The sequence below is a fragment of the Pinus tabuliformis genome, chromosome 8 (genome assembly GCF_031772625.1).
Source record: "Pinus tabuliformis cultivar Carrire ecotype Pingquan chromosome 8, CPIR1, whole genome shotgun sequence".
NCBI lineage: Eukaryota > Viridiplantae > Streptophyta > Pinopsida > Pinales > Pinaceae > Pinus > Pinus tabuliformis.
The window spans coordinates 728,344,111-728,416,199 of record NC_142294.1 but is presented as its reverse complement, the minus strand read 5'-3'; the positions used below and the strand labels follow the sequence as shown (position 1 = coordinate 728,416,199).

Below are 72,089 nucleotides of genomic sequence, written 5' to 3'. Positions count from 1 at the left end.
ATAGCAGCGCCAACAATATGTGCAAAATTCACAAGTATTATGGACAATAGTACTCACTGTGGACCTACAATTCAAAGATATGGTTATAGATGAACCTCCTATTCAACTATTAGATACAATAAATGATATGTATTCCAAATTTCATACCCAATCATCCAATTTTCATATTGAGATTGATTGAAGTAGTGATGTGATTAAAAAATGAGAGCATTAATGGAAAGTATATAGAAAATCGTACAACTAGGGAAATCATTTGCGAAACTTTATATTTTCATTTAGCAAAGTAATAAACATAATTTATAAATAACATATTGAATGTGTATCAAGAAAAAGAGAGAGGCACTTAATGATGTCGTGTAAGAGAAATTGAACCTCCTACAAACAAAGGCTAAAACAATTTAAACCTTGACAAATAGAGAAAATCAAATAACTTGAAAATCAAATGGATCAAATATTTGTAGCTACCAACCAAGTACAACAATAATTACACTTATTTTGGATTGAATTTATGGAATGATCATATTTATAAAGATGCCAATTTTTAGGACATGGAATGGAAAATGGTTCAAAATAAAACCAATGTTTATGGCTCAAGGAAAGTCAAAGTAATTCATTACTAGGTGTTGTCTTAGAGGGTCTTGACCCCGGTTTAGAGTTAGTTTTTCCAAACAAATCCATATACTAATGGCCCTTTCAGTATCAACCCACAGAGCACAGATTGAAGTCTCACCCAAAGCAGTATGGGGGGATGCTAGAACCAAGTTTCCGCACCCAAAGATGAATGTGATGTCATTTTATGCCCTAAACTTGCCTTCGCACAAATTGATAAGCCCTTAGGGCTTATCGATATAACTTCCCTTAATCATATTGTACACCTCCGTGAACGTTCATGACTGTCTTTCGCAGACTCTAAACAGGTAAATATTCCACTTACACGCCTTTGTAATTACCCTTAATTCTAGATCAGCTTAAGTGTTTGATAAATTTAACATGCAACAAGATATTCCCCTCGTAAATAGTTATTATTACTTGCGTTCATATGACAAGATAAATCATGTAAAATCGCACATCAATACAGTATTAATTCATAAACCCATCATTCATCATAACATAATAGCGCATTCATTCATAACAGAATGAAATAGGAAAACACAAGAATTTCTAGAATAATTTCTTTATTAGTACTTCAATTCTTCTTATAGACTCAAGACTTCCCTGCGCACTTAGCTACAGGGGTCCATGCACTCAGCTGCAGACTCTACTCTAGTCCTTTGTGCACATAGTTGCAGAGCCTCTCTTCTACTCTAAGACTTCTTCTCTCTTACTCTTAATGACCCATTACATTCATCTTTATTGATCTCTACTCCTTCTTAGACTCTCTAAGACTTTCCTTTTTATACAATCCCTTAGTCCACGAACCATGGGTAGGTCTATACAAGCCAACACAACTTACATAAAAGAAGGGTAAAACCCTTTATGACACTTTACCATCTATGCACTCTGTGGCCACATCTTGTGGAGGCTTTACACTTTTTACAATAAAACTTGGGATTTTGCCCCAAAATTGACCTTAGGGGACCCTGTCTCAACAGGCCCCCAACACAAATATCGTGACTCGGGACTTGCCCCCAAGTCACTCTACTGGTGCAGAGATATTAATACAGATACCTCCCAGTTCTACTTGTGCCACTGCTACCTCAGCCGCGCTCTACGTGGCTTCCTGTTTAATCTGCTCCACCAACTACTCGGTTGCTAGTCCTGCACTGTCTTCCTTTATCTTCTACTACGTTCTTTGCAGGCTTGCCAAATCTTCCTCAATGGTGGAAGAGATGACATAGGCCTCATCCATCTAAGGCCCCAATCTAGTCCTTAGGACCACCTCTTTCCTTTGCGCTACCTCCACCTGTTCGAGCAACTATTTTTCCTTATGCAGCTTAGCCAATCGTTGTGATATAGTGATGGTGCGTGTCGTCGCTCTTGCTTCATCATACCGCTACTGCAATTCATGGGCTTCGGTTTTTAACCTATACAAGTTAGGATCTTCCTGTAGTGTCGTGACTACCTCCATGGACTACTCAAAAAGTGTGGCGCAATCCCCCACCACAACGTCTACTGCTGCGACTCCATCCTTCACAACGACTTCACGTTATTCTCTGACCTCTGGTGTAGTTAAAGGTTGTGACTTCAACTCAAGCTCTGTTATCTTTAGGTTCAGTTCAAACTGAACCTTAGCCACTTCTGTTTTTGTGCCGCGTACACCTGCAGCCAACTTCCTAATCTTTGCATCCATCGGCGCTTCCTCCGAGATATGTAGTTCAGGGGATATTCTACATGCCTCGACCACCATGGCTGCAGTTTATTCATTTTGTGCCTGAATTTTCTTCCATGCTTCCAATATTATTGTTTTCTCCATGAACATCTGTTCGTTTTTGACATTATACTCGTTGATCATGCTTAGTTCACACTGCTCCTAGGCTTTAATCTCTGCTATCACACCTACTTGCAATGTGTGAAGGAACTCACTGGAGAGCATGGCCAAGTTGAGGCCCACATTCTTCAAAGTGCTGACAATAGCCTTGTCAGCAGCCACCTTCATGCTCAAAACTCCATCAGGCATCACAACTGCTCAGAGATCCATTGACCAAACCATCTTTGCTACTTGAGTAGTCCCCGTGCCAAACTGGTTGATGCAACATTGCTCTGTCCTGCACCTGCCTAGAGTCTAGTTGTTTGGATCTGCAGCTTGCACAGACTCGTCTGTATGGCGACCAATGATTTCTTTTTTTGTTGCTCAAACTATTGCAATAGTTCTATTGTTGTATCTCATACCTTATCTCCAATATCATCCAATTCACCCTCTATCAAGGTAATTGGATCTAGCGACGACTTGGTGGCTTTTGTCTTTTTGCGTGGTCCTTCCTTTTCCTACTCCCTATACCGCTTCACCTGGAAGGGAGTGCTCTCTTGTTGATCTCCGTCACCCTACTCTGACCACTCTTCCTCCTTCATTTGGGGCAAAGGATACTTTTGACTCCTTTCAGAGCCGCGCTCTTCCTACTCTACCTGTTCCTTTGTGGCGCGCTCCGCTTCTACTCGGTCCTTCTCCTTGACCTCTTTCTTCCTCTTCTCAACCAACAGCTGAACCTTCTGAAATAGTATGATTCATGGCTAGGTAGGGTCAGTCGAACCATTTCTAGTTAGGGTCCTTGAGCGCCCAGATGTAAATATGGTGGAAGTCTACTTTGAACTCCACGTACCCCGAGAGTTTGTCAAACAAGGTTGGTGACGACCGCGACTTCTGGTTGATGGCCATGCAAATGCTCGCCTCCATCAACACCCAAAATACTTTTCTTTCTATTACCCACATAGCATCACTGATGGCCCAAAGAGATGCGAACTTTGTTGATTCTGGTAAATCCTTCTCCATAGGAGGAAATTGGCTATCCTCCGGCAAATCCCACGCGACTAGCACAATTGAGAGGAACAACCACGAATATTGAAGGGTATTACTATCATTCTATGCCTCTCTACAGTTCATGAGGAAATCGCTACATAGGTAGTGTGCCCAGTTGAATTGTACGCCCTCTGCGCACTGGGCTGCCAAGGAAACCACTCGTGCTGGCACTTCGTCCGCGTGGCACTTTCGCATAACTTTTCCAGCCAAAATCTAAGTGGAAATATTGACCGCGGGGTCAATAATGCTGGTAATTGAATACTCGTGTGTCTTTTTGACAAGTTTAAACTTGTCCTTCATCTCCTCAGTGAGGTTACGCTCGCTCGTCTTTCCACCAAACGCCTTGGCCAGATTCAGTCCTGAATGGGGTAACAATCTGATCCGATGGATCAGCATATTTGTGATAGGGATTGGTTCATTTAACCACAAGCAACCATCATGCACCAAGCACAACAACTTCTTAATGACAACGAAACTATTTGTGGGCTTAGAGGGTCCTAACCCAGGTTCATATTTGGTTTTTCCAAACAAATCCCTACACTAGTGGCCCTTTCAGCATCAACCCGCGGAGTGTGGACTGAAGTATCACCCAAAGAAATATGGGGTGATGCTGGAACCAAGTTTCTGCACCCAAGGATGAGCGTGATGTTGTTTTATGCCCTAAACTTGCCTTTGTGCAGATTTATAAGCCCTTAGGGCTTATCGATATAACTTCCCTTAATCAGATACTACACCTCCATGAATGTTCCCAACTGTCTTTTGTGGACCCTAAACAGATAAATCCTCCACTTATGTGCCTTTGTAATTACCCTTAATTCCAAATCGGCTTAAGTTTTTGATAACTTTAACATGCAACAAGATATTCCCCGCGTAAATAGTTATTATTACTTGTTTTCATATGACAAGATAAGCCATGTAAAATTTTGCATCAATATAGTATTAATTCATAAACCCATCATTCATCATAACATAATAGCGCATTCATTCATAACATAAGGAAATAGGTAAACACGGGAATTTCTGGAATAATCTCTTTATTAGTACCTCAGTTCTTCTTACAGACTCAAGATTTCCCTGCGCACTCAGCTGTAGGGATCCGTGCACTCAACTGCAGACTCTACTCTAGGCCTCTATGCACACAGCTACAAAGCCTCTCTTCTACTCTAAGACTTCTTCACTCTTACTCTTACTGACCCATTACATTCATCTTCATTTATCTCTACTCCTTCTTAGACTCTCTAAGACTCTCCTTTTTATACAATCCCATGGTCCGCGAACCATGGGTAGGTCTATACAAGCCGACACAACTTACATAAAAGAAGGGTAAAACCCTTTATGACACTTTACCATCTACGCACTCCACGACCACATCTTTCAGAGACTTTACACTTTTTAGTATATAACTTGGGCCTTTTGCCCAAAAATTGACCCTAGGGGACCCTGTCCCAACACTAGACCTAAACTCCCCAAAAATGGTTGAAAGGCCTTCAAACATTCTCTAGCTTTCAAGAATATGTAGTGAAGTTGGTACAGAATTGGCCCCTTTGTTTGGGGTGGTAATATAGAAGCATTGTGATGTACCTAAATTCCTTCCTTGACCATTGGTATTAGAAAAACCAAGCACATAAAGAAACCAAGAAAACTAAAAGGAGTTCTTTGTATTGAATGGATAGTGAAAAATTGAAATATTTCTTATATAGGTTACAATGTATTCAAATCAATGCACTTTATGAATTTGAGATAGACCAAAATACACACTAATACATGAAAATCATAAAGTAAACTAACATACAACTGACCTTATTAATTCTAAATTCAAGTATCTAATTGACCATTTTAAAACTAATATTTACTTTAATACCCTCCCTTAATGGTCAATCTACTAAATACAACAATATTATCTTAAGGTTTTATATATTTTTTTAGGACCCAAAGACTTGGTGAAAATGTCTACAAGTTGATCCTATGTAGGATAGTACTGCAACTCGACATATCCATTTTCAACATATTTGGTACACTACTGGAAGATTGGATTCTTGGAAAGTTTCATCACCCCTTGGTTGTCACATAACATGGGTTTTGGCTCTCATTGTTGCATCTGCATATCTAAAAGCATCCTTGTAAGCCAAATTTCTCTACACACTCCTATCACGTCTCCTCTATATTTTGTTTCTTTTGAAGAAGCACTATTGCATGTTACTTCTTGCTATTCCATGTGACTGCACTCATGCCAAGGATGAAAACATATACAAATGTGGTTTTTTCATTAATAGAACCTATGCAATCTTAATTTGTATACCCACACAACCTTAGGGTCTTTATTTTTGTTGTGCAAAATGCTAAATTCAAGTGTGTTTTTTCACATATATCAGCACTTGCTTCATGGTTTTCTATTTCTTAAACTTTGGAGTTGTCATGAATATAGAAATGAAGCTCACAATGAAACTCAAATCAAGTCTAATGGGTGTAATATATATCAAGCTACCCACTAGTTTCCTATATACTCACTCATTAATAACCATAGAGTCAATTTTGACTAAATTTTTTTACCTTTTCTCCATAAGTGTAGATGAGATTTTGCAATCTTCATTTTGAACTTGTCTAGCAAACTCCTAGTGGGTTTTTATTGTGAGAAAAAAATGTTATTGCATGCTTTCCAAACTTCTACACCTAGACAATAGTGTAATAAGTTGAAATCAATCATGTCAAAATCTTTGCTCATACCAAATTTGATTGATTCTATTTCCTTTTCCTCACTATTTGTAATAATGATATCATCTACATATTTGACCAAAAGGATGATATTATTACCAAATATTTTAACATACATGTTGGACTTTGAAGGACTCTGATAGAACCCCTATTCATCATGTAACATTGATTAAACCCGTATTCTTTCGACATGCATGTTGGAATTTGAATGACTTTGATGGAACCCTTGTTCATCCAACTACCTACAAATCTTGATGTATTATGCCCTAGGTGCTTATTCCATACCATATAGAATCATATTTAGTTTGAAAACCAAATTCTTCTTCCCTAAAACCTGAAATTGTTTGATTGATACATGTAGAATTCTTCTTACAAATCTCCATTGAGGAAGGCACTTTTCACATCCATATGATGGACCTTCCATCCAAACTATACTTTCATGGCTAGAAAAAGTTGGGTCATGGTCATATTTGTTGTAGGATCAAAGCTCTCCTTGTAGTCCATGAAATCTCACTAAGAGAATCTTTTTTCCAAAAGACATCCTTTGTAATTGTCAAGTGTACCATCTACCTTGAGGCTTGTACTCGACCTTGTACACCCATTTTCGAATAATGAGTTTATTACCTAGTAGAAGATATGTGAGATCTTGATTTATTTTTTCATCAAAATCTCATATTTAGATGCCATGGCATCTTCTCTTTCAAGTCCTCCTTTCACTTCCTCAAAGCATTGAGTCTCATAGATTTCTTTTCCATTAGACATCAAAGAAAAGTTAACCATGTTTGGTTTCTATATGCTCTTCCATCTCAATGATCATCCCTATATTGTTTCTCCTATAGCCTTGGGTCTCTTCTGGATATATTCCTCTCCCAAGTTAGTATTTCCACCATGACTTGTGTTGCCTATATCTAGATTAGAAATTACTAGTCTAGGAGATTGCTCATGCTTGGAATCTTTCCCACCTTCAAGTGGAGCTACTTGAAGCCTAACACCTAAATCCTTCACCACATCTAGAAACTTGGTAACTTTTAGCTTGAAAGAATATTGAAAATATCATCTTTGTTTCACAAACCAAATGCTTCTTCCTTCAAACCTGAAAACCATGTGCTTGATACATTTAGAAATTTTCTTGCAAATATCCATTGAGGAAGGAAATTTTCACATATATTTGATGGACCTTCTAGCCAAATTATACTTCCATGGCTAGAACAAGTTAATTCATGCTCATATTTGATGTAGAAGCAAATGCCTACATGTAGCCAATACCCTCTCACTAAGAGAATCATTTTGCCAAAAAATGTTCTTTGTACTTGTCAATTGTACCATATACCTTGTAATTTTATTAAACCCATATTCTTTTGAAATACATGTTGGAATTTGATGGACTTCGATGGGACCCTTGTTCATCCAACTACCTATCAATATTGATGTATTGTGCCCTAGGTGCTTATTTCATACCACATATAATCATCGTCAGTCTTAAAACCAAATTATTCTTACCTAAAACCTAAAAAATGTTTGATTGATACATGTAGAATTCTTCTTACAACTCTCCATTGAGGAAGGAACTTTTCACATCCATATGATGGACCTTCTATCCAAACTATACTTTCATGGCTATAACAAGTTGGGTCATGCTCATATTTGTTGTAGGAGCAAATCTCTCCTTGTAGTCCATGCCCTCTCACTAAGAAAATAAATTTTCTAAAATCCATCCTTTGCAATTGTCAAGTGTACCATCTACCTTGAGGCTTGCACTTGACCTTGTACACCCATTTGCAAATAATTAGTTTATTCCCTAGTAGAAGAAATGTGAGATCTTGACTATTTTTTTCATCAAAATCTCATATTTAGATGCCATGGCATCTTCTCTTTCAAGTCCTCCATTCACCTCCTCAAAGCGTTGAGTCTCATATATTTCTTTTCCATTAGCCATCAAAGCAAATTTGACCATGTTTGGTTTATGTATGCTCTTTCATCTCGATGATCATCCCTTGATTGTTTCTCCTATCCACTCGAGTCTCTTCTTGGGATCTTGCTCACCCAAGTTAGTATTTCCACCATGCCCTGTGCCTCCTACACCTAGATTAGAAATTACTAGTCTAGGAGACTTCTCATGCTTGGAATTTTTCCCACCTTCAAGTGGAGCTACTTGAAGCTTAACACTTGAATCCTTCACCACATCTAGCAAATTGGTAACATTTAACTTGAAATAATATTTAAAATTTAATTTTTGTTTTGCAAACCAAATGTTTCTTCCCTGAAACCTGAAAACCATGTGCTTGATACATGTAGAATTTTTCTTACAAATCTCCATTAAGGAAGGAACTTTTCACATATATTTGATGGACCTTATTTTAGCACTCTGTAATTTTCTTTAGGCTAAGAAAGGATTAAAAAGGTAACATCATACCACTTTTAGGCTAGGATCTAGCCCTACTACCCTTGGAGAGGGCTCTCTCACTAGGGTTTTTCTTAGTCAACCTGATGACTGAATGCTTTTTTGTCTTAGGCTAGTTATGAGGATCAAAACAACAGATTTGATTTACTATTTTGAAGGCAGGTAAGAAGAAAGACCCACTCAACATAGAACCAATTTCAACTAATGATTTCAAGTGAATATGGATAGTGAAGTGGATTTAGGTAGGGGGTGGGATAGGTAGTTTTTTGCTAATATAAATTGATTTCGTTGTAGGAGGGTGAGTGCAGAATCATGAGGATGAAAATCAGAGAATCAAGTCACAAATGAATTTTAATTTCCATTAAGAGGAAAAATACACATAAAAGCTTCAGCGTATATAAAACAGAGCACAACAGTGAATTCTGCAATATTTACTCTTTAGGTTAAAACATGAAGACATATTATTAAACCATGGAACCATAAGATAAAACTGATAACATAAAGGACAACATACCAACAAAGTTCTAACACAAGAATCCCTGTCAAACTCCTTCTTCCTTCTTCTATTCACTTGAGAAATTGATACAAAATACAAAATAGGAGACTTGCTTCTTCAAACTGACCAACAACCCTTTACTATGCCTTTTACATATTATATACATCAAATATATTCCACTGCCACTTAGTAGGGTCAAATTCTTCAAAGGAAAACCATTCATCATCTAGATACATCAAACTATCACCTACTTTGCTGAAAAATAGGAACTAATTACCTACTGCATTTTTTAGCTTGATACATCATCAAAGTTGGAATATTCATAAAAAAACATTAACCATACCATCCTAAGGATCTATGACACCTAACAGCATGATAAAAACAACTTTTGGAACCCAAAAACTCAAATTTACAAGTCAAAATGAGGACTGTGTCAAAAACGCAACATCTGCTACAAATCTTCTAGTTTCACAGCAACTTTCACAACATTTCAAGTTTTTCATACTTCCGGTCTATCTCTGAAAAAATGAAACTGATGGGTCATCTTGGAATGTCCATGTGAATTTTATGAACCTATGAAACAGCCCCAAAACTGAAAACTTGGCTTCAAGCCACCATCTCCCTTTTGCTATCAGATTCGCAGTAGACTTATGCAGCACCTCCCTTGCCTCTTTTTCACAACGATTGTATTTTGTTAATATCTCCCAAACGCTGAGTCCGATGGAGCTGAAATTTTTACAGCAAGTAACTATCATCATACCTCATCTCCACAAACATTTTGAGCCAAATCTAACTCACGGATCTAGATAAAATCCAAAAATTATTTTAGGTTATAGTAGCTTGTTTCTCGAAAACCGTTAAGCATTTTGGGCTGAAATTAACTGAGTTTATTCATCTCACCCCCATGCATCTACTATAACAATTTCAGGGAAAATGAGTACATGGTTTAAGATATATGGTGAGAATATGTTTGTGCAACACACACACGCAGTGAGTTGTCTTTGCATGGATTTAATCACACGCTTAAATTTTGGCTGAGAAAAAATGGATGATTGATGTTGTTTTCACCCTTTTAAACCTCTTTTTAAGTTCACACACACAAAAATAATGCAAAATTTTTTATTTTTAATTAAACCCTAATGCTTCTGACACTTTCGCAACAACTTGTGCAACAACTCATTGGTTATCATCCTTTCGACCATCTCTTGGACTTCTGAACATGTTGGGAAACCAGAATACAACCCATACAACATTGGAAACATGTTTAAAAATATTTGCTTAAACTGCAAACCTCCATATTTGAAAATTACCCCTCACAGCAAAAACACAACAAACTCCAACTTTCACAACAGCTTCAATGGAAAATAGCAGTGTTCATCTTCTCTTCCTCCAAAGTGTTTCAGAGTAGAGAACTGGCTTCGAATGAGTGGAATGCAAAGCCCCCTGCACTTTTTAAAACTTCAAACACCTCTAGAGTCTTACTTGATGGTAATGTTGATCCATTTCAAAATGAAGTGGCACTTGTTGAAATGATAGAGGCATGACATGACCTATCATATCAGACCCCTATAACTGACATAACTCAACATAACTAACTCAAATAACTAAAAATATTCATGACATTACCTCTTTAGACTCTTTCATGATGACTAATGAACTCCATAATGACCTCTTAATGATGACACCACATGACCTTTCATCTCATCTTGCCAAATAATCCCTTTTGACTTTAGAGACTTTAGATGGCATTTGATACCTAAAACTTAGACCTATTATTACAAAAGACCCTTATAATATAGGACCCTAAAATTGTCTCCAATGGGGATGGCATCCTCCTTGTGAGGTGCCAAGAACACCATCGATTGGTAGCCTTACCATTGGGATGATCCCAAACTCGATTTGCTAATTGTAGTCTGTAACCTACTATCTTCCAAATCTTCAACACAAAAATGCAAACTGAAAATGAATGTTGAAAAGAAATACTAATCTACCAAAACAAACTGCTGGAAACTCTCACACTACTGAAATGGAAATTTGAAAAGTACTAAAGAAGATGCTCAAACCATTGAGCTTATTCACACTGCAAATCCATGCTGAAGCTACAAGTTGAAAGTTGAAGACTAACTCAGACAAACTGCTTGAAAGACTAAAAACCAAATGCTAAAACTGACTGCACATTGTTTATTCACACCTACTTACTAAACCAAAACATGGGATGCTCATTCATGTAAAGTCAAAGAGCCAATGTAACCATGAAAGCATATGACCACTTTCTTGAATTATGCTCATACTTTCCTTGAGCAAGCAGAAAAAATAAGAGAATGGCAACTCAAACTGTAACTAAGACTGATATTCTTGGAGCAAGAATACTGCAAAATATACCTTCATTGATGATTATGACAAACTGGCAAGAGGATCTTGAAAATCATGAATAATTACCTGTTCTTGATGATTAACAAAAAAATGGAGCAGCCTTCAAGTATAATGGTTAATTGTTCTTCTTCATTAGACTTCTCATCTTCATGAGAATTAAATAACATAATCTGATTTTCAAAAAAAATCCCAAATTCTAATTCATAACTGACATGTGTAAGCATTGACTCTTCATTATAAATGAGATGATTGTTTTCTTGAAACTGAGAATCATCATTTCATAATGGAGAAAACGCAACAGGTAGCTGTTATTTTTGTTCATGCTCAGTATCATGTTTGTCAGCATTCAATTCCTCATCCTCAATATGATCTAAAAGTTTTCTACAGGCTCAAAGGTTGTCTTCTATTTCTTGAGCTTCAAGGTCATTATTTATATAAATGACCACAGTTTGTTTAACATTCTCATCATCATCTATAACAAAAAAAGGTTTTGTATATATCTGAACACTTGCATTTGTATCATATGAATGATGAATTTCTAGAGATCACTGTTCATGGAATTCACTAGAGACCTCATTTTGGTCTTTACAAACTTGGGGTTGAAATAAAACCCAGAAAATGAACAATCTAAAGAAACTAAGGGATGCTTATCTTCATACTCTTGATCACAAAAATACTAGCAAGACTACTGCAAATATTCACCAAATTCAAGGGATGGAACATTGTTTTCATCATTGAGATGCAAATTTGTTACATTTTCAGCGAGAGGAGAAATAATTACTTGCTGGGAATGATCCTGAGTATCATAGCAGCTTGTATGTACTAATTTTTCCTGACGAGAAGACATTTCAAAAAGGGCTTCTTCGATTTCATGATCCATAAGGTCTTCATCATCAACATCCATTCCCATATATTGAAAAATATTGTCAAAATTTGCACAGAAATTTTTAACCAGTGCTATAGAAGGATATCTTTCTTTATAGTTCATACAGAATGCTAAATAAAAATCTTCAAGGGAATATAGACTAGAAAATGGAAATCCTTCATACCAAGATTATGCATTTCCCTCCAAGGATACCATGAACATCTTCATGAGACAATCTTCATGAAATCAACCTTCAACTTATGCACATTCAAGTGAAATTTAACCAAGTGAAGTGCAGCATCACCATTTACCTAGCCTTTGAATCTTGGCAAAATAAGCCTGTCAATCTACACAAGGCATGTGATTTGGAAATCTTGGAATGTGATCTCAATTTAAAGGAGCATACCTTGCAAATATAGAACTCATCTTGAGCCAGAAGTGTTTCCAGTAAAACCATGATTTTTGGATCTTGCTACTAGTGGAGTCTTTGGAGCAGGTTGAAACTTGATTGGAGTCGCCAAGTGAATGGTTCAATCATCATGTGTCTGACTTCTTTCCATCATCAGCAGTCAAATTTGAAACTTTGATGATCTTTCCCGGGGAATATGGAACCTTCCGTACCCCCGAAACGATGCCAAAATGTTATCACTCTGTAATTTCCTTTAAGATGAGAAAGGATTACAAAGGTTACCTCATACCACTTTTAGGCTAGGATCTAGCCCTACTAGCCTTGGAGAGGGCTCTCTCACTAGGATTTTTCTCAGTCAACCTGATGATTGAATGATTTTTTATCTTAGGCTGGTTATGAGGATCAGAAGAGAAGATTTGATTTACTATTTTGAAGGCAGGGAAGATAAGAAAGACCTCAACATAAAACCAGTTTTAGCTAATGATTTCAAGTGAATAGGGATAAAGAAGGTGATTTAGGCAGGGGAAGGATAGGTAGCTTTGTTGAAAATATAACTTGATTTCATTGTTGGTAGGGTGAGTGCATAATCATGAGGATGAAAATCAAAAAATCAAGTCATAGATGAATTTTAATTTCCATTAAGAGGAAAAGACACATAAAATGTTCTGCTTATATAAAACAAAGCATAACATTGAATTCTACAATATTTACTCTTAATTTAAAACATGAAGACATATGTTTAAACCATGGAACCATAAGATAAAACTGATAACGTAGAGGACAACATACCAACAAAGGTATGACACAAGAATCCATGTCAAACTCCTTCTGCCTTCTTCTATTCACTTGAGAAATTGATACAAAATACAAAATAACAACCTTGCTTCTTCACACTGACTAACAACCCTTTACTATGTCGTTTACATATTATATACATCAAATATATTCCACTTCCACTTAGTAGGGTTGAATTCTTCAAAGGAAAACCATTCATCATCTAGATACATTGAACTATCACCTACTTTGCTGAAAAATAGGAACTAATTACCTACTGCAGTTTTTAGCTTGATACATCATCAAAGTTGGAATATTCATAACAAAACATTAACCATACCATCCTAAGGATATATGACACCTAAAATCATGATCAAAACAACTTTTGGAACCCAAAAAATCGAATTTACAAGTCAAAATGAGGATTGTGTCAAAAACGCAGCATCTATTGTGAATCTTCCAGTTTCACAGCAACTTTCACAGCATTTCAAGTTCTGCATACTTCCGGTCTATCTCTGAAAAAATGAAACTAATGGGTCATCTTGGAATGTCCCTGTGAAGGTTATGAACCTATGAAATAGCCCCAAAACTGAAAACCTAGCTTCAAACCACCATCTCCCTTTTGCTATCAGATTCACAATAGACTTGTCCAACACCTCCCCTACCTCCTTTTCGCAGTGACTGTATTTTGAAAATATCTCCCAAACAGTGAGTTCGATGGAGCTGAAATCTTCACAACATGATACTATCAGCGTACCTCATCTCCAAAAAAAGTTTGAGCCAAATCCTACTCATGGATCTCGATAAAATCCAAAAATGGTTGTAGGTGACAGTAGCTTGTTTCTTGAAAACCGTGAAACATTTTGGGCTGAAATTAACTTAGTTTATTCATCTCACCCCCATGCATCTACTGTAAAAATTTTAGGGAAAATGGGTACAAGGTTTAAGAGATATGGTGAAAATACATTTGCACAACACACTTGCGCAGCGAGTTATCTTTGCATGGCTTTAATCACATGCTTGAACTTTGGCTGAGAAAAAATGGATGATTGATGATGTTTCCACCCTTGTAAACCTCTTTTAAGTTCCCACACACAAAAATAATGCCAAAACATTGATTTTTAATTAAACCCTAATGCTTTAGACGTTTTCGCAGCAACTTGCGCATCAACTCATTAGTTATCATGCTGTCGACCATCTTTTGGACTTCTGAACATGTTGGGCAAGTGGAATACAACCCATACAACATTAGAAACCTGTTTAAAAATATTTTCTTAAACTGCAAACCTCCATCTTTGAAAATTACCCCTCACAGTAGAAACACAGCAAACTCCAACTTCGAAGCAGCTTCAATAGAAAATAGAAGCATTCCTTGTCTCATCCTTAAAAGAGTTTTAGAGCAGAGAATTGGTTTCAAATAGGTTAAATGAAAATCCCTACGCACTTTTTAAAACTTCATCCACCTCTAGAGTCTTGATGGTAATGATGATCTATTTCTAAATGAAGCAGAACTTGTTGAAATGATAAAGGCATGGCATGACCTATCATAACAGACCCTAATAACTGACATAAATCAACATAGCTAGCTCAAATAACTAAAATTCTTCATGACATGACCTCTTTAGATTCTTTCATGATGACTAATGAACTCCATAATGACCTCTTAATGATGACACCACATGACCTTTCATCTCATCTTGATAAATAAGCCCTTTTGATTTTAGAGACTTTACATAACATTCGATACCTAAAACTTAGACCTATACAAAACACCCCTATAATATAGGACCCTAACACCTTATAGCTAAATTATACTTCCATGGCTAGAACAAGTCTCATGCTCATATTTTTTGAAGCAAATTCCTACATGTAGTCAATGCCCTCTCACAAAGAGAATAATTTTGCCAAAAAAGTGCTTTGCACTTGTCAATTGTACCATATACCTTGTACTTGACCTTGTACACCCATTTACAGTCGATTGCCTCGATTCTAGTAGGTCTTGTGAGGGGAACTCACAAGGCAAGAACTAGACCAAGGGACAACAATGATGTGTGGCCCATTGTCACCACAGGCACTGCGTCTCAACATTTTGTGGAATTTCACCACTAGGGAGGTGTTGGGTCCTTCATTTTTTTGGAAGGTAATTTAGAAAATATGGTTGAAAAGTAGTTGCAGAGAGAAATGGCTAGACTTACCAGAAGTGGCCAACAAAAATCAGGAAATGGCAGAGAAGTTAAAATTCAATTATATTGGGCTTTGAGAAGTCCCGAAAGAAGCAAGCATATGTCAAGTTCTGAAAGTATCAAAGTTGATAAGGACAAAAGCACCAAAACCCATCAAAGTGGACCTGATTGAGATTGGGATCAAGGAAGTTGCATGTTGATTAGATTGGACCAGATCAAGCGAGCATGATCTATAAAAAGGGCCAAAGATGAACAAATTGGGTTGTTGTTAGTTGTAGAATTGGGTTGTAGTTAGTTGAACAGATGAAGTTTTGTTGGTTCCTCTTAGTGTATTAGATAATTATAATTTGAGTATATTCTGTCTCTAAAGTTATGTTATGTTCATGTAATGTAATTCAGTCCATAGTATTAAGATCTCACAGCATGCGCAAGTTTCTTGTGTAATGAATATGGCTAATGAATGAAGGAGTTTTTGTGGGACTGGTCTTTGTTTTGATGTTGATGATTGTGTGTCCCCTTTAAAAAAAAAAAAAAATCATTCCATGATTATTTTATTATCTTTAGTTATGAATGTTTAATCTACATGTCATCTTTTTTGCACTGATTGATGGAATGTTTATAATGAATTTATAATATAATGTTTAAAACTTCTTCATTGTCGTTCTATATCCCTTATCTCCCATTGTTCTGGCACGCCTCAGGTGAGACACTCCTTTTTCCCCGGAGAGGAGTGAAAATGTAGGTGATAAGCTATATTATGACAGTGCTTTTTGTTGGCAACGTAAGGTTTAACCCTGGGTATCTGATGTTTAAATTGTATGCCAACAAATGGTTCCATTGCCTAGACCCTTGAAAATTTCAGAAGGGGTCTAGATCATGGTGTCAAGGATTCTTAGTGGAGACATTCAAGATTAGTGGCATGAGAATATTGATCAATTTATTCTGCAACAAGCTCAAATAATTTAGAATAATCTAGATTGGGCTAAGGAAGAGGTGTTGTGTTCAGAACCTGCTTACGATCAATACGAAATTTTCTAGTGCAAGTTTCCTGAAGAATTGAAGAATTGGTTGATGATGCTACAATTTAAATTCAGAGAAGGGAATCACTTTAAGCTTCACAGAGATTCAACTATGTCCAATTTGGTTGAACTACACCGTTTAGATACTAAACTAACAAGAGTTGTTGATTTTTTGGTTCATGCAACCCTAGAAGAGTACATTTTTGAGTTTGTGGTTGAATAACATCAATATTTTTCTAAGGTTGAAATAGTATTTAAATACAGGTTGTGGGGAATATTGTTAAGTGGGATTCCACTGTGGATCAAAATTTTATTGGTTTAAGAAAACTTTTTTCCATTCCAAGAAAATAGAATGGTTGCTTAAAACCTTGATGTTGGGGATCGGATCTAGGGGGAAGAATGTTGTGTAGAAATTCTGCAAATTATCTACAAATCTCGCTCTAAGGCCATGTAGAAAATCTGTCTGTAGATTAACCTGATAATGCGATATAACCAAAGAAAAATACTATAACCTACTTCTACTATAAATTTGTGGAAGCTTAAAGATCGAGCTGAAAAATATAACCAGAAGAAGAGGAATCAATCACACAATACACATGAAAATACTTTGGGGAAAGCCTCAGCTAAAAACCCCACTATCTGTATTATCATACAAGGTGGAAATACATAGGAATTATACAAAGCCTTAGCTCTCACAGCTAGCCAGATCTTAGTACAATCCTCACAGATGCTCACAGGAAATCTTGGCTTCTCACAAGCCTTCCTCTCTACCCTCCAAGCTCCTATTTCCTTGTGTTGTTCCTAGTGGATGATTCTCACCTCACTAAGTGGAACACTACTCTCACACACTGTCAGAACTGCGCAATCCTCAAGGAATGATTCCTTCTGCATGCATGAGTTTTCTTTATAAGAAAACACATGCAATTGATAGTACATTGTCCTTGTCTTTAATCTCAACTGGGTCTTTCTCATAATAGACATGCATGAGTTTCTGATGAGGTAATATTCAGTTAACTAGAGTACACTAGTTGAGTGCATGCATGCATCAACCGATTGTTAACTCTCTATTAGTTCCTCAAAACAGTTTGGAACTAATTTAACTGGACTTAACTCAGTAAACTGAGTTAACTGATTACAACTCAAATATAACTCAATCTTATCTCCTTAATTTAAGGGATAACTCTTGCGTGACTTCAGAAAGACTTCTAACTTGAATTTCTCCAACTAATTAAGTCAAAATAACTTAATTAATTATTTCCAAGTAGTTTTTAAGACTAAATTCGATTTTAATTCACAATTTAATTCAAGGACAAATTAAATTGGAATATTCTTGTTGCCACATTTCAACACTCCCTCTCAACAAGAAAGGGATTATACTACAACAACATGATCCTCCCATCATCAACAGCTTGCTCTACCTTGTAAAGCCAATGGGAAATCACAATTGACTTGTTCTCCAGTCTCGGAACCATGTCCCAAACACTGTTACGAACTATGGAGTCATACTCCTCCACCATAGCATCAACCCAAATCAGCTGCTACACTGCTTCCTCAAAGGAAGATGGCTCAGTCTTAACACATTCCCCAGCAAGGGCCATGTATCCAGTGTACCTCTTAGGTGACCTCCTCTGTCTGTGCTGAGAAAATGGTGCTCCCACATTCTCTCTCGCATCCTTCAACAATCTCTCAGCTTCTCTTGTGCGCTTTTTTCCATCTCTGGAAGACTCTGCTTGAGTGGATGTATCCACTCCTGGAACCTCTGCATGTGACTGCTCCACATCAGTCTGAGTCTCCTCCTCCTTAGGAACCAATAGTTCCTTCACAGCCTGTAGTTGGATCTCCCTCTCAAGGGAAACTCGCATAGCCTTCTACTCATCAAACTTGAGATCTCTGTGAACCACTGTCCTCTGACTAGTAGGCAAGTACACCCGATAGTTGTGAGGTGTATCAGTGTACCCCAGAAGTATCCCCAACTCTACTACGGCTCAAGCTTCTTCCGTGCATCCTTTGTCACGTGGAAATATGCCAATGAGCTAAAGATCCTGAAGTGACCCACATCTGGTCTCTTACCGGAGAAAGCTTCCTTCGGTGTCTTCATCTCAAGTATGTGATGCGGGCTTCAATTATAAAAATAGACCATTGTGTTGCATGCCTCAACCCACAAGTGAATTGGTAGGCCTTGTTCATGTAACATCGCCCGTGTTGCCCCTACAATAGTTATGTTCTTCCTCTCGGCCACCCCATTCTGTTGTGGGTTATGAGGTGCCGTCAACTCTCGTTTAATTCCTTCCACTGCACAGAAGTCCTTAAACTCTTGAGAGACATATTCTCCATTGTTGTCACTTCTTAAGGCCTTGATCTTCTTCCCTGACTCTTTCTCGACCAAATCTTTGAACTCACAAAACTTTTTGAAGGTTTGGTCCTTCTTCTGCATGAAATAAATCCATCATTTACAAGAAAAATCATCAATGAAAATCACATAATACTTTTGCTTCGTTGTGAATGTCATCAAGAATGGTCCACACACATCAGTATGAACTCTCTCTAAGATAGTCTTTTCTCAACTGTCTCAATCATGAAATAAGACTTGGTGTACTTTCCCAAGGTACAACCTTTGCATGTGTCAACTTGCTCAAGTTTACCTTTAGGAAGTCCTGTAGATATCTGTTGCATTATCTTCAAAGCCCCATGATGCAAATGGCCCAACCGCTTCTGCCACAACTCGCCAATGTCTTAGCTTTGCACCAATTCTACTTTCGTACTTAATGTTGTACAATCATCTACCTCTAGTTTATAGAGATTCTTCACCTGAATAACTATCCTCTTGGTTTGACCCGTGGCTATGTGTCTTAGGAACACCTTTCCTTTACTGAAGACAACATCGTAGCCTTTGTCCTCCAACATCGTGATCAATACCAAGTTCTTCTTCAGTCCAGGCACATACTTCACATCTGTCAAGGTGATAGGAGCTCCATGCTCCCTCTGAAAAGCAACCGTGCCCACTCCTGAAACACTATACCTTCCGTCATCACCCATCTCTATGCGCATCTTGAGGTCTTTCTCCTCCAAGGTACTGAATAAACTTTTATCACCGGTCATATGGAATGAGGCTCCACTGTCAAGATGCGAAACAAAACCCACCATCGATGACACCATGCATGCGATGAGGGTAAAGTCCATTTCGATCTGAGCAGTTAATGCCTCACCTTCTGATCCTTCCGAGGATCCCTTCTTGGACTTCTTCAATGGGCAATTAGTCACATAATGTCCCATCTCGTGACAATTAAAGCATCTCACTTTAGACTTGTCACCCTTCTTCCCTCCATGAGAAGAATTTGATTTGGAATGGGAATCCTTCCCCTTCCATTTCCTTGCCTTACTTGCTAAGGCCAGATTTTCTTCATCATCATCCTTGGATGAAGAACCATCTCATGTGCTCCTCCTGATCTCCTTCTGCATCAGATCCGACCACAATCGTTCCCAATCTGGCAATTTCTCTTTTCCATTCACAGAGTCCTGGTAGCTATTCCAACTCTTTAGAAGGCCAAGGAGAGTGAGGCTCACCATATCATCATCAGTAGTAGTTATTCCCACACTGCTAAGTTCATCTCTGCAGGTGGTGAGCGTGTTCAGATATGTGGAAATGGTATCGCCCTTCTCCATCTTGATTCTTCGAAGCTTATCCTTGAGCACCAATTTCCTTTGGTCGCTACTGTTCTGGTAGAGGTCCTTCAATGTCTTCCACATTGAAAATGGAGTATCCTTCCCATGGAGACTCGAGACAATATGGTCTCGAACTCCCTCAAGGATGATCCGTCTCACCTTCGCCACACACTTCTTCCACTTGACCAACTCTTGTGCATTAGTTGAAGTTGGCTTTGGGATTTCTTGATCAATGAATTCCTTCAAGCCATTTTCTTCTAATACAGCCTCCATTCTATCTTTCCATGCTATGTAATTCGAGCTACCTTCCAAGGCATACTCGAGTCTCAAGCCATAGAACGCCATTGGCCAACCTTGAAGTATGATATGAATTTGATTTTCACCTGCAACCCCTAAAATTCAAACTTTGAATTCTCTTCTCAGTATACTGTTCACATCTCCAATAAACTTGGCTCTGATACCATGTAGAAATTTTGAAAATTATCTACAAATATCGCTCTAAGACCATGTAGAAAATGTGATTGTAGATTAACCCGATAATGCAATATAACCAAAGCAAAATACTATAACCTACTTCTACTATCAATTTTCGAAAACGTAAAGATCGAGCTGAACAATATAACTAGAAGAAGAAGAATCAATCGCACAATAGACATGAAAATACTTTTGGGAAAGCCTCAGGTAAAAACCCCACTATCTATATTATCATACAAGGTGGAAATACATAGGAATTATACAAAGCCTTAGCTCTCATAGCTAGCTAGCTCTCAGTACAATCCTCACAGATGCTAACAGGAAATATTGGCTTCTCACAAGCCTTCCTCTCTACCCTCCAAGCTCCTATTTCTTTGTGTTGTTCCTAGTGGATGATTCTCACCTCACCAAGTGGAACACTACTCTCACACACTGTAAAAATTGCACAATCCTCAAGGAATGATTCCTTCTACATGAATGAGTTTTCTTTATAAGAAAACACATGCAACTGATAGTACATTGTCCTTGTCTTTAATCTCAACTGGGTCTTTCTCAGAATAGACATGCATCAATTTCTGATGAGGAAATCTTCAGTTAACTAGAGTACACTAGTTGAGTGCATGCATGCATCAACTGATTGTTAACTCTCTATTATTTCCTCAAACAGTTTGGAACTAATTTAACTGGACTTAACTGAGTAAACTGAGTTAACTAATTACAACTCAAATATAACTCAAGCTTATCTCCTTAATTTAGGGGATAACTCTTGCATGACTTCAGAAAGACTTCTAACTTGAATTTCTCCAACTAATTAAGTCAAAATAACTTAATTCATTATTTCCAAGTAGTTGTTAAGACGAAATTCAATTTTTATTCACAATTTAATTCAAGGACATATTAAATTGGAATATTCTTGTTTCCACATTTCAACATGTTGTGCGGTTGCCAAAGATGAGGGGTTGTTGCAATGGATCAAGAAGAGTTTCATAAATATCAATACTTTAGAGAGATACAGAGGGCATGAATGGATGATGAGTGGAAGGAGATAAAGTTGCAATAAATTAGGGTTAGAAGAAGATAATTGCGTAGGATAGGGGAAGTGGTGATGAGTGCAGCATTGCAGAGAGAAGGAATGGGCAGTCCAAAGTTGCAACAGAACGGAGAAAGTGAAGGATATCCTTCTGGGGGAATAAGAGGGGCTAGTGGAAGTGTTATACGAAGTTCAAATGGGAAATATGGACCTCACTTGGAATTAAGAGTATTTCATGTGCCCGAACCAGTCAAACTGATGATTACAATGAATGTTGAGCATACTACAGATGATGATGACATGCATTTTGTAGTGAGGAGACTATTTTTTGAAGATGACTTGATCCCTATCAATAGAAGTCCACAAATTGGTGACACAACTACTCCTCTCCCTTACCTCCACCTGGTGTTGTATCAAGATTTGTTGAAAATAGCAACAAGAAATGATAAAAATAGAATCAAGAATATTCCAATTTTAATTTATCCTTGAATTAAAATTCGAATTTAGTCTCACCAGCTGCTTGGAATTAACTAATTAATTAATTATGGATTAATTAGTTGGATAAATTCAAGTTAGAAGTCTTTCTAAAGTCGTGCAACAGTTATCCCTTAAGTTAAGGATATTATCCCATAATTAAGGAGATAAGATTGAGTTATGTTTGAGATGTAATAAGTTAGCTCAGTTTACTAAGTTAAGTCTAGTTAAATTAGTTCCAAACTGTTTGAGGAACTAATTGTGAGTTATTAGTCAGTTGATGCATGCATGCACTCAACAAGTGTACTCCAGATAACTGAAGATTCCCTCATCAGAAACTCGTGCATGTCTATTCTGAGAAAGACCTAGTTGAGCTAAATGTCAAGGACAGTGTACTATCAGTTGCATGTGTTTTCCTATAAAGGAAACTCATGCATGCAGTCAAGGGAAGGTTCCTTGAGGATTGTGCAGTTCTGACAGGGTGTAGGATCAGTGTGAGAGATCAGTGTTCCACTTGGTAATAGGAGGATCACCCAAGAGAAACTGCACAAGGAAATAGGAGCTTGGAGGGCAGAGGAGAAGGCTTGTGAGAATCTTTGATTTCCTGTGAGCATCTAGGAGGATTGTACTGAGAGCTGGCTAGATGTGAGAGCTAAGGCTTTGTATAATTCTTATGTATTTCCACCTTGTATGATAATATAGATAGTGGGGTTTTTAACTGAGGCTTTCCCTTAAGTATTTTCTATGTTTCATGTGCATTGATTCTTCTTCTTCTGGTTATATGTGTTCAGCTTGATCTTTCTCAATCGTTAAGCTTCCACAAATTGATAGTAGAAGTAGATTATAGTATTTTTCTTTGGTATATTGCATTATCAGGTTAATCTATAGTTAGATTTTCTACATGATCTTAGAGGTAGATTTGTAGAGAATTTGTAGAATTTCTACAAGATCATGATAATTTCTTTTCTAAAATGTTTAAGACTTTAAAATTTCACCAAGTTCACTTTAGATACACAACAGGTAATTCTCGTGGAAAAAATAGTGATGGTAGTAGTTTTCATTCAAGTTCAACTAGTTGTTCTCAACCAGGTTCCAAAGGATTTGTAATAGTTCCACCAAGACAAACAACTATGGCCGGAAATACTACAAGATCACTTACCCATTATCCGGAGTTTTCAAGAAAGGGTGGTGAAGATGTTGAGCAGCATTGGTACTTATGTGAATTCATTTAGAGGGAAAAACTGACTCCTAACACCACTAATCTCATTAAGTTTCAAATGAATTTGTGAGACTGGCCTCTATGATGGTTCATTAAATGGTACCATTTAAATCCAAATCATACCATGGACCAAGTTAAATAATATTTTCTTTAAGAGTTTAAACTCCCTCAGTCAAAACAGCAAGGTTTAGCAGAGTTGTTGGATATTAGACAAAGATAGGAAGAATTTGTTTGGAAATGCATGCAACGATTTAAATATGTTATCTGTTAATTGTCTTATCTAATTGACCCCAATTAACCCCCATCATCAGAGGGATTTCTTTATTAAAGTTATGTTTCCAATGACCAACAAATGCAGATTGAAGCAATGGCAGGATATCCACAAGAATATAAACCAGGAAATACTTCGATTGACCCTGCTATTATGGGACTCCAAAATCAAATTGCTAATTTGACAAAAAGATTGAAGGATCTTATGCATGTGTGACCGATGAGGTCTCACGCCTGGTGTACCAATTGTCAAGTTGAGGGACATCATGCCACAGAATGTCCACGGTTGAGCAGTATGAGACTGATTACTATGCCTATGGGACCCCCTCTGCCACCGCATAGTGTTGGGGTTGAAAATATCTCTTTACTCATACAATTCCAAGGGCACACTCAATACCAGGTGTTTCCTAATCACCAAGGTATGTCCATGAATGAGTATTGTGAAATTTGTAGATCTTATGGTCATTCACCACATTTGTGTCCTATTTTGCAGAAGTATTCAAATGTGCCAAACAATTTATTTTGTGAATTTTTTGGATCTCCTACACACCACACGGATCAGTGTAGATCTTTAGATGCTCTAGATGATCATCTTGATCGTATAGGATTTGGAGTTAATGAAAATCCTCGTGGTCGACGAGGAGGTGCTCCCAGGGGAGGGATGACTGGAGGAATAGGTTGATTAGATGTTACAACTGTGAATCCATAGACGCAAGTTTAGAGTGCATAAAAATAGATGGCTTTTAACAATTATAACATTCATGTACCACTAAGAAACACAAATTTGCAAGAAATAAGTGTCAAATCAACCTAAAAATACTTGGATATATGTACTAATAGCTTAAGCTTATCAAATCTAGATAGAATACCCAAAATGGTGAATTTCTCCTTTGATTTGCTAAAAAATAATAAAATCGATGTCAATCAAATTTACTTTGCAAATTTGGGCACAAACACAAGAAAAAAAAAAAAAAAAAAAAACATCAATATGCTTCCAATTCATCTATATTATCAAGGAAACTAAGAAATAAGATATTATGGGCCATAAATCACAATGTTATGCACTTATTTGAGCAATTCCTTACAATTTCATATGGATTCCATATAACTGCATTGTTGTATTGTATGATTGTTCTATATGACCTCTAGAAATTATTGCTAAAAACAACAGCTGAAAAACGTTGTATGGTTGCTAAAATTTTCTTAAAATGACCTTGATTTGAAAATAAGAAACAATACATAGTTTTAGTGAAACTCTTTTGAAGAGCATAAGTAATGGATTAAAATAGGCTCTGATACCATATCAAAGAAATCAAGCACATAAAGAAACCAAAAAGAATCAAAAGAGTTCTTTGTATTGAGTGAATAGTGAGAAATCAAAGTTTTCTTAGATAGGTTACAATGGATTCAAGTCAATCCACCTTATGAATCTGGGATCGAATGAAATATGCACTACGATGTGAATTCCTAGGTCTAGCACCTAATTGACCATTATTAATGCCTGGGTCTAGTACCTAATTGACCATTATTAAACTAATATTCACTTTAATAATTGGAGCACTCAAGTCAATTCAAACTTATATTATCCAACTATTAATTGAAATTCAAACACCAACATCAATTTCAATCAGAGTTATTTTGCAATATAAACTAGCAATAGAAATAATAATGCAAATTTCAAAGTCATTCATTATCCTCTAAACTCATGGACTCTCGTAACAAATTACAAATAGAGACCAATTCAAACCAAAACAAACAAGAAAAATTATCTTTAATTAGTCTGAGTCCACCAAACCAATGGTTGAGGAGTAATATGAGAGTGAGTACATATTCACCGTAGATTAAAAGAGGAAGCAGACAGAGGTGGAACGACTGCGACAATAGGGCGCGAAGACAAACAAGGGTTTCAGCGAGTTGCAGGGTGTGTTTCGTATGGAGAGTCGCAAAGGAGGGAGTGCCACTCCCTCCTACAAGGAGGCCGTTTCTAGGAGAGGGAAGAAACCTCTAGAAAATGCTAAAGAAACTTTGGAGGAAGAGAAGCGAAATAGGGAAGATGAGACAGAAGGAGACAAAATACAGGAAAACAATGGCACAGAGAACAAGGAGAAAGAAGAAAAAAAACAGGGGACTAAAGACAAAAAGCAAAAGGGACCCTGCAAACCCAAAGCTGAGATCACACCCAGAGTTGTTTTAAATGATCCTGCCCTGCAAGCACACAGGGATCACATGCAGACATATGCTATTATCTATAAGTTCATGGGACTATGGCCCACTGAAAAAGCATTACAGACTTGGATCAATTATCACTGGAAACCTAAAGGGAACATTGACCTACATCTTGGGTCAAAGGGATCTTTCACGGTGGTGTTCACAAACACTGAAGACAAGGAGAGAGTATTTGAAGGAGGACCCTACTTCTATGCAGCAACTGGACTCTACATGAGACCATGGATGATGAATTTTGTCCCAGAATAGGAGACTTTCACTTCGGTACCGGTTTGGGTAAGACTCTATTCTTTACCTCTGGACTACTGGCAAAATGAATCATTAACAGCCATAGGCAATAAATTAGGTCATTTTGTCAAAGCTTCTGAAGCCACCAAAAGAGGAAAATACACTTCCTTTGCTAAGATATGTGTGGAAATGGATATATCAGGAGCTCTCCCAGATGAAGTGATCTTAGAGGTTTTTGATGAAGAATGGGTGCAAATAGTAGACTATGAGCATATTCCATTTAGATGTCGCAGATGTCATGAACATGGACATCTATTTAGAGACTGTCCACTCAGTAAAGTGGTAAATAACAGCAAAATAAACACAAGGAAGAAAACGGATAGCTTCCAGAAAGTGGGAAAGTGAGGAAAAGGCGGAAAAATAGGACCAAAGCATTATCAAGATGAAGGGACACAAGTCAATCAAAATAAATTCCAAGTTCTTGAGGAAAACGAAGAGACTCCTAAAGAAGATCAAACAATGGAATAAAATTCTGAGGAAAAGAGAAAAGAAAAAGACAGTGAACAAACACAAAAAACTGATTACCAAAAAGAAACTGTAATGAGTGACACAGAACTTGAGATGGATCAGGAAATGACCCAAAGTGAAATGGACATGGAGGAAAATGAGCTGCAGGAGATTCTAGACAAAGAAAATCTGGATCTAGAAGGGTTCTTGATTCAGGGAAATACAGAAGGAGTAGATTCTGTGCCTCAAGAAGAGCTCAATAGAATACAACAGTTGTTCTTATGGAAAATGCAGGCAAATAAGTTAAAGAAGGAAAAAAACATAAATAAGTAGGACATCAAAGGGGTGAAGACGATGAAAACAACTCCGGCACTAGCTACAAGAAACCCAAGCAAGAAAAGAGGTAGGAAAAAGCAGAATGAAATCTTGATGGAGTGTGGAAAGCTAATGATAGATTCAGGTAAGATGAAAGATCTAGCCAGCTATTGCTTCACAATTATTTAATTATGAAGTTTACATCTTGGAATATCAGAGGTCTAGGGAGTAGGAGAAAGCAGATAATGCTTAGTAATAGGATGAAACAAGAAATGTCAGATATAATATTTATTCAAGAAACGAAATGTTCCATTCATAAATTAAGACAAATTCATAATAAATGGCTCAGTAGATTTGAATTTCTAGAAGTCAAAGCAGAGAATACAGCAGGGGGAATTCTTACTCTTTGGAACCCTCAAATAATTAGCATAATAGATGCTGAGGCAACCAGGAACTATTTATCAGTAGTGGTCCAACCTATAGGAGACAGGTTCACCTATCTGGTCACAAATGTATATGGCCCTCAAAGAATAGACGACAAACATAGGTTTCTAGATTCCCTGGTGGAGCTTAGAAACAGACAGGCAGGAATACCTTGGATCTTGGGTGGGGACTTCAACATGATTAAATCCCTTTCAGAGAAAAAAGGAGGAATCAGAACTCTTAGTAAAGACTCTTTAGATTTTCAATCTTTCATAGATGATATGAACCTTATAGATACTGAAACGAATTCTGGTCTCTTTACTTGGAATAACAAAAGAGGAGGTGAGTTTCAGGTAGCCTCAAAGCTAGATAGATTCATTATCTCAGAGGATCTCATGCTGACAAATAAGGAAGTAACAGCGAGAGTTCTCCCCTTTGGTGGCTCCGATCACTGGCCAGTTCAACTAGAGATCAAAGGAATAGGTACTTTCAGAAACAGACCTTTCAGATTTGAAAATATCTGGCTTTCCCACCCAGATTTTGTCAACAATATTAAGAAATGGTGGTCAGAAGATCTTCAGATTCAGGGAACAAGAATGTTTCTTCTCCACAAAAGATTAAAGAATATCAAACTCAGACTAAAAGATTGGAACAAAAATGAGTTTGGCAATATTTTTGTGGAAAAAAAATCTGTTGAAAACAAAATGAAGGTTCTTAATCAAGCTCTGATCATTGATGGATTTGATAGAGATAAAAGTAACCAAGTGGATAAATATCATCAAGAATGGGATAATTTGTGCAAGCAAGAGGAAATTTTTTGGAGATAAAAGTCTCGAGTTCAATGGCTAAAGGAGGGAGAGAGAAACACGAAATTTTTTCAGAGATCCACTATGGCAAACAAAACTCATAACAGAATATCTTCAATCAAAAATAAAGATCGGATTCTTCTCATTGCCCATGAGAATATTGAAGCTGAGTTTGTACAGTATTTCTAAAGTATCACTCAAGAAAATATTACAGATAGGGAGCAGTCTATTAGTGAGGTAACTAGAAACATACCAAAGTTGGTAACCAAGGAGGACAATTTCAATCTAAACAGGCTAGTTTCTAAAGAGGAGGTAGGGGATGTCCTCAAAGAAATGCAGAATGGAAAAGCACAAGGCCTGGATGGTTTCAATGTGGATTTTTTTAAAGCATGCTAGAATATTGTCAAACAGGATGTTTTGAATGTAGTGGAGGATTCCAAGATGAACAGAACTATTTTGAAAGCACTCAATACCTCCTTCATCTCCCTTATTCCTAAGCAGGATATTGCGCAAACTCTAGATAAATTTAGACCCATAGCCCTCTACAATGTGGTATACAAGATAATATCCAAAGTAGTGGCTAATAGACGTAAACCTCTGCTTCCTATCCTAGTCTCAGGGGAACAATCAGGTTATGTGGAAGAAAGACAAATTTTAAACAACATCATTCAAGCCCAATAGGTGGTGCACTCATTAAGTGGCAAAAGGTAGGCTGGTATGATCATGCAACTAGATATAGCCAAAGCTTATGATAAGGTCAACTGGACCTATATAAAGAGGGTCCTTATTTCTTTTGGATTTGATCATAATTAGGTCAGGTGGGTTATGGCCTTAGTGACCTCCCCCCGCTTTTCAATCTTGGTGAATGGCTCTCCTTCAGAAATCCTTTGTCCTTCCAGAGGTCTCAGACAAGGAGACCCACTTTCTCCTTTCCTTTTCATTCTCATGATGGAAGGACTTGGTAGATCTATCAAGCATGCTAAAGTTACAGGTAAGATTAAAGGTCTTCAACTAACTGAGAATGGGCAGGCTCTGACTCATCAACAATTTGTTGATGATACCATGCTACAGGGAATCCCCACAGTCAAAGAAGCTACAGCCTATAAACAGTTACTAAACGTCTTTGCCAAGGCCACAGGTATGGAAGTCAATCTATCCAAATCTAAAATCTTTTTCTTTAATACCAATATTGTGATTCAGAGAAATATTTCCAATATCCTAGGCTTTCAAAGGGACTCCCTCCCCTCAAAATATTTAGGAATCCCTCTTACTGCTAAACCATTGCTCAAAAGCATCTGGGAACCATTAATCAATAAGCTACAACATAAAGTGAAAAATTGGAGCATCAGATCTTTGAACCTAGCTGGTAGGCTGGTTCTCACTAAGGCAGTTCTACAAACTATTCTGGTTTTCACGCTATCAGCCCTCCCAGCTCCCAAAGGGGTCCTACAGTAGTTCAAAAACATCCATAGATATTTCCTATGGGACAAGGAGGAAACAAGGAAAAAGTGGGCCTTAGTTTCTTTGGATAAAATCTGTAGGTCCAAGAACTATGGAGGCCTGGGCATGGATGACCAAGAAGTTCTTAACAATGTTCTAGGGGCCAAACTCTGGTGGCATTGGGTACAAAATCCAAAGGCCCAATGGGAAATAATATGGAAGGAAAAATATGCCAGCGCATGGCACACTAGTGATCTCATAAGAATATCTGGAAATATAAAAGGCTCTCACATCTAGAACAAAGCCTGGGAGAATAGGAGAATCGTACAAGAAAATAGTTTCTGGGAGATCAGAGAGGGAAACTTAGCTCTTTTCTGGGAGGACAAGTGGCAGCAAGAACCAATACTACTTAATGAGAACTTCTTATACCTTAAGCATGAGACAGATAGACAAGGACTAATTAAGGTAAAGGACTTCTAGGAGCACACACAACAAACAAAAAAGTGGAGAATCTGGAAGAACATCGTTGGCAGAGAGGGGAGCCCCTTGAATAGAAAAGCAAAGATACTAAGGAAAACGCTGGAGCAAAGGAAAATCTTAGTAACAAGACGGCAAGATCAACTCAGATGAGGCAATAATAATGAGGACACCTTCAATCTTAAGGAAGCAAAAGGAATTCTACTTAATCTGAATTCTCTTATACCAGAAAAGACTTGGCCAAACCTATGGAGGCACCAAGGGTGGATGAAGATAAAACTCTTCATGTGGTTAGTTCTTCACAAAAAAATCTTGACGTGGGATAATATCAGGAGGAGGGGGATTCTGGGGCCTTCTAGATGCCAGCTCTGTGAGGTCCAAGAGGAATCAATAGATCATTTACTGAATAGTTGCAGCTTTACCTCCTGACTATGGGATTATTTTGCCATCATTTTTCGTCAATTAGATAGAGACAAAGGGAGTACACTCAACACCCTCAATAATTGGAGAAGGAACTTTTCTGATAATGTTTGGCTAAACTCGGCCTGGGCCCTTACACCAAGTTTTATTATATGGAATGTTTGGAAAGAAAGGAACAAGAGAATATTTAAAGAAGAAAAGAAACCCTCTCATCTCCTGCTTGAGATGATTTTAAAACAGCTGAAGGAAACAGTAGGATCCACTGTGAAGAATTATCCTAATAATCCCACTTCAGAGGCAGATTTGAAAATTCTCAGGCAATTGGGTTTTCAAGGAATCATTCCTCTAAACCTAGACAGGCAAGTGATTTCTACAAATACGGAGAAAAATGACTGGTATACCCCCCCAGCAGGGTATTTCACTACAACAAAACCAGCGATTAGCATCCCTTTTTACTTCTTTTTTTGCATCTAGAGCCCATTTTTGGTGCTATTTGCATCCATTTATCAAATATGGTGCAAAACTTGACACAAAATTTGCATCAAGTTTTGCACCAAATCTTACACCAAGTTTAGCACCAGGTATTGCAATAGGTTTTGCACCACGTTTTGCACCAAATTTTATGCCAAGTTTTGTGTCATCCTTTACACCAGGTTTTGTTCCAGGTTTTGCATCAAGTTTGGCACCTAATTTTGTTTGACATACTTTTGCATCCTCATTTGCATCCACTTTTTGCACCTACACTTGCATCAAATTTTGCATCGACTTTTGCATCCTTTTTTGCATCCTTTTTTAAATCATTTTTTGCATCCATTTTTTCATCCATTTGTGCATCCCTTTTGCGCCAAGTTTTACATCGAGTTTTGTGTCTAGTTTTGCATATAATTTTGCATATACTTTTGTTGCATCCACTTTTCCATCTTGTTTGGCATCCATATTTACATCCTCTTTTGCATCTATTATTGTACCCACTATTGCATCTAATATTTTTGTGCCACAATTAGCGCCTAGTTTGGCACCTCCTTTTGCACCCACTTTTGATTATAATTTTGCATCCATGTTTGCATCCTCATTTGCGTCTAGGTTTTCATCAACTACTACATCTATTTTTGCATCCCTTTTTGTATCCAATTTTGGACCAGGATTTGCATCGGGTTTTGTGTCTCGTTTTGCATCTACTTTTGAATCGACTTCTATTGCATCCACTTTTGCACACAATTTTGCATCCACTGTTGCACCCATTTTAAATTTCACTTTTTGCATCCCTTTTTACATCTTCATTTGCATCATACTTTGATTTTTTTTTTGCATCTATCATTACATCCACTTTTGTTATGCCACAATTTGCACCATGTTTTGCACTCACTGTTGTATCCACGTTTGCTTCCAATTTTGCATCCATGTTCACATCCTCTTTTGCATCAAATATTGCATCTATTTTTGCATCCACTTTTGTGTCAGGTTTATGCATTGGGTTTTGCATCTCGTTTTGTATCTACTTTTGCATCTACTTACATTGTATCCATTTTTTGCATCCAATTTTGTTTTGCCTGTTGCATCAATGTTTGCTTCCACTTTTACATCCATTTTTGCATCTTATTTTGCATATTTTTTGTCTATTGTTACATCCACTTTTGTTGCACCATATCTTGCGCTTACCATTGCAACCACATTTGCTTCCACGTTTGCATCCCCTATTGCATCCACTTTTGTTTCATCCATTTTTGCATCTGCTTTTGTGTCCGTTGTTGCATCCACATTTGTTTCACCACAATTTGTGCCAAGTTTTACACCTACCATTGGACCCATGTTTGCTTCCACTTTTTCCTTCATGTTTGCATCCAAGTTTGCATTGACAACTGCATCTACTTTTGTATCCACTTTTGTGTCAGGTTTTTCATGTTGTTGTGCATCTACTTATGTTGTATCCACTTTTCATCCAATTTTACTTCTATTGTTGCCCCCATTTCTATGTTCGCTTTTGCATCCCTTTTCCAACACTCATCATATTTTCTGCATTGATGATATTCCTTATGGCATTGACAATTATGAACAATTGATGACAATGTCAATAATATTGACAATGATGAAAATGAAGATGATGGCGATGACATGAATTGTGATTATGATGATAAAGACGATAGTGGTTACAATGACAATGATGATGATGGCAATGATTATGATGATGACGATGCTAATGACGTTGGCGAATCTTCCCAATTTTAGATGTTGTCATTGTCATAATCATAAGCATTATCTTTGGTGTCATCATCATCATTTTCATCTAGGTCATCATCAAAAACTATAATGGCATGAATGATGATGATGATTACAACAATGTCGATATAAATTACATTAATGATGATGATGGGGATGATAAAAATGACAATGACGATGATAATGGTGGTGATGATCATCATCATCGATCATCTCTCAAAAATAGAGTTGTTATTTCTCTTACGTATATCAATGTGTCCTAAACAACCCTTTTCTAGCACTGATCACATTTTTTGGGTTGATGATATTTCTTACAACATCTACAATTATGAACAATTGCAAACAATGTCCATAATGATGATGATGATGGCATGAATGGTGATTATGATGATAATGTAATGATGGCAATAACAATGACAATGATGTGATGATGATGACAATGATTATGATAATGAGAATGACCTTACAATCTTATGGATTCGTGAACAATTACTAGTTTCAATACCATCTTCTGGATACGTATTACTATCATACTTTTTAGATTTTCTGTCTCTCTTGAGGTATCTTACTATAATGGTGTTGTCAACACTAGAAAGATATCTTGTTGTAATGGTGGTTCTAATGTTAGCACTAGCAAAGTTTTTGTTAAATTTTGGTTTAAAAAAACCGATTTATGCAATTATTTTGACAATCTATGTAAAAAAGTAAATAACATCCAATTATTTTGACTGTAGTCCCATTGATTATCATGAATTCACCAGTCTGAAGACCATCTTCTACATACATATTATTATTAAACTTTTTGCATTATATCCCTCTTATATCTTGTTGTAATGGCAGTATTAGCACTAGAAAAATATCTTGTTGTAATGGTGATGTTAGTATTAGCACCAAAAAAATCACTAAATTTTGGTAAAAAAAAGTTTATCATTTATTTATTTTTAATTTGGGAAATTTTTGTTTTTATATTTTTTGTTTTTAATTCTATTTTTATGCAGTAATATTTTTTTTGGTTGAATTTTGGTAGTAACTAGTTTTTGGTCTAATCATATGTATTAACCATGTTCTTTATGCTACAAGTCTAATTGTTGGGACAAAATTGCTCTTTCAAATAAGTTGCAAAAAGCATATAAATGGAAGAATAGCGATGACAACTATTTTCATTGTCCAACTGTTCAGTATATCTTGTATGAAAATATTCAACATTTTTATAAACAATGGATTAGAGGTGAGTCTGTAATTGTACATAATGTTTGGATGATACATAAAAACAAAGTTTGTTTCATTGATGTGGTTAGGATCTACTTTGGATACGAAACCCTAGGTTTGGAAGTATGCAAATAATGAATTTGGTTTACCTTTGATAACAAATGAAATTTTATTTCTTTTTCCTCGTAAAACCAAGGAAGATATGGCAATAATTCTCGTTAGAAAACTACTTCTTGTTGAAGGTTTATAATTGGTTGCAAAAGTTCAACAACTGGGTATAGAAGTTTTTAGTTGCTATTAGGGAAACAATGTGATTATAGGTTTTAGCAGACATAGATCATTCTTGGTATTTGATTCACTTTGAGAATATAAGTACACCAAAGTGGATTAGGTTATGAGTGGATTGGCAAAGCAACCCTTATTTGTTCCTTTTAGTTTTTGAGATATCTCAAGTTCAACTAGTGCTAGTAAATGGTTTCAAAGATGTTTGCTAGGGTTTTTCAACAAGGTCACTAGGTCCCAATGTAACATAGATACTTCATATTTGTTGAAAATTAAAACCCCCACATAGCACTGAATAGATCATTAATGACTACCTAGAGAACTTAGACTAAATTAATCGTGGAAGTAAAAATTACAACCAAATTAATCATGAAAGTAAGAACTACAATTGAAAAAAACACACTTGGTAATATACTAGAATTCATCCTCGCCAAATCCAAAGTTGATGAATAATATGTTAAATCTTTAATGAAACTCATGAAAAATAATAAGCATGTTATCGATATAAGAGTGCATGAACTTGCTTAATGTATATTTGTTAATTGGAGATGATGAATATCTAAATAAAGTTGATGAATAATATGTTAAATATTTGATGAAACTCATGAAAGATAATAAGCATGTTTATCCATATAGGAGTGCACAAACTTTCTTAATGTGTAGTTTACGAGAAATTTTTCCAGCGTAAATCACAAGATATATCATTTGTTTAGGCGTTTCGAACCAACCAGTGTGGTTCATCGTCAGGACAAGTTGAAGAATCAGATCCAACTTTGCATGTTAAATAGTTTGAGCAGAGGGGATATTTGCACCTTAGCCTTAACAACCCTTACCCAAGATGAATCTATTTAATGGACTAGCTTGGATATGTTAGGTCTTGGATTTCCAGAGTACCCAATCAATGCTTAACTCCCTAGTCCTAGCCAAAATTCACTCCTATTGAAGAGACAACTTGAACAATCTTGCTAATAAGATTAACAAGTTCGTTCCTTTTGATTGATTTACAAAAAACCTTAATGCCTCTATTTTCTTATCCTCCTCTTCCATTCTCCAACAAAAACTTATTAATCTTATATCATAAACACTTTATATAGGTAAGCATTGTAATCATTTTCCTCAACTCACACGATACCTTTACACCTCAACCCATATAAGTGGACCTAAGTCCATGGCACAACCCATCACACTCTAAGATGGTTCTAATTGTCTCCTCAAAACTAGGACATAACACACCTTAAATGCCAAATGGTTAAGTCATCCCAAATTTGTGGGATTTTTTCCTTCATGGAACACATTCTAGCTAGTGTTGATCAAACACAATGCACTAACACCACTAACACACACTAAAAGTCCTAGATACCCTTACGTTGTGGCACGTACCCAAGCACTTCGACTGCACCTCCATAAAATGCACCTTCAACTTTGGATGTCCCAAAATAGTAATATCCTAACCCAATATGGCCTACTTGTTAGATTTGTGTAGTTCCCTCCTTATCAGATCCTTGCACCTCCTTGCACTCCATGGTAAATCTACTCTAATGGTCACCTTCCAAGTTCCAACACTTCCTTTCACATCATGACATAACCACCGATATACATTACAACAACCTTCAACTTCTTTAGTGGGTTGCACATCTATTTCACATTTCTTCTCCATCTTACAAAGTGGTAGTGCCAAGGAGAGAGTATCAAGTTGAATCAAGGATTGCTCACTTAGTACCACTACTAAGTTGCCTTCGTGCAACTTGTCAAATCCCTTAATTTTGTTTCACAACTTCTCATAGGGCTTAACTTGCTTGTATACACTTCTAAGTGAGACTACAATCCCCCAACCTCTCCTCTGCAACCCTTGTTAGAGTCTTCTTAGACGTGCAATCATGCCTCAAGCTGAATATAACACTAGCATCCCAAATGTGCATGCTCATTCCATCTTTTAATGCTTCGCTGAAACCACATTATGGCACTGCTTAAAATGAAATGCTTACATCTTAAGACAATGTACCTACTTTGCTTATGACAATCTAAACTATGCAAGTGGCTAAGAGAGGACTATATTTTCCCAGGATGAAAATATAGGGTCTTACAACCCCATTCACACAATAATTTTAATATATTTCACCCGAAAAAAGATACATACCCTACTCCTTTCAAATTTATCATATAATTTTAAGAAATTAACACTTGTTATTAACTATTAAATAGACTTACTATATATTCTCCTTTGTTTGCACCCACCTTAGATGTAAAAACATATAAATATTTTCAATACAACCAAATTAAAATCATATTTTTCCATTTAAAAATTATTAAATTGAAATTAAAAAAAATTACACCTAATAAACTTAAACAACAACCATAAAATTATATTATTATTATTATAAATATTTTCTAACCTAACCAATAACCAAAAACATTATATAGTTACTTCTTTAGTGATGTGAAAATAAAATAAATGTATTTATTGTTTTAATAACACCTAATAAACTTAAACAACAACCATAAAATTATATTATTATAAATATTTTCCAACCTAACCAAGAACCAAAAACATTATATAGCTACTTAACTAGTGATGTGAAAAAAAAAAAAAACATTATATAGCTACTTAACTAGTGATGTGAAAATAAAAAAATGTATTTACTGTTTTTCACTATGAAATTAGCATTTTTGAAAAAAGGTAAAGCTTTACTTTTCTTTACAAAACCCCTCCCAACCCAAACTTCGTTTACGTTCTAGAACAAGAAGGAGGATCTGTTCGCTTTTCGCAGGGCGGGAGCGAAAACGAGATTGCAGAGATTTGCGAATTAGGGTTTCACCAGTAGCAGACACTCGAACCCCACGATCGGTTCTTCAGTCCATTGACGGCGCCAAGGTATGTTCCATTTTTAACTTCAATGGATTTCCACCCGCACATTCAGTCTTCCACACAGAGAGGAGTACACGCATTTCAGGTTTCTGGTTCAAAATCCAGTGTGTTTTTAGCAGCCACTCTTGTATGTTTAGGTTTTAATCTCTGTGCTGCAATCTGTTACTGTTTGCAGGGATGGCGCTGGCATTTGATGAGTACGGGAGGCCATTTATCATAATAAAGGAGCAGGAGCAGAAGACCCGAATCAGAGGCTTAGATGCTCAGAAGGCCAACATTGCGGCCACCAGGTCCGTTGCGAGAATCCTCCGCACCTCACTCGGCCCCAAGGGAATGGACAAGATGCTCCAGAGCCCCGACGGCGATGTCACCATCAGTAAGCTTCTCTTCCATTTATTGAATCTCTATTTCTGGGTCGGTAAAACCCCTTAAAAATCTAAAAATCTGAAACTAAGTAGAATTTATTTTAAAAAACTTATGATTCGTAAGTAGCAGTTACTTTAAAAAATTTATAGGTTTTCCGAAAGGAGTGAAATAAGCAAATACTCTGCGATCTGCTTACTCTTCCTCACAAACTGTGAGGCCCGCCGAGCTAGATGCTCTACATACGACGCTGACTGCCTACGAAAGCTCCCGAATGGGTGAATGCGTTGAGATGTCACTAACATTGAGAGATAGACACTTTCCAGGGATCTACTTGGCGTAGACGTACTTTTGGCGGGCTTTTCACTAACCAAGGAACTTCGTTTACAAATTATTTTGCTCAAAATAACACCAATTGCTCGACAGCAGAAGGTTCATAAAGAAATGGAAATAATAATTTTAAGAAGAATTTCGGAATAAAGAAATAAATTATATAAATGTCCACAAATGATGAAAGGACATTAGGTTAATGGGACTAAAACTATATATTGATGCTGGAGTGCTTAAAGGTATTCGCTGAAAAGGAGAGACTACAAATAAGATTTCAGATTTAACAGAATGACGAATGATAAAATAACAAAGGGGTGATTATCTCAATTGTTTGTAGCCAATGTTGTTGAGCATCTGGCTGGTTCTGGTTACGTGTTAGTAGGTAACCAGTTTAAATCCCCCAGATTTAGGTGCACTAGTCTATGTCAACAGTTTTACGAAAAATGCCATTCACAAATATGGAGAAGCATCTCTTGGATTTCCTTATCAGATTTTCAAGGGTTAGAATAATAGATAAACCTGATACAATGAAGACGAGCATCTGGCTGGTTCTGGTTACGTGTTAGTAGGTAACCAGTTTAAATCCCCCAGATTTAGGTGCACTAGTCTATGTCAACAGTTTTACGAAGAATGCCATTCACAAATATGGAGAAGCATCTCTTGGATTTCCTTATCAGATTTTCAAGGGTTATAATAACAGATAAACCTGATACAATGAAGACGAGACTAATAGCAGAAGCCTAGAAAATAAATAAGTCCTAATTTATCTAAGCGTCAAAGGAGAGGTATGCAGGGCCATAAACCAGGCTGGATTCTATCCTGGCAAACTTTATTGAAGCTCATCGGACTGCAAAGTTTGACGGGTTACGTGTGGAAGGGAGAACCCTGGTGATGGGTGTCTATCTAGTGTCTACAAGATATAAGCTGAGAATTATAGCTTTTGTAAGATAGCATACCTAGATGGCCTTGTGGATTATCTGGATGATCTCAACTGTGCTTGGTAAGGGTGCTTCTGAATCACTGATCGTCTGTTATTTTTGCTCATGACTGGTGCATCTACCGGGTCATCGATGCTTCATCTAGCTGAAAAAATGATGCAATCAATCTAGTGGATCTGGGTCTGGAGGACTCATGCATGTCCTGCTCTTAGAGTATTTGGTTCGCTTTACTTTGTTCTTGAATAATGAACTCTGCTTTCACTGTTGTGGGGAGATTCCGGTCTTAATGGATTTTTTGTTGTCATTTCAAAATTTGTAGTGGAGATAGTGGATAAAAGCCATGCACTGCAACAATGCTCCCAGCCAGATAATTTCATTAAATTTTGGAATCTAATAAGAAAAATTGAAATCGAGTAATAGTTTGTGTGGGAAGCAAAGAAAGTGAGAAAAAAAATCTCTTAGCTTTGAGCTTCATTTATGTGTACTTTGTATAACGGCTACTTGGTTAACTTAGTAGGTCAGTCTTTATTATCTAAAATATGCATATTGAAGATTGGATATCACAGCAGTTTCTCCCTCTCATCGCCATTGTCAACATGGTCGTCAGTGAGCATCTCTACATGAACAGAGGATCTATTTGTCCTTTTAATGTTAACAAATTTATAGTTAATTATATAATAAATATTTTGATGTACATGTACATGAGGACTGATTGGCGCCGTGAGCAAATCTAGGCAAGGGTAGGGGGTTCAAGAATTTTAAGGAAGGTTGCCTCTTGTTCATAATTGTTGTGACAATTTTTCTGATTACTGGAGGTTCAAGAATTTCAAGGAAGGTTGCCTCTTGTTCATAATTGTTGTGACAATTTATCTGATTACCTTGACCTCCCTGATTTCAGCATACGTGTAACTAGGAATGGCTATAAACCATAGTAGCAAAATTTGAATCCGAATATGTATTCAAATACAACTCAGTATGGAAAATACCTAATAAAGAAATGCAGCATGGTTCCAATATGGAAATCTATATTTCTCAATATGAAAATAAGCGTTTTGTTCCATATTTTAGAAGAATTTCATCCTCAGAACACACTAAAACCAAAAAAAGCAATTTATTCTTTGAAAATTTTGCAATGTAGTTTATTTTTAAGTGTTTTCTTACTGTTATTTTTATTTTTTTGAGGTTTTTGCTCTATTTTTTTGGGGCTTATATGTTGATGGGTATCAATGACATTATAAGGTAAGTGAACTGTTCTGTATCTGCATTGCAGTGAAAACATACTGAATTTTGTACTGTTGCCGAATTTCCATATAATAAAGAGCAATATGACCAAATCTTGCTACTATGCTATAAACTAGATTTCCAGCATTGAAATCCCCTTGTGTATTCAGCTATGGGTCCTGTGGGTCATCTCGACTCCCTCCATGATAGTCCTTAGAACATATTCAGGTTTGTATTTGTTCAATAGAAATGTAGGGAAACAAATATTCCTTTCAAAGGTGTAAGACTCTGTCACCAAGAAATATCTAATGTGCCTAAACATGGTTCTATCAACCCTATGGTTGTCTTGTGGTATTTTTTCTTGCTTCTCTGTTCTACACTACTTGGACACTCCATAACATTTTTCTACATTTTAATCATGCTATCCAGTGAGAAGATATACTTGAATTCTGAAAGGATATGTTATAATGCTGATACTACTTGTGACTGCACAGAGAGGCCCTGAGTCACTGAACAACCACCATTCTTCTGTGGAAAACTGGCTTCTGTATGAAGGGGTGTTACCTGCAACAATGCCTATGGACAATCCTGCAGAAAAATGGGCTCTGCTTGAAAGGTGTGTGATCCCTTCAACATGCTGATAGCTGATGGTTATAATTTTGAAACATAACCCAGAGGAGAAAGAAAGGAAACTTCTTCCTAATCGCGCACAAGGCAGCCCTTTCATGTTGATTAAGCCAAATGCAACTACAGTTCCATGGGAATAAGACCAAAAGCCATCATCAAAACACAGTGTTCCATGACACTAGGAAATAGACCTTGAGTCAATCTGGTAAATGCATTATCTGTAACAGTAAGAATAGATGAACCGTATTCCTCAGTAACTGCTATTCCTCACATCTAGAATTTTGCACCCCTTGGTATCCTTAGTGAGTCTTTTCCTTCTTTCCAGAATGGAATTTTGAGTGTAGGTGCTTTTGTGATTGTTTCATTGCCTTCTTGTATATTATTGGTCTCTCACGTGCATTCATGGACAGGCATAGCCCACTAGATATCTGAGAGTCTGAAACAGGCTTGACAATTCTCAAAGTTTTGTAAACTTTTCTTGTCATTTTAGTATCTAGAGTCTTGTCTGCTATGGTTTGGAACTTCTTGAAAAATGTTGGCATTGGGGGTACACATGCTAGTTTTACATTTTTACCCAATATGGTGGTGTGTAGGGTATCACAAGATAATGTTTTGTTGGAAACACATCATGATGGTTTTCCTGCTATTGATGTGAATGACTACTTCTGTTAAGCATATTTTGCTCTATGCCATGTTGTAGGAGGATGCATACCTGGGATTGAGGAACACATCCTATGGTCTGAGGGATTTGTCCAAATTTTGGGGACATGTCTTCTGGCAACATATCATAGTTAAAATTAGGCTTAACAGCAATAGCCATTTGTATCAACAGCAGGAAAACCATCCTGTTCTATTGTCAACAAATTTTACCTCAAGATACACTTGGATTTGCCGAGTATTCATTGCAAGCAGGTTAAAGTTAAAACTAGCATTAGTACCCATTGCTAACATTTTTTTTCAAGAAGCTCCATACTTTATTTGCAACTCCTATATCCAGGATTCAGGATTTGTCGGGGGGGGAGGTACAGAAATGTCCTGAACAGCTCGATATGCTCCTTGGCTTGCTACCTGATGTCTGCATGATGCAAAATTTAAAGTTGGGGGACATCCCATGTTATGGTCATATGCATCTAATTTGTAAATTTCATTTTCCTTCACACCATGCATCTAATTTGTATTCTGTATGAGAATTAACAAAGGAATGATGCTCTTTTTCCTCTTTTCCGCTTTCCACAATATTTGCTGTTTTTTTGGTGAGTTTTCCATGTTCTAGATCCCACTTTGTTCCCACACACTCAAATTTTAGTTGCCTTGCTCTGCCACAATAATAATGCTTCAAATTCTTAGTTCTGGATTTGCTTATTCTTATTTTTAGATTTGCTTTAAACCGAATCTTTACCTGTAAATTGAGATGTAAACTTAGAGTTGTGTTTATAGATTCAGAAATAAAGTTGAGTTTTTGAAAAGTTCTCAAATGAGAGGCAAACGTTTTAGGCTAAGCACAACCATACCCTTTATTTTCCTCCCTTCCTATGGATTATAATTGATAATCTAATATTTTTTAACTTCATTTGATTCTCTGAAGTTGATTCCCTTCCTCCATTTTCATTAAAATCATCATGTTATAAGGCAAAAGGGCATACCTTTATATGAAATTTTGCCAGCAAAGAGTCCAAAATTAAAGTTTGGACAATTAAATTTTCATGCAACTAAGCAACATTGCTTTTTAACAATACTCTTGGTTCAACATTTTTTGACAATGGTCTTGGTTCAGTACTTTCTTACAAGCAGAGCCCTCTCCATTCCTTCAAGCAAGAGTGGTCTCCTTGGAAAAACAATAAATCTGACCATTTCAATTTTTTCATAATGTAATACCTTATACCGGATATCTTTGGTTTATGCCTTCTAAAATCTTGGATACCTCATCAATTTTTCCCTTAGAGAAACACTGTTTTACAGAGTCAAAAAGTTAGTTTCACAACCTCTTCTAATTCTTTTGCCTTCTAATTGTAATGATTTTTCCACTTCACTGGTCTGAAATAGAGCAAACATTACTTCTGTGTATACTTTAACATGTACAAAGGATTTACAATCTATCACTTCTTCAAGAACTTTTTATGCCTCAATTTTTTTTCCTACCTTCCCAAGATGATGCATGCCATAGATAAAACTTGCATGACTTGGAACAACACGTTCCCTAAGCATTTTGTTCAGTATCTGGGCAGCGGCTTGAACTTTCTTTGATTTGCAGCAAGCTTTGATGAGTGAATAGTATAGAGCATATGTGGGTGAGAGACCCTTTCTAATCATTATCGCCAGTTGATTCACTGCCTCATCCACCATACCCAACTTGCATAGGCCTCCAATGAATGTCCTATAGCAAACTATATCAGGATTTAAATTTTTTCATCTCCATTAGATAGTTCCTTGCATGGTCCACTCTACCAGCGTTGCACAAAGCATTGATCAATGCATTCAAATGGATTGTCAACTCCGAGAAAGGATTGTCCCTGATTTTAATATATAGTGTGACAAACCGTATGTGACAGGCAGGTGGAAAACTTTTCTCGCAATTGACTAAGCGATGTCCTGCGAGCCAGACTTGAGACGGAAACCCTCGTCAGAAGTATATGCTTGGCTCTTTTCCAAACAAATGAAGAGTCAATGAGGTTTTGTGTAATCACTTCTGGTATCGTATTGGGTTATTGTTAGAAGCGATAATTGGATTCGGATTCTCATCGAGTGAGTTGTTCTGCTTTCTCAATTTGAGAGGGTTTGTTTGGAGGGAAAAATGAAAGAGGACATACAAGAATAGTGAGGGGAAAGATGCAGAGGAAGAGGATTGAGAACATCGCCAGCAGGTAGGCTACATTTTCCAAACATAGGTGGATTGCTGAAGAAAGCTTATGAGCTCTCGGTGCTCTGCACTGCAGAAGTTGAACTTGTGATTTTCTCCCCAGCAGGAAAGCTCTATGAACTGTTTTTTAGTGCAAATCCTACTATTTTGATTCTAATAATCATGGCTATGCAAACCTCATGAGATTCTTACTAATAACCCCGGTGGTGCAAGCCCTAGTAAGCTCGATGTTGAAAAACTTAGTGTAAAACCTCCAACAACAACATAATCAATACATGATGTCAAAAATAATGGAGAAGCATCCAAGGTTCTTAAGCAATGATGTAATGAATGAGGTGGAGAAGCATCCAATGTTATTGAGCGATGGTTAGCTATACGAGGAAACATGCAATGTCATCTTCCTTTCATTTTCATGGATATAACTTAATATAACTTTCTTATGTAGAAAACATGGCTTATCTTAGGCTTAACCATGCATATAAAATACCACCTATCATCTTCATTGAAAAAAGAATGGTGTCTTTGTTCATAAATATCAGTGATTAATCGTAGGAATGGCTATTATTCTCTATCAAACAAAATCAAGGACTAAGTAATGAAGATCTTGGTCGACAATAAAACTTATGATTATTAACTTCACATTAAAATTCACTTCATCTCTGCCACCTTCAAGGAAATCTTTGTTATCCATCACCATATTGATGTTGTGACTTGGTCCTTGAAAAACACTCAGCATGTTTGATTCATGGAAACCTTCAAGTTAGACAGTATATGTCATGCTAACTTGCAAGAGATTGGTGTGAGGTACATTGAGGCTTGCAGGGCCTGCCCTGCAGTTTGCCCTCATGAAAGCATAGAAGTAGATTATAACCAGTTTCTTAGGAAACCATGAATCCTTTCTAGCCTTGACATCTTTGTGACCAACAAGATATACAACTCCTGATAATTCAGAACACTTCCATAGTTCCAAATGTACATCACAAGAAGGAAGTAGGTGGCAAAAACCATTTATCCAACCATCTTCCCCCACTTTCATCAAAACTGCAGAAAAATAAATTAGCTCAGTTGATCCAAATAGAACAGGAAATCCAATCGCAAGGAATATATTTTTTGCCCATATAAGAACCATGACAATAGTCACTAGGCTTGTAGTCACCATAATCATCTCTACCTTTGCAATGCCATATGCATTTGATATCTCGACCGTGCTCTTAAAACAATCACATACCAAGACACACATTATCATTAGAACCCAGTTGATGGCAAGAATGTAGATCTGACCCATGAACCGTTGGGATGTGTGAATTATTTTCAATCTAGGAAAGCATCCTAGGGCCATGGACATTTTAATAGATGAAATTGTTGCTGAGATCATTGCCTAGCTTGCAATCATGGCAACAACACTAGCTATCACGAAGACTGGCCAGATAAAACCATCTGGAATTGAAGCAGAGAATACGTTCTCCACCACAGAGGGATGCTTCATAAGATATGCAACTTGATCCATGTAAGCCAATAGTAGGCATGGGAATACTACACATGTGAAGGCTATCTGGATGGATCTTACTGAGAAGTGACCCAAATCAGCAAACATAGCTTTAGCTCCTATTATGCATAACACGCAACCTCCTAGGGACATCCATGCTTTGATAGTGTTCCTCTTGAACAAGTAATAGATATAAACAGGATTGAATGCCCTTAAAATTGTCATGTCATGTTAAATAATATTGTAAAGTAAAATAGAACCAATAGAGAAAATCCATATCATGAGTGCCAGAGAAAATGTCATGCCTACTTTGCTTGTACCAAACTGTTTTATGCTGAACAAGATCACCAGGAATATGATTGAGACAATGACCACTGTTTTCAACTTTAGTATTTTGTCAAATATTAAGAAATGCGAAACATAATATATATGTTAAAGAAGAAACATATTATATATCTTCAAGGAGAAACATATAATGGTAATGCAAAGTTTTAAAAGGTATGTGATCCTTAGGCTTATTGGAGAGTATATAAAAAATTTCACACCTTTTTATGAGATATGGGAGGAAAACATGTTAAAGATTTTTAATAAATATAAAATTTCCAAAATGATGCTAGTTACGTGTGATTCTTTTTTCATTGTTTATGATTATGAAAAATGAAACTCAATGTTTTTTCATTAGTGCACACATATTTCATTATATAATTGCATATAGAAAAATCATTCCAGAGCCGATAACAATAAAAGTGAAGAATTTATGGTCCAACGTTATATTTAAGGGAGATGTTTGAGGATGACTTTTGAATTTTGTTTTTCATTTTAAGACATTTGGAGCAAATATTAGGAAGGACTTTGAGAAAGGATTGTCCTTGATTTTCGAAAATGGAGTTGTTCCTTTCCAACCATATGCCCCAAGTGACCATCAAAGGGAGAGCTCATATGTTTTTTGGATGTTTTCTTTATAGCCATTTTTTTACACATATCCATAGAGTCCCCATGCCATTGATGTGAATTACTTGTTCGGTTTTTTTAACCAAAATTTTTAACCAAACAAGAAAAATTAAAAAAATGCCTCAAGATCAAAGACTGAAACAAAGACCTATTGACATACCTTTTAAAGTATGGAAGGAACTTGTAAAATCATATGAGAAGTTGGATGCACAAAGAAAAGCCGGCAATGAGAGCATTCAGGTATTGAATTTTTCATTAAACATTATTTAGAATGTATTAATACTTATAAGTATCTTAGACATGTATTTGTGTGAAAATAAATTGAATTGGTTTATGTTTAAGGACAAGGCATCCAAGGCGAGGTTAACCAAGACAAAAGTCACTCATTGTAGTGGCCAGAAAGGTTTAAAAGCACTGATAACAACCTTTGTAAGTATATTAAACATGTGATATTTTTTTAATAAATTTTGTACTAGAAGAAAGTCATTGTTATCTAATTTCTCCCTATTTACTGATTGATAGGAACTAAAATATGGAAGACCTCCAAATCATTTGGAAAAGGAGGTGCTGCAGCAAAAGAGATGGGTTGAATTTGTTGTTTGGATGGACTCTATGGTATGTAATCTTAGTTGGATTTCCAATATACTTTTAAACCATATTTTCATTTTATTTTTTAGTACTATTAGATATTATATCTTACCTCATTTTATGGTTAACATTGTATAACAAAAACATGCATTGTGTTATGTAATTAATACTAACATGTAATATTGATTTTTTTTTTCAGAATGTTATAGGTAATGATTGCCAAGACAATGATCCAAATTATGTTCAACATATATCAGGAGATGATGAGGATGAGGATGAGGATGATGGTGGTGAAGGAGGAGATGATGATGATAGTTGCGGTGTTGGTGATGATGTGGATCAGAGTAATGAGGATGGTCAAGATGATCATGAGGATGATCTTGGTGGTGGTAGCTAGGCATGCACATGCATTGTTTTTTATGAAGAAATTATTGTGTAGAATGACATTGTTATGTTTAGATGGGTGTTGTGAATTTACCCTATATCAATGAGACATTTTGATTTTGTAATCATACGATGAGTTTGATTTATGTATGTTGTTAATTTATCGTAGAATAACGATATTCATGAAATATTTTGATTTGTTAATCATATTTGAATTTTACTTGTTTTGATTAAAAATAATATTGATTTTATTAGTATTATGTTGCTATTTTATACATGTTTTGAAAATTGTTAATGACACATTGTTATTTTTTCGGATGAATGTTGTCAATTTCTCTTAAATTTCTTTACAAATGATTTTGAATTGTGATATCTACTTTAATGATATTTAGAAACTATCATATATTTCACTATGAATCTATAAAGGGGGTCATATATGTAAAGAAAAATATACTTTATATAAGAAGTCAAATGCGGATGTAACCATGGATGCAAAATTGAAAGTAAAATTGGATGTTAAACTAGGAATTAATACAAAATGCAAACAATTGAGTGTTTTAAATTAGAAGTGAAAAATTGTGCAATAGTTGACACAAAGAAGGGAACAAAACATGACATACAAAAGGATATCAAATTGGGCAAAAACAAGGACACATAAATGGGCACCAAATTAGATGCAAAAAAAGACAACAACTAGATGTAAAATAAGATGCAAAGTTGAGCGTTAAAAAGAAGCAAAAAACGTTATAAATTAATATGCCAAATGATGATGCAAATAATGGTGTAAATTTGGGATGCAAACTTGGGTGCAAAAAAGGAAAAAAAAAAGATGTAAGAAAAGACATAAAACAAGATGCAAAATGGGGCTGAAAAAAGGTGAAAACAAGGATGCCATATTAGATGTAAAAAATGATTCCTAATCACATGCAAATTTAGGCTCGAACTCAGACACAAAATTATATGCAAATGTGGACACAAAATGAGGCAAAAAAATATGCAAATTTGGATGGTGAAAACGATGTAAAACTAGACACCAAAAAAATGCAAAATTGGATGAAAAAGTCGGTGTAAATAATGGTGCAACATTGGACACAAGTAGACACAAAAAAATGGTGCAAAAAGGGGCATAAAATAGCTTAAAATTGGATGCAAAACTTGGTGCAAAAACAAATACAAAAGTAGACGTAAAAAATGGCTCTAAATTGAATGTACCATTAGACACAAAATAAGATGCAAAGGTGGACACAACACATGACTCAACATAAGATGCAAATATAAGTGCAAATTTGGATGCTCAAAATGATGTAACATTAGATGCAAGAGATGGTGTTAAAAATGATGCAAAATTGGATGAAACAAATGACGCAAAATATGGTGCAAAATGAGATGGGAAAAATGGAGACAAATCAAACGTAAATGTGGATGTAAAAAATGGTCCAAAAAAAGATGCAAAAATGGGCACAAAAATGGATGCAAAATTTGGTGCTAAATCAAATTCAACACATGGTGCAAAGATAGGCACCAAAGCTGGTGCAAAAATAGAAGCAAAAACTAGTGTAAGACTAGATACAAAACCTGGCGTAAGACTAGATGTAAAAACTGACACAAAATGGATGCATAAAAAGACGTTAAATTGGATTCAAAATACAGTGTAAACTTGATGCAAATGATGGTGCAAAAATGGAAGCAAAGAATGACACAAAATAGGAAGCAAAAGAGAATGAAAAATAGATGCAAAAAATGACACAAAACTAGAAGCAAAACCTGTCATAAAATAAGATGCAAATCTTGGTTCAAAATTTGACGCAAAAAATGATGCATAGTTTGGTGTACAAAATGATGCAAAATCTAGCGTGAAAAAGGATGCAAAATCAGGTGCAAAAAAAGACGCTTTAAAAATTGTACAATAGAGCCAGATTTAGCGCCAGGTTGCTCATCACAATTACAAAAAAAATGCACTAAAATCTGGCGCTAAATCTGGCGCAAATCGCTGGTTTTGTTGTAGTGTTTGAAATACAATATTGACTGAGCCTCTAAAGGCAACCTAGGAACAGCTGGCTATGGTGGGGTTTTAAGGGATGAAAGAGGAAGTATTATCTCCATCTTCCATGGTCATTCAGTTAAAGCCACCAATAACATGGCGGAACTAATGGCAATGGAGCTGTTGGGCAATTTATTGGACTTAAATTGCTGCATAAATTATCGACCAGGGAAACTCGTAAACTTGTGATGATGCTAGCACAATATATGCAGGAGTAGGCAACTAACTCTATGTCTAACTAAATTATTTAAGATTCAATACAATATGCAAGGGAAGAGGCTCCTAACTAAGGAGGTCCTGGTTGTCCTTCCCTACAGTATCATAGAGAAATCATTGATTACATGAAACTAAAAACTTAAAATGAAAACAAGAGAATGAACTTAGTTATTGTTTAGATTCAAGTAGAGAGAGAGACTAACTTAGTCTCTTGATTGTCCTCTCATGTACTAATCCAAACTAAACTAAGATTCATTCATGAGCATAAGAAATGAAATGACTTGAAACATAAAAACAAAAGAATGAATTTCAATTACCATATAAATCATTGGAGAGAGAGCCTAACTTAGACTCTTGGTATCTCCTCATATGATACTTGAAACATAAAAGCAAAAGAATGAATTTTAATTATCATGCAAATCAAATGGATAGAGAGTCTAACTTAGACCCTTGGTTGTTCTCTCACATGTTGATAAGATTTTAATTCAAAACTCATTCACCAATCAAATCCTTAAACATCTAAACAATGAAATGAAACAAGATCTAATATGAAATAACATGTTTCTCTCATCCTTTTAGAGTGAGCTCAATTCTCTTAAGAACAAGACAAATTATTCCATATACTACATTAAGAAAACTTATATCTAAAACTACATAAATTCATATCCTACATTCACACAATTTATATCTAAAACTACATAATGGAAATATATGAAAAAATGAAGCCTTATTCTATTCCATCATCAATTGGATACAATGCTCTAAGAGTCCTCTCCTTTGGAATGGAGGAGGTGCTCCTATTTATACAAAAACTAAGATAACAACCTCATAAATGTAGACCCACTATTCTCTCCTTTGACCCACATATTTCTCAACCAATGATGACACATAACCCTATCCTCCATGATCTCCTCCATGAAGCTTATCTTTTCAAATTCGAATTTGATCATTCATGGCCACATAAAGATGCCCTGGAAGCTTCCTTGGAACCTACACATGTCACCAAAACAACCCACTTTCCATATATAAAGTAAAATATATTATTTTCTAATATTTAATCAAGAATTTCTCTCAAAAATGCTTAAAAATAAACAATATTTGGAAAATATAAATGAGACCCATTAATGGTGAATAGTAGGGAAAATGGAGTGACAAGGTGATGAATAGTGAGCGAAATAATGGAAGCATAAGTGAAAAATGTATGGTAATAAGTGCCGTTTTTGGAGCCCAACAGGAGCAATGCTTAGAGTGTCTGAAACAGGACAGCCGCTCGAATGTGATCATAGAAGTGGACTCATAATTAATTATTAACTTGGTAAAAAGAATTAGCTGTGGAACAGAGACGGAGAAAGTTTCAAATCATTGGAGGCTTATCCGGGTTTTCCAGAGAATTCAAGGTCATCTCCAAGGTCTTCGTACTGTTAGTTTCAACCATGTTCGCAGAATGGCCAACAAGTTGGCAGATCTACTGGCCAACCAAGGAGTGAATTGTCCTGATAGTAGAGTTACAATGAATTGGCAGGAGTGGCCTCAATGTAGAGTGAAAACTCAGTGCCGTGAACAAGCGGAAGAGGACAGGGACTTAGAAGCTAAGTCCTAACCATGACATTTTGCATGAGTAGCCTTTTTCTGTATGGCTCGTCCGGGTATGGGTGGCAGACTTTTCTCAACCCTCACAGACAAGTAAAGAATTGGTTCAAAGAGCCCAGGGGAAACAAAAGGGGGCGCTAGTTTTTTAGTAGTAAGATTGAATGGTGGTGACAGTTTCGGACATGGATTTAGGTACAAAACAGGAGGGAAAGTGAAAATGCATCTGTCTCAGGTTTCGATTTTGGGCAAGAATACCACCCATTTTTTGCTGGAGATCGTCTTACCATCTTGGGGGAGGTTTTTTGGCGATCACATGCAGTGTAAGCGGGAAGCGGTTTCAAATTTTTGGAAGCGATCCCACTCAACAGATTACACGTGGCAGTGGGGCCTGAGGCATTACCGCCCTTATCGCACAGTAATTTTCGGTAGGGTTGCACCGTGCGAAATGATCCGTAGCCATCAGATCAGGGTTAGCGGATCAACGGTCAGCATGGAGCGAGCAAGTCAGTGGGACCTACAGGTTAAAAGTCGAGCTTCTTCACATTTTTGTTTCCTCTACAATCGTTGGATTGACCAAGGGGATCCAATGGTGGATATTAGAGAAATGAGTAGGGTGGCACAAGGTAAAGAACTATTCACGGATTTCTGGGTATCGGAGTCTTTACGGCTTCCGATGCTCTTTGCTTTGAAGGATTCCTTGATGCTTGGAAAGATAGCGGTTTATGATTTAGTAATTTGGAGGCTAAGTATTCCTTTTAAGAGGTAGCAGTGTGATATGTAAGAGGTGGGACTTTGGCCTTGGGCTGGGGAATTGGGAGTCTTGGGTTTTTTCCACTTTTTTCTTAAGTTCCTGGTGAACAGTTGTACATTATGCAATGTATTTTACACTTTAATGAGATAGAAGGTCAGACTCTTGCTTAAGAAAAAAAAAAAAATGGTTAAGGAGTAATACACCACCCAATTCTAAAAATCAAATATGGATTGCAACTCAACATAGTAAATGATACCACCATGGTGAAGTAAACTCTTACAAGTTTATAATCACACTTAACCCAACCCATTTTTCTCATCAAAATTCCAATCTACTTACTATTGGACACTCAAGGACCTCATCTAGGCATCATTCCACCATGGCACTCTCTTCTCTTTCATAAAAAAAGGAAAATACTCATTTTGTATGCTTCAAAATCCCTCAAGAACCTTTTATTCTTCGAATATAGTTAGAAGGAATCCAAATTGTCACTTGCCCACTTTGAATTGTTGAAATTGTAACTAGGTTCGGTATTCATAATTATGATCATGTAAAGAGTCAAAAGTGTTTATTTGGGTCAAAAGAAAAAATAATTTTTATCATGTCACATTTCACATTTAAAATAAAAAGATAATTGAATTTTAAACTTTATATTTGTCTCCAAGCTGACAAATTCGGCCCTCCAAGAAGACAAATTAGTTCAGCCTTAGAGGCACCTTTTCGAACAAGGAAACCATTATATATTGGCAGCATTACTCCAACTTTTGTACACCAATTCATATCTTCTAAGGAGAGGAAATTTGGATCTTACTAAGGTAAAATAAAGGGTAATGTCTAAGGCAATATACTACCATGAAATAGGCACTACAATTTTGTGAAAAAACGAGTTATTTGAGGCATTGTACTATTGTGAAATGCCAAACTTTTGATGCAGTATATCTCTGTGGTGGTGTGGGATCTTAAGGAAAATTATCTTTGATTTATGAACATTATTATGGGAAAAAATTTGTGGCAACTTAAGGACAAATTGTGACAAAATACAGGAAGGTTATTTCTTATTATGGAGGAATAACTTGCACTTGGGTGATAGGTCTACTAGTCAGTTTGGTTATGACTTGGATTTTTCTCTTTAACAAAGATTCTATAAGGAAAGGATTGATGGGCTTTCCCCTTGTGGGTTTCCCCTGGCCTTTGGCCTAATTTTTGTTGTCTCTTGTCTCTTGTGCATTGTTATCTCTACTTTATTGCATAATTTATAATGTATAATTATTTGATAACATAATTGAATGAAAAGGAATACTGCAAGTAAACATATATCATTCACAAGTAATTAGCATGATCAGAAATTCTAGGTTGCACTTGTCAAATTTCGACATGAATTACCTGCAAGAGAAAATTTTGGCTCAAACTATCCATGAGTATCACTAACAAAATGGAGATTTAATGGTGTTATATTCAATTGTTGTGAACATTATAGCCATGGTTCTCTCAAAACCACCCCATTTCCTCTCATAATCGTAGTAGCAGATCCCCCACCCTCGCATGTTCTTATAATAAATAAGTTGATGGTATTATCATCTTATTGCATGCGTACAAACCACAATTTCAAAAGGTTCCTTTCATAACCCAAGACAAGAATATTTGAATGTAAGAATGGTGAATGATCATGGGAGAGGAATTCTCAATAAAAAATGGTATAATAATCCATGGATAATGGTGAATAATTGTTTTTCCTTAAGTTGCACATTTTTCATAGAGAATACACCCTTAGCAAGAAACATGGGGAAACATCCAGAAGACCATCCAAGTCCAAGATTGTTGTCAAATTATTTCTTAAGGAAGAATGGGCAAGGAAATTTGTACTTCAAAGGAGAAGACTCACTTTAATCACCCATGCACCCCATTTTTTCTTCCTTTCTTGTGGTATTATGGTTCCCTTATTCCTTCTCAAGCAATCTTTTCAATGGATATTACATTGTGAATTTGAATTTAATCATTCTCTTACACACATAAGAACACCATGGAAAATATAATCTTATCCTACCATTGAGAGTTCAAACACATACACATTCATTGTTTAGGCCTTATCCTTCAAATTGACACTAGCAATATATACAATTCTTTTACATTATTTACATACAATTCATTACAACTCAACACACATGGTTGGTCTCCCATCACATACCTCAACATTAAAATATTGCATGGCTTAACATTTTATATTCTAAAAGTCAATATTGGGGTATTATAAACAAAGCCAAATTTTACTTGAGGGAAATTCATTGTATGTGGTTATAGATTGTTAGCCCTATATTTTGATTGAACATATGATGGTAGAAAATCAAGAAATATCAAATTTTGAGTTGTAAACAGCCAAGAATAAATGAAATATAGGTTATCAAAATAAAAACCCATATTATCATGTCATATTTCAAGGTTTTAAGAACAAAATGGTAGAATACTACAAATCCTAGTGCACAAGTAGATACCCTTCACTACACTAGTTGTAAGGAAACAACATGAATGAATTGGGCCCACCCATGGGCATGAATATATGAATGTAAAGGCTTTGGATTTTGAGGATTAGAATGGTTAAGAATAGTAAGAAGTTGCATTAAGTGTTTTTATTATGGATACGATCTTTTGTTGTACCTACTTTGATATTTTGCAAACCTTGCAATGATTCTAGATAATGTTGAATATGGATGGAATGAAACTTGCAATTCAAAACATTTTTATTGCATTAATTATTTGTTTAGATTTCGTATTCTTATGTTGTACTCTTTGTTAGTTTATGAATTTGGGTAGCATCGAACAACTATTCTAGTCTCTAATGTGTCCAAGAGTATAAGGCACACGAGACCTCCAAAACCCAGAAAATATTTCGAGAGAAAACACTTAGAAACCTCCCAATTAAATTATTTGATCAATAATTAAAAAGTTCCTAATTCCTACATAGGAAAAATGATTAATTAATGGGTATTAATTGAAGAAATCGAATTTTTCTCTAGAGGCTTTCAAAAAATGACTTGATGAAGTCTAAGATGGTCTGATCCATCGATCACAATTAGATATTGGTCGTTGATGCTCCAGTGAGAGATTATAAGAGAAAGTTGATGGGATGTAGATAGACATAGTTGTGAAGAAAGGGAGAAAGGCAATGCGAGTTACCCAATGCCCACTATTTAGCGAGGGAAGAACTGAAGCCAGGAAAAGAGAGTAGCAGTGATTGTAGCAAGGAGAAGTTCCAAAGAAATTCTCAAGTGGTTTTCTAGTTTCTAGCATCAGGGAAGGAAGGTTGAATTATCTAGCAGGGAGGTCAATTTCTGTAGTGTGAGTTTTCTAACTTGTCAGTTGAGTTCCCAAAAGAGGGATCAATTCAATATTTACTACTTGAATCAAGTCTCGAGAAGCCTAGTGAATTTTTTTCAAAGGCAGAAATTGATAGGAGGACTTGGTAGGAGGAGTTTTTGGGACAATGCAAAAGTCTTTGAGGTTGTAGTGCACATTTCTACCCAATGGTGCAAGTGTCAAGGAGAGTGTGAGGGGCCAAGGAGAGGCCAAATTTATTTTCTAAGAGGCATAAGGATTCTCCTAGTATTTTCCAGTTGAAAAAAATTATTGGAGCTAAGCCAAGAAGGACACCAATTGTAATTATCCATATTTTCTACATAATAAAATAAACCCTCATTTGTTGCATTGGTTTTCCCTTCCAGGTTTCTCTAGGGACATTATCAAAAAATATTGGTGTCTATTTTTTATGTGTGTGTATTTGTTTCTTAGTTCCTTATTTTACTTCCACAACATATTTTATTTGTGAAGAATGCATCAGTGGGTTATTTTCTATTTGTCATAAACAAACAAATTGAATTCAGTTAGGAGAATAATTACTAGTTGATGCATTCATGGAAATTTCACATGGTATCATATTATTGATCATATCAGAGGCTCAGAAGTGAAGTGAAATTGTGTATTTCTAGAAGGAGATTCTAGCATAATAATTCTAGATTGGCACAGGCCAGGATAGGGGTTCAAATTACAAAGGCAGGAAATTCAATTTCCAGATCCAATTCGGAGGAAAAGTGTGAATTTCCTTAGACCAGAGTTTGCAGGATGTGTGGTTTCCAAGAAGCACTTTCGATGAGAAAATCATTTTATTCGTAGAGTATATCTGGGCATAGATATTTTTAACAAGGGTTGCATATGCATATCTGTGCAAGGGAGTAAGAGAAAAGCACACAACTAAGGGAATTTCCATAATTTCTTAGAGGGTTTCCAGTTTCCATTTTCCAGGAGATATGTAATTTCTAGTAGCAGAAGATCATAGCACACTTTAACTCATATAGTGCATTCTTCAAGAGCATAAATACGTGTGCCAAAATCCGAAGAAACAATTTTAAAAGGTAGAGATAGTTCCATTGTAGATGAGTAGCAGGTAGTGTGAGCGCTGAAGAAGAATTTCTAGAGGCAAGTGAGAGGAGATATGTGCATTCCACAAGGAGTGTGAGTAGCAGAAGGAAGGTTGATCAGGAAGAAGACTGAGATTTCCAATGCTAATCTCCAGTTTATTTGAGTTTCACATAGATGGCCACAGCAGATCTTAGAGATCGGGATAGACTTGATGTAGCCTCTAGTTTTGGCATATGGAAATGCAGAATGTAGTTCCTTTTGGATGAGCATGGCTTGAAGGACTTCATGAAAAATGTCATGACAAAACCAGCAAATTCATAGAAGTTGGAAACCTTCAAGAAAGAGATGGTCAAGACTAAGAGGATGTTCCTAGATGGGGAGTGGGATCACATTGTCCCACATATTGCGAAGAAGACAACAACAAAGGACATGTGGGATTTTATTGTGAAGCTATACTATTATCCATATAAGAATCATAAAATGATTCTCAAGGAGAAGTTGAGGAAAACATAAATATAGAAGGGTGAGAGTGTAACTTCCTATCTCACCATATATTAAGGAGTCTAAGATGAACTTACAATTGTTGGATAAAATCCAGAAGATAGTGAGCTGGTCTGAACAACTCTAAACGGGTTTACCAAGGAATGGTGAACTTTCATTCAAGGAATCTTTGGAGGAGATTAGATACTAGATTGGGTTTTCATGTGGAGTGACTTCACTCAATGGGAGATAAGACTCAGCCTCGCTGAAGGTACTATAAGTAGTAGCAGCAGGGGACCGAAAGCTGGGAAGGAAGAAGAGAAAAATGTAGCCTGTGTAGGTAAAGGGAAGGCGAAGAAGGGTCTCAGTCAAGGGTAGAACTAAAAAATAGGCAAGAAAAAGAAAAAAGACCTGTCGAAGGTCAAATGCTTCGGATGTGGTGAATTTGGTCACTACACCACCTAGTGTCCTAAATGGAAGAAGGACAAGAAAGGGAAGCAACAAACTATAGCATTGACAAAGATAGATGAGTTGACCTCTAGATTGGAGGAATTTTCATTGATGGCAGTGATACTTCCAAATGGAGGAGGAGCTTGATTCTTCAGAGAACATGATGGGAAGGGTCCATGGGTGAGTAGCAAGAAGTCTAGTTTATATTAAGTTTTTTTTCACATGGATCAGTATTTTCTACAAGAACCCACTATACATAGTAGCATGAAGGTCAAGATGTGAGCAAGAAGAAGCTAGATTTTGAGGGGAAGATGCAAAGCTAGTTGTATTCAAATGTGTGAGAGACAATAGCATAGCCAGTTGATCACAATTAAGTGCTCAGTAGACAGTGCAGAGCTAGTCGCAGTCAAAGAACTCAAGAGATAGTTTCAATGACACAATAGATATGTAAATATTGAGTTTCCAGTTGTAGTTGCAGGAAATTCATGTTAGTTGGAGGCAGTGTTAATTTCCCAGTTGCAAGTGTAGTTCCAACTAGAGTGAGATTCCATGAGGAAGTTTCCATCAAAGAGAGATTTCTATGTTCTAATTTAGAGGGAGATCAGGTGAAGACTCACTCTTGCAGTAGTTTGTAGCAAAAGTGCAAGAATAGCAGTAGAGCAATAGAAAAGTAGTGTGAGGTGAATCAGAGTATACGCAATGTTTATAGATGGTGTTTTCCAATTTGACTTATTAAAAGTGATTTCCAATGGTAGGGAGTCAGATCAGTTGAAGATGTGAAGAAAGGACCAATAAATGTCAGACATTATCAATTTGGTCAGTCCAGCTACAGGATGTAGAAGAGTATGACGAGGAGAACACCTTCCTCACTAAGAGGGAGCGTTATTTTATGGATTTGAGTAGCATTGAACAATTTTTCTAGTCTCTAAGGCATTAGAGAGGCTAAGGAACACAAGACGTCCAAAACCCAGAAACTATTTCGAGAGAAAACACTTAAAAACATCTCAATTAAATTAATTGATTAATAATTAAAAATTTCCTAAGTCTAAATTAGGAAAATTAATTAATTAATGGGTATTAATTTAGGAAATCAAATTTTGCTCTATAGGCTTCCATAAAATGACTTGATGAAGTCTAAGATGATCTAAGCCATCAATCACAATTAGATATTGGTCGTTGATGCTCCAACGAGATATTGTAAAAGAAAGTTAATGGGAGGGAGATAGACATAGTTGTCAAGCAAGGGAGAGTGAGTTTTCCAGTGCATAGTATTAGGCAAGAGAAGAATTTGAGTGAAGTAAGAAGAGTAGCAGTTACAGCAGGGAGTTTGAAAATTCTTAGTTTGTTTTCCAATTCCTAGTGTCAAGGAAGGAAGGTCAAATAATCCACTAAGGAGGCTAATTTTTGTAGTGCGATATGCCCAGTTTTCTAGTGTGAGTTGTCGAGAGAGGGATCGATTCAGTATCTAGTGCTCAGATCAAGTCTTGGGAGGCCTAGTCAATTGTTTCCAAAGGCATAGACAGGAAATATGGCTTGGCAAGAGGAGTTTTTGGGGTAATGTGAAAGTACCAGAGGCTGCAATGTGCATTTCTGCCCAATGATGCAAGTGTTGGGGAGAGTGCGAGTGGACAAGGAGAGGCCAGATTGATTTGTTGGGAGGGAAAAGGATTCTTCCAGTATTTTCCAATTGAGAAAATTTATTGGAGTTGAGTCGGGAAGGCCAACTATTGTAATTCTCCATATTTGTTGCATAATAAAATAAACCATCATCTGCTACATCAGTTTTCCCTTCAAGGAATTTTCGAGGACGTTAGTCCAAAAATATTGGTGTCTATTTCTTATGCGTGTGCATATATTTCTCAATTCCTTATTTTAGTTTTGTAGCGTATTTTAGTTGTGAAGAATGCATCAGTGAGTTATTTTTTAATTTTTGTAAAAAAATAAATTGTATTCATTTAGGAGAATAATTTCTAGTTTGTGTGTTTGTGGAAATTTTACGCTCTTCTATAATTATTTATTTTTACTCATCATCATGAATATTCGCATATCTAATATGGCCTAGTTCATGGTATAACATTGATTTGAAATTTATATATTGGTTAAACATTCTACTCATTTAGTTATTGTAATGATTGTTACATATGTGACCTATTAGCTTTTTCCCATTAGCTTAAGTTTTAGGAATACACCTTGTGTGAAACCTTCCATATTTCCAAGGATTGACATACAAATGTTAGATTGCAACTCTTTTGTTGGACAAACTCTATGGACCTTCGTTTTATAATTCAAGAAATAAAATTCCAATTAGAAACTCATCCCCCGATCAACACAATTAATAACGTAATAAGAACTATGACCTCAAAGAAAGAATTTTATCCTTAAATATGCATTTTTTTAATCAAAAAACACCAAAATAAACCCTTAAATTGAAAAGTGTTACTTCCAAAATAGCCATTTTTTTCTTTGAGATTAAAATTACAACATTTTTCCACCATTGTTAAGGTCCCAACCTCCCTTGCTCTCTAAGAAGATAAATAGGTTACTATGTATTGCTCTTCATGGAGGTCATCAATGGTAAATAAGGCTAATATAATATTATGAATGCAATAATTCTAAGAAATGTTATTAGAAGTTTGTGCCTATTAGAAACCTTATTCTCTAGAATGTTCCTAAGGGATAGAACGTATTATATAAGCATAAATATGTTCAAGAAAACAATGTATTCCATACAAGATGAATATCTTCAATAACCACTCAAACAACTAGATCAAATATCATAGTGCCAGTGCTTCTACATAGTTAAAACCCTCAAATAGGGAAACAGTGCACAACCCCTACCAATATTTCCACATGAGGTACTTTTGTTAATGCAAAAGAAAGAAAATATTGCATAAGAGAGTTATTTTAATCAATCATCAACCATGACCCTTCATGCTCCTCAAATAGAGATCATGGACCAATTAGGTGTTAATCCATTGATTAATACTTGTTAGAATCGAGGAGAATATATGTCTTTGAACCACTCTATGTATAGAACATATTTTGACCATCGAATAACAATGAAACTATTTCATACTATTAACACTCCTTAGTTTTCCAAAGGCTGAGAAAGGAAGCCAAGGAGGTAACCTCATACCAACTTTTGACTTGGTAGCTAGCCCTAACAAATGAGAGAGGGCTCTCCTTAAATCAACCTCACAGTCACTGAATGACTGGAGAAAATCAGGTTTTTAATCTAGATATTCAACTCATTAGGGTTTTGAAAGGGGATTTATTGGATCAAGGTCATAGATCTATAAACTAGGTCAGGGTTTTGAATGATCAATTGCAGGGATGAAAATGAGGCAAGGTAGGTATGTTTAGTGACATATTTGGGTTTTCATTGTGGTATAGGGTTGAAAAATGAAGGATTAAAATGAGCATATGACTATGAATTCATTCATCAAAAGAAATGGAACACAAACATGAAGATCTCATCAAAACAGAGCATAAAACTTATGAATTCTGCTTAAAAACTAATGATATGATCACATGAAAGCATACATATGGTTGCAAGGGGAAATAAAATTAAAATTTGTGATACAACTAAGAAGAAACATTGTCAATAAGCATACCACAAGAATCCCAAGATTATAGCTGCAACTATCTTTAATATCACTATAAAATGGTGTACACTAGCTCCACACTATGATTACCAAGTATCCAACCCTTATTTTGACTTCAATCAGGCTTCATATAGATTAGAAACCACATTCCCCCTCTCAGGGGTTGAATCCATCATCATAGGAACTAATTACATCAAAATCTCTAACCATGCCAAAAACTAGGGAGGTTAGAAACCAACTCCCTTTTTACACTAACTAACTTAGTTGACTTTGAAAGCATTGATTACAATGAGATTTACTCTTACCATCACGAGGAAACTTAATTACATCAATAAAAATTGACTTTGACCAGGAAACTCGAAAACAGTGTTTTCTCCACATAAGCACAGTGAAATTCACAGAAACGTAGTGTGCTTTGAGTGAGTGTTTGGATGACTTTGGTTGATCTTTGAGCTTAGCTAAAGGTTGGTAAAGGTATATGAGAATGTCCATTAGGACTATGAAGCTTCAAATCAGCAAAAACTCACCTCCAAGGCACCTCAAAATTCATTCTACCAAAACTACTCCAACAGTGCAGCGTGTGCAACAAAATAATGGCAGAAGTGTGAAAAACTTATGGTTTTTTACCTTTTCCTACAAATTTGTGAGCTGACATGAGAGACCAAGTGGATTTCTGAGATGTAATGGTCAAGAGACACATGTACATACTTTCCATTCATCATTTGAATCCTCTGAGCAAAAGTACCGCGTGGTCACATTGTGTTTCTGTAGGGTCAAATTTTTGGGTTTTTTGCAAAAATAGGGCTCAAAGATGGAGAAATATCTCTCTAACCATAAATTGTTTTACAAAAATGACAGATTTTTTGTTTTTTGGAATGTTATGAACAAAAACCTCCTCCATTTTTCAAAAATACTTTCCCATTTGTTCAGAATCCAAGTTTGAAGTTGGTCACTAAAAACACAGCGAAAAATTGCAGAAGCGCAGTGTGTGACAGCAGAAGCGTAGCAAAAGTTTGGAGAGTGATTTGGAGGCCTTCCCAAAGGATTTTTTGGCTGAAAGTGATATGGTTGGAAATATTATGATGTCTACTACACAATAGAGTCATCAAGAACTGCAAACACCTGCTCCAAACCCCTAAAAAATTGACTTGAAGTCAAGTTGTCCAAAAGTGCAACAACTCTCTTGTAGCAACTATATTTTGGGAATTTATCTCAAATCATAAAACCTGTGCATAAAATGAAGGAGGTTTTTGTTTTTTGTTCTATGATTGACAAAAACCTCTTTCACTTTTGTAAAATTCATCTTCATTACTTCAGAAACGGATTTTGAAGTAAGATTATCCATGTGTGCAGCAAATGGCCTCAAAACCATAAAAATCATGCCAATCACCTATGTTGATACCAAGAAGTGCATCCCTGCTATGGTGGTCTTTTTCCTTTTGAAATTGGTGGCAAATAAACTAGTTAGCTCACGGTGATAGCCCACCTCTTGTGCCTTCTCACAAAACCCTAGGCAACCTACTTGTTCAAATGATTTCTTGATGAATTGTGAAGCATTAATCTCCTACATATGAGTTGGCTCATATCTAGAGACATTTCCTCCCTTGTTGTACTTCTTCTTTTCACTAGTCATGTTTTTGTTTTTCTTGGCAAGAAACTCTAGTTTGATAGGAGGGAAGGGTAGGGTTTAGGATTGGAAAATAGGGGAAAAGAGCAACTAGTTTAGGGAAGGGAATGAAGGGGATAGGGATTAGGAAAAATTCTAGGAAAAATTCAGGGGGTAGGGGTAGATGTTAGGGACACATGGGAAGTGAAATATCACTGAATGGATGAGGGAAGAAGGGAAAAAAGTGCCAAACACAGTCAAAACCCAAAAACGCAACAGAAGCGCAATGTGGGCTAGGTTTTTTGGGGAAAAGTGGTGAGATAGGGAAAACAGGTATGGGAAATGGTTGGGGAGGGCCTAACAAGTGTATACAAGGGTGTTTAGGAGAAAAACATATGGATTTTCTCTCCGAGATGAAGCAAAAACCAATGAAAACTAAAAGTGCAATGAAACCTTAGGAGAGAGATTATGTTCATTTTTCGTGAGAAATGATTGCATCAAAGAGGTGATGAAGGGTTGTACTTACTTGCTTTAGAGTATTGAAAACTTCTTAGATGAGAAATGCCCTTTTTTCTGCTTTCTTTGACCTTCAAACTCAAAAATGCAGTGAATGTTCAGAAGCACAATGTTTGACACGGAGAAACGCAGCAAGATGATGGGAAATGTCTTTTGATGATGAATATCGAGGCTTTGATGGCTGAGATGAGGCACAATGGTGGAGAAGAGATCTCGGAGGATGAAATTAAGTTGTTGAATGCTTGGATGGTATTTTTAATATCTTGAAACTCGATTTTTTTCTTTGGTGGTGGTGTGACATCACATGTACTTTTGAGAAATGACATGATGAGGTGATTGTACTGCAACATAATTTATTCACAAGGAAATGGTACCTTGATTCCTTTTCTCCCTAAGTTTCTAACTCCCATGATGGTGACCCAAATGATGAACATGACTCTCTTTTTTCTTTTGATGACTGAAATAATGATGACAATCAAAGGTGAATCATATAACATTACCTATATAATGATACATAAACTCTTTTGATGACCTAGGACACCTAAATGATGACATGACCATGATGAGTGATGATGACCTTGAGAATGTGGAGGGAGTAGAAATGATCTAGACAGTAACAAATGAACATTTGACAACCAAAAGGTATCAAATTTTATTTGAAAATATAATAATTTGACCTAATTACCCTATCAACCACATGGAAAGAGTGCATTTGATCATTGGTGACTCATAGAAACTAACACTGGCTCCATCTGGGGATGGCAGCTCCTTTAGGAGGTGTTAAGAACACCATAGACCAGGTAGCCTCATCCATTGGGAAATGGAGTCAAAATAAAACACTTGACACTCAAATGATTGACTAACTAAACTTACGAAAATTGAAGCTGACTTGACTTACATATGGCAGCAAACCATCGAGATCTTAGGGCCTTCACCTCGGGCTTCAAATCTTGATGATAACTGCCCACATGTTGAAGATATTTATACAATAATGTGAAATGATCCCTCCAGTGTAACCAATCTAGCAAATTTCTACTTACTTGAATCTTGCTCACACTTTCCTTAAGCAGGAAGAAAAAACAAAAGATAGGCAACTCCAAGTGTCCACTGAACATGTGCTCATGATCCATAAATACAAGAAAAGTCATCTTCCCATATGGCTGCAACAAATTGGCAATAGGGTCTTCAAAAAAATGTGCACTAAGGTTTATCTCATCCAACAGATTGTAATTCTTCTCTAGGTGGTCTTTATACCATGAATATAAACCTTCATTTTCATCCTTACTCTCATGCAATTATAACTTGTAATTGTCCTGATATGACTGCAAATTTTCAGATGAGCTTTGTAATGAGACTCCTATTGAACAAGACAATGAAGCTCGATGCCAAACTAAATCTTTAACAACCCTATCTTCAAACTCATAGCTAGCTAAAGGATGAGAATTTTGAATACAAATATCATCCATATAATTGCCTATTGGATCATTGAAAATATGAGAAAGTTGTTGTAACCTATTGTGGATCGGTTCTGATGAAACTGCATGATCTTGTATAAACTCTTCATGTTCCACACTTTTAGCTGCATTTTCAAACTAAATTTTGCTTGGTAACTGTGATTGTGGACTGAAAAAAGGCTCTAAATCACAAATAACATTCTCAACAACTTCAGGAGAAGGTTGCCAACTGTTGTCAACTTTCTTAGTTGCTTCCTTGGAAACCTTATAGTTTTCTCTTACTTTTGCAAATGAGGAGAAACACAAGGGTAAGGAGTCCCGATCAAGATGTTCATTATCTTCTTTGTGCTCAATATCAAAACTGAAAGACTATTGATTTCTAATCTTGGGAAAGTTTTCTCTCAGAAATTGAAATGAAGTGAAACATAAGGGAAAATACCTTTCACCTACTTTAAAATTTTCTTCATTTTTGTCATGATTGATATGCATAGGCTGATTTCTATATTTGAGTTGTTGTAATTGAACTTCCTCCTCCCAAAAACATGCCATTGATTTCTTTGAAGAGTTAGCCTCGATTTCGACAACATAGTCATCATCATACTAATCATGCATGGGTAAATCATCAATATAAGGAATGTCATCAAGAATACGCATTGGATCAGTAGATTTCTTCTCCACAGGTTGATATACAAATCCATTTTCATGATTGTCCATAAATGAATACAGAACAATCATTTTCTGATCTATGGTAACTGGGATTAGCAGGAAAATGGTTAGGGTCAGCAACCTCTTCTTCTTCTACAATAAGTGGGACATGTGTTTTTGAACAGAAAATTCATATCTCATGGTGATATTTTGCATCATTTCTTCCATTGTACTTACCAAAATGTCGAGCTTCACTTCTGAAGATGTCAGGTGCTCCTTCTTTACGTTCCCCCTCTCTTTTGCCTTCAACTTTGACCTTTTGACCAGCAGATTAGCTTCCACGGTTATTGCACTGTCCTGCATTTCTTAGAGTGTTGTAGTGTTCCTTTCTCTCAATTGAAACTCCATTTCCAGATCAAAGGCATCCGGTAGTGTAAGAGAGCTAAACCAGGAGGCAGTTTTATATCAACATGCATTGAATGGTATACTTGATTGAACCTGGCGAAAAAGTGTAGCATTGTTTCTCCTAGTCTCTTCAAATGATTATACTCTTCTAAAATCATAAAAGTATTCCTCTTGATTGCCCATTTATCAAGGAAGACTTTCACAAACTAATGGAAATTGAAAATGCTTGCAGCTGGCAAGATTTTGAACCATTTCTTGGCTTCACCTTGCAAATATAGAACAAAAATCCTAATACTAATGTCATCTTCTTCAACCTTAAAAATGTTGAGAAATTTTTCAAAACTCTGAATGTGTTTTTCAGTAGTGATGTTATGATGTTATCCATCAAACTTGGGAATATATTTGTAATAATTTTCATGGAAATCATTGAGTATAGGAGGTAATATGAGTGGCTTGCATCTATCTGGAATTTTACAATGCATAGGGGTATGTACAGAAGTTGTAAGATTAGTCTTGATCTCTTGAGGTTCATAAAGTTGAATATGATCAACATAATTTTTAGAAGAAAGGTCTTGACCAAGATCAAAATCATAAGGAGAGTTTGCATTCACAATCTTCAAAGGAAAGGAATCAAATGCAGGTCTGGGATCTTTTCTCAAATACAGTATACTTTGGAAAACCTTCTTGACATTCTCAAGAAAAGAAAAGAAATAATTAACAATAAATCATATTATGTCTTGGATTAAATTCCAACTTGAATACATGATCTTTCCATATTGTCTTTTCATGTTTCTGTTGGTAAGGTTCATCTTGCAGTGGAGTCTTTAAATTAGGTTGAAAGTTGATTGGAATCATCAGGTGAATGGTTCATCCTTCATTTGTGTCTGACTACTTTCCACCATCAGCAAATCATATCTGATCCTTGTCGTTCACACCCAGGGAAAATATGACCTTTCGTTCCCCAGCAATGGCACCAAAATGGTATCACTCCTTAGTTTTCCCAAGGCTAAGAAAGGAAGCCAAGGAGGTAACCTCAGAGAAACTTTTGACTTGGTAGCTAGCCCTACCAAATCAAAGAGTGCTCTCTCTAAATCAACCTCACAGTCACTAAAATGACTGGAGAAAATCAGGGTTTTAGGCTAGATATTCAGCTCATTAGGGTTTTGAAATGGGGTTTGCTAGATCAAGGTCATAGATCTAGGAACTAGGTCAGGGTTTCGAATGATCAATTGCAAGGATGAAAATGAGGCAAGGTAGGTATGTTTAGTGACATATTTTGGTTGTAATTGTGGTATAGGGTTGAAAAATTAAGGATCAAAATGAGCATATGACTATGAATTCATTCAATAGAAAAAATGGAACACAAACATGAAGATCTCATCAAAATAGAGCATAAAACTTATGAATTTTGCTTAAAAATAATGAGATGATCACATGAAATAATAAATATGGTTGCAAGGGGAATTAAACATTCAAATTGATGATAAAAAAAAACATTGTCAATAAGCATACCATAGGAATCCCAAGATTATAGTTGCAATTGTCTTTAATATCACTGTAAAATGGTGTACACTAGATCTACACTATGATTACCAAGTATCCAACACTTGTTTTGACTTCAATCAGGCTTCATATATATGAGAAAACACATTCCCCCTCTTACAGGTTGAATCCATCATCATAGGAACTAATCACATCAAAATCTCTAACCATGCCAAAAACTAGGGAGGTTAGAAACCAACTCCTGTTTTACACTAGCTAAGTTAGTTGACTTTGAAAGCATTGATTACAGTGAGATTTACTCTTACCATCACTAGGAAACTTAATTACATCATGTAGAATCATTATAATATTAGTTACATCAGTAACATTTTACTTTGACCCTAAAACTCAAAAACAGTGTTTTCTCCACAAAAGCGCAGTGAAATCCACAAAAGCGTAGCATGCTTTCAGTGAGTGTTTGGATGACTTTGGTTGATCTTTGAGCTTAGATAAAGGTTGGTAAATGTATATGAGAATTTCCACTAGGCCTATGAAGCTTCAAATCAGAAAAAACTCACCTCCAAGGCACCTCAAAACTCATTCTACCAAAACTACTCCAGAAGCGCAGCGTGTACCTCAAAACAGTGGCAGAAGTGTGAAAAACTGATGGTTTTTTACCTTTTCCTGCAAATTTGTGAGCTGACATGAGATACCAAGTGGATTTATGAGATGTACTATTAAAGAGACATCTGTACATACTTTCCATTCATCATTTGAAGCCTTTGACCAAAAGTGCAATGTGGCCACGCTACATTTCTGTAGGGTCAAATTTTCTGCAAACATAGGGCTCAAAGATGGAGAAATATATCTCTAACCATAAAACAGTTTACCAAAATGAGAGATTTTTTTGTTTTTTGGTATGTTATGAACAAAACAATCCTCCCGTTTTCAAAAATACTTTCTCATTTCTTCAGAATCGAAGTTTGAATTTAGTCACTAAAAACGCAGCAAACAATTGCAGAAGCGCAGCGTGGGAGAGCAGAAGTGTAGTGAAAGTTTGGAGTGATTTGGAGGCCTTACCAGAGTATTTTTGGGTTTAGAGTGGTATGGTTGGAAATATTATGATGTCTACTACACAATAGAGTCATCAAGAACTGCAAACACCTATTCCAAACCCCTGAAAAACTGACTTGAAGTCAAGTTGTCCAAAAGTGCAGCAACTCTCTTGTAGCAACTATATTTTGGGTATTTCTCTTAAATCATAACACCTGTGCATAACATAAATGAGGCTTTTGTTATTTTTTCTATGATTGACAAAAGAATCTTTCACTTTTGTAAAATTCATCTCCATTACTTCATAAACGGATTTTGAAGTAAGATTATCCCTATGTGCAGCAAATGGCCTCAAAACCCTAAAAATCATGCCAATCACCTCTGCTGATACCAAGAAGTCCATCCCTGCTATGGTGGTCTTGTTCCTTTTGAAATTGGTGGCAAATAAGCTAGTTATCTCACGATGATATCCCACCTCTTGTGCCTTCTCAAAAAACCTTAAGTAGCCTACTTCTTCAAATGAGTTCTTGATGAATTGTGAAGCATTAATCTCCTGTATATGAGTTGGCACCTATATGGATACATGTCCTCCCTTGTTTTATTCTTCTTTTCACTATCCATGTTGTTGGTTTTCTTGGCAGAAAACCCTAGTTTGATAGGAGGGAAGGGTAGGGTTTAGGATTGGAAAACAGGGGAAAAAGAGCAGCTAGTTTAGGGAAGGGAATGAAGGGGATAGGGATTAGGAAAAATTCATGGGGTAGGGGTAGATGTTAGGGACACATGGGAAGTGAAATCTCACTGAATGGATGAGGGAAGAAGGGAAAAAAGTTCCAAATACAAACAAAACCTAGAAACGTAGCAAAAGTGCAACGTGGGCTAGGTTTTTTGGGGAAAAGTGGTGAGATAGGAAAAACAGGTATGAGAAATATTTTGGGAGGGCCTAACAAGTGTATACAAAGGTGTTTAGACAAAAAAACATAGGGATTTTCTCTTTGAGATGAAGAAAAAACCAATGAAAACTAAAAGTGCAGCGAAACCCTAGGAGATGGATTATATTCAGTTTTTGTGAGAAATGATTGCATTAAATAGGTGATGAAGGGTTGTACTTACTTGCTTAGGAGTTTTGAAAACTTCTTGGATGAGAAATGCCATGTTGTCTACTTGCTTTGACCTTCAAACTCAAAAACGCAGCAAATGTCCAAAAGCGCAGCGTTTGGTAGGCAGAAACGGAGCTAACTGATGGGAAAGGTGTTTTGATGATGAAGATCGATACTTTGATGGTTGAGATGAGGCATAATGGTGGAGAAGAGATCTTATATGATGAAATGAAATTGTTTAATGCTTTGATGATATTTTAATATCTTGAAACTCGATTTTTTTCTTTGGTGGTGGTGTGACATCACATGTACTTTTGAGAAATGACATGATTAGGGGACTGTACTGCAGCATAATTTCTTCACAAGGAAATGGTACCTTGATTATTTTTGTCCCTAAGTTGCTAACTCCCATGATGGTGACCCAAATGATGAACATGACTCTCTTTTTGCTTTTGATGATTGATATAATGATGACAATCAAAGGTGAACCCTAGACCATGACCTATATGATGATACATTAAATATTTTGATGACTTAGGACACCTAAATGATAACATGACCATGATGACTAATGATGACCTTGAGCAAGTGGAGGGAGTAGCCATGATCTAGACAATAACCAATGACCATTTGACAACCAAGAGGTATCAAATTTTATTTGAAAATATAATAATTTGACCTAATGACCCTATCAACCACATGGAAAGAGTAAATTTGATCACTGGTGACTCATAGACACTAACACATACTAAAGAAACACACTAAGGAACTTCATTTTACCTAATAGACACATTAAACCAAGTTGAACTTAACTAACTCCTGAGTGCCTAAATATCCTAACGTCCTCGCTTAGGAAAAACTTGGCATAGGATTGAAGTATTTACAAAGGTGACAGAATAGCAGAAGGAAGGAAACATTAAAGCCTATCCCCCATCAATGACAACTTAATGAACTCTTAATATATATCGAAGTTTTGAAAACTTGACTTATGTAAGAGACTGCATGAAAATGTTTGCAACTTTATCATTTGTAGGAAAAAGAGCACTTCAATAAATCAATCATGAAAGAGCTTTCTAATGAAGTGCATTTATAGCTCAATGTGTTTATTATGTTGATGTTGAACTATATATTTGGTGATCTTGATGGCAATCTAACTTTTGCACCAAAGGGTGGTCGGATGTTGCTACTAGAATCCAAACTATGAAAGGAACTATCGAAGCCACAAGACTTCTTGACTTGCATTAACCATTGCTTGGTACTACGCTTTTGTTGAAGAAATATCATTATCCTACTACTTTTTACAAGCCCAAGTGATAAGTTTGGAACCAATAATGAAAAACATAACCTACAATATACTTCTAATCATCTAGGTGACCAACCCAATATGAATTATCAAAACTAACCAACAAAAGGGTCCCAATTGAACTATAATGTATCCCAAATTGAGTTATGTTGAAATTCCAATGCAAGGGGGTATTTCTCATTAGGGGAATTTTGAGGTATAAAATGGGCCTCATATGGAAATTATAAAATAATAGTGGAAATAATAAAATAAGATTAGATTACATCATCAAATTTTAGAGGGAAAAAAGAAAAATCTACTTTTTTAACTCATATTTTCAACTTATCTCCTTATGAGTTTACTCAAATTTCGAGCAGGAACACTCATTGGATGCAAAATTTGATTCCTCATCCAAGGAGTACCCATGTTACATACTTTCTATGGACCTTTCTACATGAAAAATGATAAATATTTGAAAAATGTGATTGCAATCACGTTTTTTCATGTATTTCTCATTTTTTCTGTAGCAGGGTCGATCGAAAGTATGCAACATGGGTACTCCTTTGATGAGGAATCAAATATTGCATCCAAAGAGTACTCTCACTCGAAATTTAAGTAAAACCTTAGGGAGATAAGTTGAAAAAGTAGTTTTATTATTTTATTATTTTTTAATTTTTTTACTTTTTTACCCCAAAAATGGTGAATCATCCTCCATGCTTGACATCATCATCTTCAATCTAACTGGTTCTTATATAGATTATTTTGGTTGTACATTTTCCTTAGGAGGCCCATTTTAGACCTCAAAATTTCTCTAATGTAACATGATGATTACTTGTGAATTTATTTAGTGTTCTCCTTTAATTTTTTTCTTTATTATTCATCAAGCATTAGAGGAAATTTCATCCCAAAAGTGCCCATGAAAATTTCATGTAATTTCCATGTCATAATATGTAAACCAATCAAAATTCTTTAAATTTAAAAAGAGATACATGTAAATATTTTCGAGGGAAAAGAAGAAAACCTGCGTTTTTTTAAATTGTATCTTTGGCTTATCTCCTTATGTGTTTACCCAAATTTCAAGTGTAGACACTTGTTGGATGTGGAATTAATGTCAAATTAAATTCCACATCCAATGACTACCCATTATGAATACTTTTGAGAAGACCCACATTGTCAACATTGAAGATACATTAAAAAATTATGTTCAACATGCTTTTTTAATGTATATTCAATTTTTATCAATGTGGTTCTTCTCAAAAGTATTCATAATGGGTACTCATTGGATGTGGAATTTAATTTTGCATCCAACAAGTGTCTACACTTGAAATTTGAGTAAACCTATAAGGAGATAAGTCAAAAATACAATTAAAAAAAGTAGTTTTCTTCTTTTTCCTCCAAAATTCATAACTCTTATTTTATTATTTTAACTATTATTTTATTATTTTTCCTTAAGAGGCCACTTTTAGGCTGAAATTTCCTCTAATGAAATTACCTTTCAAATACAAGAAAATAGAAAACATAGTGCACAATGGAGAAGAGACACGAGAGATTAGGCTCCCAACCAAGGAAAAACCCACAAGGGGAAAACCCATAAAATCCTTTCCTTATAGCTTCTTCATCAACCAGAGAAATCCAAGTAAAAAAAAACCAGGGATCCAAGTGCCAATTCATCCCTCCACAAACCAAAAGTTCACATGAAGTCTTGTACAAGTCTGCACACTAGATACCATGATTTTGTCCACTAGAAAGTCCACAAAATTGTCCAAGGAAAGCCAAATATTTTTCCACAACGTAAGCCTACATTTTGTCCATTATTTCATCCTAATAAACATAGAGATAATGCCACATAGTATTCGAATGAACAAGGTCTCAAAATCTCACTCATATGTCATATAAATTTTGTTCATGTGCCTCAGGAATCTCGAATGTATGTGCCTTAGAACTTCGGATATGTGTGCCTTAGATTTTAAGATATACATGCCTGATAACTCGAATATGTTTGGATAGGTGTGCCACAGAGGATCATCGA

The 72,089-nt window shown here is 36.1% G+C and overlaps 1 protein-coding gene across 2 annotated transcripts; it reads left to right on the top strand.

Moving 5' to 3' along the window:
• Positions 1 to 37,005: 37,005 nt before the first annotated feature.
• Positions 37,006 to 47,181, top strand: LOC149237651 (uncharacterized). Of its 2 annotated transcripts, XM_089372737.1 has the most exons (5): positions 37,008 to 37,238; positions 37,408 to 37,608; positions 46,348 to 46,434; positions 46,528 to 46,620; positions 46,793 to 47,139. In XM_089372737.1, the coding sequence occupies exons 2-5, from the start codon at positions 37,492 to 37,494 to the stop codon at positions 46,988 to 46,990; spliced, it is 495 nt and encodes a 164-aa protein (XP_089228863.1). In that variant the 5' UTR covers positions 37,008 to 37,238; positions 37,408 to 37,491; the 3' UTR covers positions 46,991 to 47,139. The 2 variants fall into 2 exon arrangements, with proteins under 2 accessions (XP_089228864.1, XP_089228863.1); XM_089372738.1 differs by lacking the exon at positions 46,348 to 46,434 and having other exon boundaries at positions 37,006 to 37,238; positions 46,793 to 47,181.
• Positions 47,182 to 72,089: the final 24,908 nt, after the last annotated feature.

Excerpts from the sequence above, each read along its gene's own strand:
- LOC149237651 (XM_089372737.1), top strand. The coding sequence starts at position 37,492 with ATGCTCAGAAGGCCAACATTGCGGCCACCAGGTCCGTTGCGAGAATCC. Across the intron at positions 37,609-46,347 it reads CGACGGCGATGTCACCATCA|GACAAGGCATCCAAGGCGAG; the intron begins GTAAGCTTCTCT and ends TTTATGTTTAAG. Across the intron at positions 46,621-46,792 it reads TTGTTTGGATGGACTCTATG|AATGTTATAGGTAATGATTG; the intron begins GTATGTAATCTT and ends TTTTTTTTTCAG.